General features: G+C 40.4%; 4 protein-coding genes across 4 annotated transcripts in view; all 4 read right to left on the reverse strand.

The window, feature by feature from the left end:
• Positions 1 to 1,642, reverse strand: part of LOC311508898 (uncharacterized protein) — a 3,802-nt gene extending 2,160 nt beyond the window's left edge. Inside the window, exons 1-2 of the mRNA XM_084573888.1 lie at positions 1,368 to 1,642; positions 686 to 756 (exon numbers count right to left, since the gene is read on the reverse strand). Coding sequence (XP_084430014.1) covers positions 686 to 756; positions 1,368 to 1,427 — 131 coding nt within the window. The 5' untranslated portion in view covers positions 1,428 to 1,642. The remainder of the gene's footprint in view (positions 1 to 685; positions 757 to 1,367) is intronic.
• A 5,763-nt stretch (positions 1,643 to 7,405) lies between these two features.
• Positions 7,406 to 21,336, reverse strand: LOC311508486 (uncharacterized protein). The gene is made up of 6 exons (XM_084573256.1): positions 20,503 to 21,336; positions 20,215 to 20,271; positions 18,186 to 18,305; positions 18,025 to 18,108; positions 17,659 to 17,757; positions 7,406 to 11,329 (listed from the first exon to the last, which is right to left on the reverse strand). The coding sequence occupies exons 1-6, from the start codon at positions 20,506 to 20,508 to the stop codon at positions 11,237 to 11,239; spliced, it is 459 nt and encodes a 152-aa protein (XP_084429382.1). The 5' UTR covers positions 20,509 to 21,336; the 3' UTR covers positions 7,406 to 11,236.
• A 16,683-nt stretch (positions 21,337 to 38,019) lies between these two features.
• Positions 38,020 to 40,754, reverse strand: LOC311508487 (uncharacterized protein). The gene is made up of 4 exons (XM_084573257.1): positions 40,208 to 40,754; positions 39,978 to 40,010; positions 39,810 to 39,890; positions 38,020 to 38,658 (listed from the first exon to the last, which is right to left on the reverse strand). The coding sequence occupies exons 1-4, from the start codon at positions 40,337 to 40,339 to the stop codon at positions 38,587 to 38,589; spliced, it is 318 nt and encodes a 105-aa protein (XP_084429383.1). The 5' UTR covers positions 40,340 to 40,754; the 3' UTR covers positions 38,020 to 38,586.
• A 12,509-nt stretch (positions 40,755 to 53,263) lies between these two features.
• LOC311508481 (tetraspanin-8-like) lies at positions 53,264 to 61,121 on the reverse strand. Its single transcript, XM_084573250.1, has 9 exons — positions 60,692 to 61,121; positions 59,519 to 59,575; positions 57,320 to 57,439; positions 57,169 to 57,243; positions 56,470 to 56,565; positions 56,251 to 56,361; positions 55,794 to 55,826; positions 55,624 to 55,707; positions 53,264 to 54,497 (listed from the first exon to the last, which is right to left on the reverse strand). The coding sequence occupies exons 1-9, from the start codon at positions 60,749 to 60,751 to the stop codon at positions 54,405 to 54,407; spliced, it is 729 nt and encodes a 242-aa protein (XP_084429376.1). The 5' UTR covers positions 60,752 to 61,121; the 3' UTR covers positions 53,264 to 54,404.
• Positions 61,122 to 72,089: the final 10,968 nt, after the last annotated feature.

Consider the following 72,089-nt stretch of genomic DNA (forward strand, 5'->3'; position numbering starts at 1 on the left):
CTGATTTTCCTGCAAGTCATGTAACAGTAAGTCCAGTCATTCTGCCAAGAGGCAACACAAAAGGAGGAAAAATGTAGTTGGTTGTTTGGCAGTGGTCATTAAACCGACAAGTTCAAGTTGGCAGATGAACAACTCAATTTCTGCTTTCATAGTGTAAACTTAAATGGACTTGGAGGGGATAGGACTGACTGTAGAACTTCCATAAATTGTCAGAAGAAGGCCAGCTGTATCTCTGTACTTTCAGATTTAATCCTAAACTAAGCTAGCCAGTTGTTAGCTCCACCTGAACAGGTGTTGTTGACTCAAATTGTCAAAGCTGTTTCTTTTAATGCTGGATACGAACACTATTAGAATGAAACCCTCATGTCTACATGGAGCCCCATCCACAGAGTCTGCCATGCTGAATGAACAAACCAAAAATGGACTCCAGAGAGGACCTTTTACATTACATTGACTCAACATTTGAAAAGGGAGTGTACAGCTGGTTGCAGTTCACAACTTTACCACTTGATGTCACCATTTCCTCTATACTGGTCCTTTAAAGGATAATTCAGCTTTATCAGGTCTAATTTTCAGTTTATACAGACTAACACTTTTTTTTTTTACTTCAGATTTCTTGTTTCTTAAAACTTCAGAAGTGTAATTAAATTAATATTGTGACTGAATGCACTCAGTGTTGTTGTACTTGTTGTTGTTTACCTGGTGGCTGTACATGCTGGCATTCATCGTACAGTATATCAGCAAACATCCGATGAGCTGAGGACACAGTTTAAAGATAATAGCTCAGAGCATGGAGGATTAAGTGTGTGAAAATAAACATTTTCAAAGAATATAAACACTCTTCATTAGAGAACTTGAAATGTGAAGTGTTTCTGACACAACAGAGATGGTTTTAAAGGGATTTAAATTCTCAAACAGGTTATCTATAGGCGCACCACTTCCTGAATTTATCCTTCAGAGCTAAACACAAACTCCTCATATTTCAATCTTTGGAGACACAAATGTCTTTCAAATACAAATGCACTGCTTTAATTAAAGTTATAAAGTCCAATCTAATGTATTTAAAATAACATTAAACACCATCTAAAAATAATATTAATAAGTAAAAGAAAAGTAAAAGAAGTCAGAAACTGCAAATTGAATCCAGTGTGCACCAGGAAAGACAAAAACATGGTGTGGTGAGGATGAAAGACCCTTTTGGAAATGCTTTTTATTTTGTTAAACACAAATTATTATTTCCTCCACAAACTCTTCTCATTGCAAGTATTTCTAAATGTTAAATAATAACATGTTTAAAGATTAATATCTGCTTTTTTTTAATACAAAAAAATAAAGAAAAACACCTGAAAAGAGAAATTTGCACTTACTGAAAACAGTACATTGAAGAAGATGAAGAGGCACTTGAGGCATCCGTTAATTTTTCCCATTTTGAGTTGTTTTAAGAGTGGCTGAGAGGAGGTGAAGCAGAGTGAATGTAGCTCAGTGAGACTGTGGTGATGTGCTGCAGTGACACATGGAGCTGATCTGCAAGAGAAGGCAAGAAACAAAGTGGTGACGACTTTTACCTTCAAGACCACAATGAACAGACACTGAAAAATGAAAGAGCTGCCAACGTCTCAGTGAACCATGAAACCTGCAGCCAGTGGAGTGACGTAGATAATGAGCCCTGATCCACACATCAACTCATGTCAAAACGATAATGAATAGAAAATGAACCAAGACAAACTTTACAAACGTTTGAACAAAACAAGATCACTTAATCTGTCCATGTTCGTTTTCTCTTGAGGTGATTTCTGACGCTTCAGTTATACTTTCCAGAGAGGCCCCTCGGTTGGTGCACCATTTATTTAATTTTTTTTTAAGTTTGGTTTCAAAGTTTGGGTTTGGCTCTAAAATAAAAAGTAAATACTAAAAAAAAAAAATTAATCTTATAATATGTTGCAAGAGACTGTTGATGTTCCCTACAGCCTCATCCTTTACTTATGTCGTTGATTTTTCTGACATTAGGTTAGCCAGGCGTTAGCTTGCTAACTGGTGTTAGCTTGCTATTAACCGCCTAGCAGCGGTGTATTCATGTCATAGAAGGTTGTCCACACATGAAAGAGACAATGGTTGAAGGTAAACTAATCTCGACTAATGGAAGCGACCATTACAGCTGATTGACACCGTCCACCATTTTGGTTCCTACCCCTAAATTCAAAATAGCAGCCTGGAGCAGCTACGGCATCCTTGACAGTATTTTCTTTTCAAATAGAAAAGGAGCTAACTACATCCATACACTAGAGATATTTATATGCAAAAACATTTATGATGGGAAATAAATAAGAGGGTTGATGGTTCACTGCGTCACTTGACTTAAAGGGAAAAACTGAAAATGAAAATCAAGATAAAAGCGAGAGTGACTCTATGAAACACGAACAAAGGACAAATGTAGGAATAAGTTCTCTGACTGATCTAGTATCTATGAAGGTTCTCAGTCATCCAGGTCATGGTACATATAATAAAAAAGCTGAAACTGAATAAACATGAATAAATAGATAAAAACAAAGCATTGTCTGTCCATCTCCAAGTCCCTGTCTCTCCACCAGGTGTTAATATAAATGTGTCTCCACATGCGTCCCCAGCCAGCACTTGAGATCTGATCTCAGTTTGTGTGTCTGTAAATAAGCAGCGCCATCATGTGGTCAGTAGAATATTGTACCAGCTGCTGTCTCTAATGGATCTCTACCTACCGGTGGATCAGAACCATCAACAGCTGGTTGTTGACTTGGAGACATGATCCAGATTTTGGAACAAGATGGAAAGACTCTCACATGTCAAGGTGGCTGGTTAATAACTGCAGCAGATGTTTTGTGGACGGTTTTAAAAGAGGAACAAAAGTGAAGTGTTTTAGATGCTGTGTTCTCTCTGGTCCATCTGTAGCTGCTCAGCTTCCTGCTGATCTTACCACAAGTGTTTGTGGGATGTCGGTTTATTTTAGCCGTCAAAGGGAAATAAGCTCAGTGTTGTGGAAGTTCATACCAAACAATAAGTAGCTCAAAATTCAGTTAACCGAGATAAAAGTGAACTAGTTCAAGTTCTTAGTTCACATTTTATAATTTTGAACTAAGTTCATTGACTCCAGCATGAACAGTTCACCTTCAACAGAATCTCTGACTGACCTGCACATCCTGTGCTGCTTTTTTGAAGAACCATTGACTGTACATACTAGGAAATAACTCAAATGTTTGCCTGGAACAGTTGCTTCTCGGTTGACACCTTTTTTTTTCTCAACGGGGGTGAACGACGGTACTTCCCTCCAGACTGAGCGAAACTCAGGTCTGTGGTCACTGTTGGAAGAATGATGTGTTCATGCACAACTCTGGTCATACGGTTAGTAGGAGCATTTTAAGATTACAAAAGAAAGTTAAGAATTGCTTTAATAGCTGCTGCAGATGTTTTGTGGAAGGTTTTAAAGGAGGAACGAAAGTGATGCCTTTTAAAGGCTGTGTTCTCTCTGGTTTAGCTTCCTGCTGATCTTATCACTAGTCTTTGTGGGAGGTTGGTTTATTTTAGCCGACAAAGCTCAGTAACATCTGATTTATTCAACAAAAAACTCAGTGGACTGTTTCAGTAAACAGCATTTATGATGATTACATTCATAGTAGACTCAACAGCACACTGCGTTAATATGACTCTCACTTTTAGTTTACAGTTGAGGAAACGTCAGAGCTGGAAACTTTCTCTGCAGCTCTGTCTCTGATCAAACAAATGTCAAACCAGGTTAGACCTGTAGACGCGTTACAGGTTGGGAAATTTAAAGTGGGTGGTGTTAATGTTAATATTCCACACAACACGACCCCAAAGAGACTCAAGACAACTAGAAAAGAGACGTCAACTAATGAAAGGAAACGGAACATTAACTCAAATAGACGCAAAAGAAAAGTGAAATAAAACCATAAACTAAAACATCCCTACAAGAGTCAAATCTGACTTGGTTTGTCTGGTTTACCCTTGCTATATACTCGCTCTTAGGGCTGTGAGAACAAGAAAAATGTTTGTTTTAGAAACATCTTTCATACTTCACAAGAAACTCTAGTACCAAACTCCAGGGGTTTCAAGTCTTCATAGGCCCCTCCCACTGCAGCATACTTCACACTGCACTAAGCATTGTGGGAGATGCGGGAGATTGATGACGAGAGGCAATTTTCTTAATATTTTCGGATGTCGACCAGTCGTTTTGACGACGGTGTCCGTCGGATCACGCCGTTCATTCAGCATGCACCCGCACACAGTATGATCTCTACCCAGGAGAGTTCAATGTTCTGCTGGGAAACTTCTGGACCTGTCATTCATTGGTGTGGATGTTACTTAAAAACAGACGTCAAGAAGATAGATATGAAGCCATGAGAAATATGTCCTTTTTAAAAATGAGTCAGAGGCGACAGGAAACCAAACCACATCCTGTTTCATGACACTGTTTACTCATACGTCATTTAATTCTCACATTAAACCACAGAACAGGACTGAAAATAAAAATGATCTGAATGTCTCGTCCTCTGTATTATCAGGGATCAACCAAATAAAATTTTAATAAAACGCTTCCAACTGATTCAGAGTTCTTCTTCTCTTCATCTTAGAACCACTACACCCCAGTAGTTCTGGTTTACAGGTTAATAAAGCAGAAGGTGGGGGGTCAGGACCACCAGTGGCGGACTGGCCATCGGGAGCACCGGGACATTTCCCGTTGGCCTGGCCATCGAAACTGACCGCAATGGGACATCATGTTGTCATGTTGACCAGTTTTTCTGGGATGCCATAGTGTCCAGAGGACGTTTCTGTCAACACTGTGCTTCTGTGGAGTTGTTGATCCACTGTTCAAGGAGGAGAAAATCCCACCAGACTGGAAGGAAGGGTACCAGATTAAGATCAGTGCCATAACTAGAGGGGTATCATGCTGCTCTCAGTGCCAGGAAAGATCCTTTACAGGAAGAAAGATGTGGACCCATCGCTAAAAGACCAACGAGCAGAGCAGATCCAAATTTTAGAATATGGTTAACTAACATAGACACAAGATAATAAATTATATGAATACTGAAATCCTTGTATTGTATTATTTCATTTAACCTTTAACCAGGTACAATCCCATTGAGATTAAGAACATTTGTTATATGAACATAGCCAATGCATATAAAAATTGTCAATCAGTGAATTTGAATAGCTGGGAAATTATGGATGGCATCACCTAACCTAGTACACATATGGTGTCACTCACATGTACTCAACCTTGTGCTTACTGAGACCACGGGGGTTGTTGTGGCAAGTGGATCTCTTCTCTCACTGCTAGATGACATTGCAGTGCATAACTACAACACGAGGATAGCTGCCTCCAGTGATGAAACAGGCGAAGGCATGGAGGACACTGATGAAAGGGTGGAGTTGGTGAGCAGAAGTTGTTCCACTTGTAAAAACTCCCCAATATGCTGTTATATACTTCTTTCACAATACAATCTGCTCACCAGTGCATATCATATCATTGGTTTGGGCTACAAGTTCCTCCTCACACTATCAATCACTCAGGTTGCCTGCTAGAGGAACTTCTCCACCCTAAAGTTGGTGAAGAACCGTCTAAGAACCTCCCTCAGTCAAGAGAACATTGAAGCATTTCTTTTGATGGCAACAGAGAAAGAGACTCTGATGGAAACGGACAAAGAGGATATCATTGATAGGACGGCAGAGAGCAGTGACCAACTGTGCCGCCTCCTGGTGTACTAGTGGTGAGAATCAATTACTGGTTCTTTTTTCCATGAGTGAGTGAACGTTTACTCACTGTGACTGTTTCATAAGTTCATATTTTAAATTTCTTTCTGTGTGTGTTTGAAGTTTCCTTGTTCAGTGTTACAGAGAATAAACCTACACATCTGCAGTGCACCACCTGTGTACCTCTCACTTGTGGTGTGATACTATGGTTGACTCAGTGGTCAAATTTATAACTAGTCTGGTTGATTTAATCTAGCCCTCAGATTAAATCATGAGAACCAGTTTCCTCCTCATCTTCTCTTCATGTACATTAATAAGAACGTTTTCCTCCAATGTTAATGCATCTTATTAATCCTTCCTATGGATATAATATATATTTACTTCTGTCTCTATTCCTCTTATATTTTTTTGCTTTTAATATTTTATTTTACTAGAGGTTTACTTACACCTTTGTTTTATTTCATTTTATTTTATTCATTTATTGTGGATGAATAAAGTCTAGGTCTAAGTGAGACTGACCTTTATGTACAGTTTATATGTCTTTACTCCCATCTAGTGGCTGCAGGAGGTAACTGAACTCACTGGTGTTTTCATTTAATTAATACTATACTCACTGACACGGAAGAGGTGGAGCTTATGACCTATACTGCAGCCAGTCACCAGGGGGAGCTCTACTTGATTTGGCTTCACTTTAATGATAACAATAATAATAATAATAATAGTAATAATAATAATAATACATTTTATTTATAGGCGGCTTTAAGGACACTCAAGGTCACTGTACAAATTGTTAAAATAAAAATTAAGTAAAGTAAAATACAATTAAAGTACACACAACCATATATATAAAACATATAGTTACATAAAAATGACAGCAGATAGAAGTGAGACTATGGAATAGCGTAGGCTTGTCTGAATAAATAAGTTTGAAGCTGAGATTTGAAGGTGGTGACTGAGTCTGAGTTTTTTAAGTGTTCCAGGAGGACGTTCCAGAGGCAGGGGGCTGAATGGGAGAAGGCTCTGGACCCCATGGTGGTCAAGCAAGCAAGTGGGATCATGAGTTGTAGTGATGAGGATGACCTACGAGTGTGTCCGAGATACCGATGGAGGCCAGAGGCATTTAGATCTGAACCATGTACAATTAAACCCTGAGCTTTAACAACGGAAGAAACAGAACCAACAAGAATGATCACAAACCTCCTCTCAGCCTTCACCTGAGTCCTGCTGCACACCTTCTCCCAGTCTTCTTCTTCTTCTTCTTCAAACTAGTGGTTCGAGGTGCATTACCGCCTCCATCTGGACTGGAGGGTGAAGACTTAGTCTTAGATGGACTTCATTGATCCTCAAGGGAAATTGCTTGGTTACAGTAGCTCAGTTGGACGTAAGAACAACACTCTAAAAAAATATTGGAAATACAAGAAGAGGAGGAGGAGGAGGAGAAAAAATAAAAAGAAGGAGAACAAAGAGGAGGGGAAGAGAAAGGATAAAGAAGAGGAGGAGGAGAAAAAAAACGAGAAAAAGATGAAGAACTGAAAAATGAGAATAAGGAGGATAAAAAACTCAATAAGTAGTATGTCCTCCTCCACGTCCTCCTCTTCCATGTTCTCCTCCATGTCCTGAATGTGTAGAGTCTTAGAAGACGACCAATATGTCTCTACGTCTCCAGTGTCTCTGTCCACATGGATTCCATCTTGGTTCATCTTGTTTTTCTACCTCCATGTTTCAAGAACATGCGAAGAGAGAATTTATGGATTTATGTGGAAATACATATAAACGTAAATGTAGGATACTCTACACCTTTAAATGTCTCGTTAGGGCACCACCTCCTGTTATCGTAGGAAGAACACGGTTTAAATCAATTTATCAGTCTCAATTAAATAATTTGCATATCTGAAGGAGTGAATCCTTTACTACAATTTGTACCAGTCATTCTCTGCCGTAAAACAACATCACAAACAACTTCTTAAGTGTGAACAAATATTTATTTAATAAAGTGACAACTATGAATAAATGAGGGACTAACAGAACATATGCATGTGAAATCAAATAAAACGAATATGATAAGGCATGGAATAATAAGTTTTGAGCGATGGTGAGAGATGGAGATGTTTTAAGGTTTAATCTAAAGGGAATGGATTTGATATCTACTCTAATCAATCTTCTCTAAAAGATGTTAGTAGGGAGTTTCAAAGTAGTGACACCAACTCTTTGCCTTAAGCGGTAGGAGCAATTCAGCCTACTTTTGTAGAGTCTTCTTGGCGTCGATTATGGCGAAGCGTCGGTGTGACGAGGTGGTGACGAAGCGTCGGGGTGACGAGGTGGTGACGAAGCGGCACCGAAGCGGCACAGCTGATGCAGGCCTCTCTGGGACCGGTAGACGGGACTCGTTGCTTTGTCTGCAACTCCAACACCCAGCTTTGCTTGAGATCGTTGTAGGTGTTCCGTCCAAGGCAGTAGATGACACTTGGCAATGTCTTTGTGTTTGAAAAAGAAACTGGATCGTCACGTCTTCTTGATGTCGTTGCTATGGCAACAATCTTCTTGGTGTCTTGATCCGTGGAAGAGATTGGGTCTTCCTCTGATATCCCAGCTGACTACGCTGGCTAACTTATAAACGATGTTTGTTAGTACTTCGGTTCGTAGAGTATAAAAATCAATAAAACTAGAAAAATATTAAAGTCACTATAAAAATTGTAGTACGTCGTGGAAAAACGTCCGACAAGAAACAAAAGTTATTAGGTATAACTGTAACTACGTTCGGAACGAAGAAAAGAGCGAGCTCGAGCAAAAATAAAAGCACAAGTAATGTGCGGAGAAAGAACGGCAAAGAACAACGGGAAAAGAAGTAACTAAAGGGAGCGTCGCTCTGGTTTTATGGGTTAATTATTCAAGGCGTGTTTGGCTCAGGTTTCCAGATCCTTCGCGCGGAAAGAGAAGGGAACGCCTATTTCCTTTGTCTCAAGATATCTTATTGCTTGATCTTCTTAACCTAGCCTACTCTATATTATTTAATTTAACCATTCCATCACTCATCATGGCTCGTTAGCAATGTTTTCCTATTCAGTAACAGTCAACATTATAACACGACAAGATAACATATCTGGATGGCAAAATCAAAAGCATCAGCAAATTAATAAACTCAAGTTCTCTTCACAGTGACATTTTGCTAATAAAAAGGTTAGAGTTTCTAAAATGACAATCTCAATGGTTATAGCTTACATTAACAGGTTATTTTACTAATAACATATCCAAAGTTCTATATGCTTCAACTTCAACAATGACTAAAAGAAAGAAAATACTTTTAAAGATAGCCACTTGATGGCAATGTTGATCCATCCTTACCGTGACCAATTATGTGAATTTGGGCTAGCTTAATCGTACAATGATCAAAATCGTCTCATTGTGATCGTAAGCACTTCGTGAACAAAAATATATAACTTACCAGGTTATTACAATTTCGATAGTCATATTATAAAACTTAGGTACTTTTCAGAGGAAAATGCAGATCAGAGTCTGGTCCTGGGGAAAGAAAGTTATTTACGACCTTCTTATCTGTGTTCGTTCCACTCTTGGAGAGGGGAAAGCAAAACCTGTTTAGTGGTATGTTTACATATGTAGGTGTCTCTGAAAGGAAAATTAATGAATACAGATTTAAACACGATTAGTATCACATTAAGGCTTCTTGATTTTGTTCATTCGAATCCAAAAAGGTGAGTCTTTCATTAAGATCCCCCTTTAATTCCTGGGATCGTATTGATGTCTCCTCAAGTGAAAAGAGGAAGATTAGAAGAAGAAAGAGGGTGTGAAATTTCAGAGAACTGTAAATCTGTCCCCTTGTGGCTCAGATGACGTCCAGAGCATCAGGGAGGTCCGATAGTGCGGGCCTGTACCACGTTCGGACATGGCACATTTACGGCTAAGGTGTAAAAGGTTGATCTGTTAGAAGAGTTCTTCTGCAAAACAACTTCGTAAATTTAAATTCCAGAGAGGGGATAATTGAGAGGACGACTGGTTCCCCTACATAAACATGGAACAGTGGTTTTATTGCTCTGGCTCCGCGGTTGGATTCCAGCATCAGTCGATATCTTAATATTAAACACATGAGAATATTCTGTTTCAGCATCGACATACACATCTGTTTAGAAAATACTTCAGGTCATCATGGTTCATGGTGTTAGTGCTCTTCTGGACTGATTTTAATCTGAGGAGGTTCTGGCTTCCAGATTACTGACCTCGTCGCAGCTCCTCTGATATTGTTTTACAATTTCAAATGCACCAATAAGATTTCACTTTTTATTTTAAAAATATACACAGTACTTTAGAAGTGTCTTTAACGTATACAAAAATAATAAAATTCATTTGTATAAATTAGTACAGATTAAAAAATAATTTCATTTTTGAAAAAAATAATTTTCATTCACATAATCATTTTTGCTAAGGCTGTGTGCTAAACTAAGCTAAGCTAAAGACATGATTTGTAATGAAATGTCTGTTCGTATATCCACTTATATATCAGTATATTCCAAAAATGCAGTAGCCTATGTTTTTGTATTAGCCTGTTAGCTGTACTTGCTAACGCTGGAGTTAGCTTGTAAAACGCTCCACAAAAGATGAACGATTTTAAGAGAGTTATACTCAATGAACTTAAAGTCCAGTTAGCAAGTTAGCAGTTAGCTTGCTTTCTGACAGCTAGCTGGCTAATTTAAAAGCTAACAAGCCACGCGGTTAGAGCCATAATTGCACTGAACAACCAAAACAATAAAGAAATAAAGTGAAAAATCCCATAATAATGTGCAATACATGTGTGCAATAAGCTCATATGTGCAATTTATAGTAACTTCATATGTGTAATGTGCAATAAGTCATATCAACAAGTGCAATACCTTCATGTTGTAATAACAGTTGTTATGTCATGCCAGTGTCTATACTCTTATAGTTTTGTACATATTCTTTTCATTCCTTACCTGATTTATATTTTTATTTTATTTTTTACTGCACCTAAAAGGGGACCTCTGGCCGCCCTAATTTCGTTGTACCACAATTACAAATAAAGACATTCTATTCTACATTCTATTCTAAAAGAGCTATGGCGACAGTTTTAGGTTGCGAGCTTAATTTCTAATCATTACAGCTCCAGAATAAGATTTCCTGAATAGTTTTTCCTGTTTTAAAATTGCTCCTGTGTTTGTTTAAATTCAGCTCTGTGTCCAGGAAATTTAGTTTTGTCCTTAAACCTGTGACCTTCTTGCCTCATCTGGTTAACAGAGCTGCAGTCAGATATGGTTCAGCTAATTGTTTTTACAACATGTCTCCATGTAGGGCTAGTACAAAAACAAGACACATAAGAAATATAAAGAAACACAAAACAAAAAGAATAAATGTTTCAACAATCGAATGCTGCAAAGCTTTCTTCTCTTAAAAGGCAAACTTTACCGACTCACTGAATTCCTCCTGCAACAGTGCAGAGGTTAAAGGTCAGAGGTTGTGGGGTTTCCCTTTAGTAGACCTTCATGGCCATGGAAGATTCTCCTGTGCTGTCAGGGCGTCTGATCTGATGGATCATAAAGAGGGAAATCAAAAGACCCAGCAGCTGTGGACACAGACAGACAGACAGACAGACAGACAGGTGGTCAGTTTATAAAAATCAAACCAGGAGTCAAGGACTTTGTTGTGTAGGTGATCTGTCCAATCTCACTGTCTTCTTATTAAGTATTTTGGGTCTTTACCCAAATTGGTCCTCCAGGCTTTTCCCCCTTTATTACTTAAACACAGTGGCGTCGTTAGTTTGGCTTTGTTTTATTATTATTTATTTTTATTTTTTTTTACAAAAAATGCCGACAAATTCAATATAAAGCGTCCAGCATATCAGTTTAAATAAATAATCATATAACCTGTCATTAAGGACTCAAATGTGATCATCTATCTGTCAGTTTCCCTTCACTTCGTAGTGTACGGTAGCCTGGGTGCCAGCCGAACTTAGTCCCGCCCACAACATTTGAGGTCTGGAAGTTCGGTCTGGCATTGCTCCGTTGAGGCGCAATTATGCTCGAACAGGAGCTTTTCGTACCAATCAGATTCTCAGGGGGGCTTTATACGATGATGGACAGATGATCAACAGTAACGTAACCACGTCACCAAAGAGCGCTTGGGTTGAATTTGTTTACAACAAAGATGGCTGCCGCTGGAGAACTGAGATGTGTAGATTCTGCCATCGAGTCTGTTCTAGATAGGGTGACTTGGGGCCTCATGTACGAACGTTGCGTGCGTACAAAAACGTTACGTAAGTACTCGCTCACGTAAAAGTTCAGATGTATCAAGAGTGAAATGTCCGGGAATTTTGTACGTGGCTACGCCAACGACGTGGCTGGCGTACGCTGGATTCTACAGATGTTGATCCTCTGGAGACACTTAGAGGTGATGACGGGAAACTGTCATAAATGTGAAAACTATTACTCCGACCGATCGGGACTGTGCCGGTCGACCCTGAGCAGAGCCATGCAAGCCGCGTGGGACGGAATTATCCTCATGTCAGCCAGGTATATCAGATTCCCACAATGCATCTGAACAGGTCAACATTAAAGAGCAATCTGCAGCGAGAGACGGTTTTCTGAATGTGATCGGAGTGTGCAGTGCACACGCATTGCTATAAAAGCGCCATCGCATGAATTTGTAAATGTCAACAGGAAACATTTTCATTCGATCAGTGTGCAGATCATACGTGATGCGCAAATGCAAGTAAACACTGTGGCAGCGAGACAAAGAGGACATCTTTGCGCATCTCCACTCCAGTGAGTAGCGTCTCCAATTCTCTTTCTGTGAAGTTCTTCTTTTTTCCCGTCTTATTCATTCTTATGTTTTCGTTTTCTGATCGCGCAGAGAGGGGAATCTCAGGTGCAGAGTCAATTTAAATATAATTTGCATATTTAAAAAGGGCGTGGACAGGGAGGAGTCGGCTACGCTCGATTGGGATGTACAAAGGAAATGTGCTTCGAAATGCTTCTAAATCTGAGCTTACGCCACGATTTAGAAGGAAATCTACGCAACTCTTAGTACACGAGGCCCCAGATGTCCCGCTTTGTGTGGGACAGTCACGCATTTTCATTACTTTTCACACGTCCCGCAAATTAAGACGTTGTACCGCATTGTTATTGACAGTCAGACTCCAGTTTTGAAATGCGTGTTTAATAATCTGGCATTTATCAAATAGCTGTTTGGAGAAAGCAGTGAGGGCTGTCATCAGGGGGCAGGGCGGGCTGTTTGATCATGTCAATCAAACTGGGACGCGGACGCAGGTTAAGGGCGCGCCCACCAACAACAAACAATGCAAATCAGATCAGAACGGCATGCAGTGCGAGACATGGAGGGAAGCATAACCCGTACGACTGAGAAGAGGAAATGCAGCTGTAATAAAGACTGGGAAGCTATCTATCCAATGCAAGGCGAGTCTGGTAAAGTTTGCTGTGAAGTTTGCTTGAGTCATTTTTCCGTTTCACACGGAGGTGAATACGACGTGAAACGACACAGACAATGTGAGACAAAACGTGTTGCTCACCTTGGGAACTTGGGAAAGTTGCATTTAAGCAAGTTTTTATATATATTTATATTATAAAATATATTTAAGTTTTTATTTATTTAAGTTATGTGCTACTGAATCAATCAGATGGCAAAGCATAGTAATGCCATAAGCAAAGGGGCAGAATAGAAATGTTTATTTTTTCTCTTAGTTCTTTTAGACTACCTTGATGCATTGGTATCTCACATTGCCTCACATTGTCCCACACAAACGTAGTCTTTGTCCCACGTCTGGCGAATTGGGATCTGGTCACCCTAGTTCTAGAACAGGGATGGGCAACTGGCGGCCCGCGGGCCGTATGCGGCCAGACCTCACTCGACGTGGCCCTTAGATTAATTTTTGAAAATTATAAAACTGTATCCTCTGCCGCACTGAATCAGTTGTAATGACACAGTTGGCCACTAGATGGCGCATCCAACTGCAGATGCCGCCTCGCACACGCTTCCACCGTGTCCGAGAAAATCGTGTCTTTCAGGTGAAAGAAGATTATCTGTTCACAGAATATAAAGGCAAACCTATGTGCTAGTCTGCTTCGAGACATTATCTGCCATGAAGGATTCCAATTTAGGTCACAGCTACAACACGTTGCACAAAGCTAAATACGAGAGGTACTGAAGCTGCAAGGGCTGCTATCGTAGCGGACCTTAAATCAAAAGTACGCAAACAAAGGCGGCTTTTTACCAGTGCCAACTGCTGATGTGGTGAGGTAGAGTGGGTATACTGGGAAAATGTTCAACTCTTTTAGTGTAAAAATGCACAAATTAATAAAAATGAAAAAAAAAAAATCACAGTAAGTGGTTATTTTTAGTTTGCTTCAATAAACACACACACACATATATAATTATAAATAAATATATATAAATATAGTCTAATTACACACAAACATATTTAAAATGGCAGTTTTATCATATCTGGTTAAGTGTGCGGTCCTATGTGGCCCTCAGGTAATGTCGATGAAAAATTGTGGCCCCCTCCATCATTTAAGTTGCCCATCCCTGTTCTAGAAGATATCGACAGCGCATTAATTTTAAAAGAGGAACAGATAAATGCGACACGATTTGTTTGCTGTTTTGTGGAGATGTAATCCTAAACTGAGAACTTGTTCGTATACGCATTCACCTTTAATATTTATCTCAAAAATGATGGCCGTGTTGGTAAGTACTCCGTGTATCCTTAAATTCTTTTTACAACACCGGCAAAAATCGTTTACACTCATCTTCTTCTTCTACTTCTTCCAGCGTGCGTGCAGTTGAGTTCGGTTGGATGAATGGATGCGCAAATGGATAGAAGAACGTTTTTCAGGAAAGTAAGTATTGATCACTGCTGGTAGTAACAATTAGTTAGCTCCAGCCCCCAGCTAACAGCAGAAAGTCCCATGTAATTAATGAAATGCTCCATGTTTGACAAATAAAAACCTGGCTTACACACTACAGACAATCTCTGCGCACGTTTTACCTTTGTTGTTTTGGCTCAAAAGTTACATTCCAGCTGTAAAAGAGCGCTGCTTAGCTAGCTAGCTATAGCTAGTTAGTCTGAAATACCCTGTGAAGGTCCTGGTTGTTTCTAGAGTTCAGTGTGACTCTCTTTACCATATCTTTGGGGTGACTTCCTTCTGGAGCATCAGCTGTGTTTCTCACTTTACGCATGGATGCACACCGTGAAACAGGAGCTGAGCTCATTCACGTATGATTATCATCAGTAGATAATAATAATAATAATAATAATAATTAGACTAACTAGAAAATTCCCGCAGGAAATTTTGAGAGTGACTCGAGGGCTGCTGCCGGGGTTATTAAAAAAAGAAAAGGAAAAAAATGTTGGCATTACCATTTGCCACGCTAACGCGCGGCGCTGACGCACTAAACTAGGCTAAGGGTAGAGATTAGCACAGTCACGCACACACACAATAGAAAACATTCAGCTCAGATGTACACACAGAGCAAGCAGAGTGACAGTCACCTCAAAAAATGTCTTGCTTTACCTCTCTGTTACTGCCTGTCCGTCTTTTACCCTCTCTCTGTCTCTTTCTTTGTTATTTACTTAAATAAACTGAAATTAACTGCCAAGGACTACAAAAATGGCTGCAGCTGTGGCCCTGGCCTGAGGCTGCCATGGTGACTTTGCTGGTTGCCATGACTACTCACAGACACAGGAGAGGAGAAGGAAGAAATTTAGATTTTTTGCCCTCTGACAGTCCTCGCATTTGGGCTCACTGAGGCAAAACCAAAGCTCACATCAGAAAAAAAAAACAGACAGTGATTGGCAGGAGAAGTTCCCGAACACACTGATGTAATTTTGGTGTCTCTGGAGTAAACATTGTGGAAACTGTGGCGAGTATAAGAAGAGGGTGGATTCAGCTTTCCTCGAAAATCAGCTTCATATTTTGAATGGGAGTTTATTGGCAGTTGGAGCGGGACACTCCTCACTCTGGGGCACGCCATTCAAATTCAGAAAATGTCTCGTCTTAGGCGAGCACATTGTATGAATCAGGACAAGTTCCTCTACAAAAGTGGAAAACATCTAATGTCTACGATGTAAGATGTGCCCAGGAGCAGCGTGGAAAGAGAAAAATTTCAGTGAATTTCAGACAGCCTCTACCACTCTAGCCTCTGAGGTCTCCCACTCTAGGCCGAACATTCCACGCAATACACACCCATTATAAACTCAGAAATTTCACATGATTGATCACGATGATTGACGAGTGACTGATCGAAAAGTATAAAAGATATCAAAAATCTGAATGGTATTTTTATAGAGGACAAATTTACCTACATTTTAAAGTTTAAATGAAGTCTCTAGGATAATTTCACGAAAAATTCGTGGATTCCTTATAAAAGTAATAGCACACCGATCCCGATAAAGGCGCATGTTTTGATGTAATTTTTGTCGGTGTCGCCCCAAAATTGCAGGGCGAGTTTGAAATCGAAAAAAGGTACGGAAGATGAATAATATAGAAGAAACACGCAGAAGAACAATAGTGTCTCGTGGCAAAGCTTAGAGCTATATGGGGAGTCGTGTCTCGTGCGTAGCCTCGAGTCACTAATAATAATCACTCCACCAGCCCTATTGGCCTGTAGGAGTCAGGGCAGAGGAGCACAGTGAGTGAGAGGGGAGAGACCTCTACTGGAAAAGTGAGTCTAAAGGATTTCACAGAATAGAATCATTTGTGATGCAGACAGTCTTGGAATTGTATGGAGCTCAGCTTGAATATGAAATATGAAACATTTCAGTCAAGGTGCACCATATAAGACTTATTTAACTTGAGCTTTTATTTCAGAGTAATAATTAAAAAGTGGAGAAAGCCAAGTTATATAAACACACACGCACATATATATATGTGTAAACCAGATTAGCCTGACCCAAAAATTACTTTAATTCAGTAAGTAAGTAATATTTTTCAGGGCTGGAAATTACAACCATTTTAGTCACATATGTGCCCAAATGTAATCTGTGTGACTTCAAAATATTTGGGAGCAAACAATTATTGTGTTCTGAGCGAAAGTCATGGCATTAGCCTCTATGTTGATCAGCTATTAATACAATTCATTGTGTATCTTGAAAGGTCAAAAAGGTAAAAACAGACGGCATTCTTTGATGCGTCCACCCACCAAGTAACTTGCCCATTTTTTTCTCGTTAATGCTGTAAACATTCTGCTACTGTGCAAACCTTTGTTTATTGTCGTACTGTATTAAACAAACAGACTGATAATAAATACTAATAAATAACTACTAATAACTAATAAATCATTTCTCAGTCTTTGCCAGCTGTTTGTGAAATTTTGTGCTCGCGTGCTCGTTTGCTCACATCCTGTGCATCTCCTTGGGGCTAAGCCCCCCCCCCCCCCCCCCCCCCCCCGTCCTGAAAACCAAGTGACGCCTCTGCTTAAACATTTTCAAATACTATTTCAGATTTGTGTGTGAGAAACCGTGATTTTGCTGCAGACGATTTGCTGCTGACTAACTTAAAAGCTAACAAGCCACATAGTTCGCTAGAAGAGCTACAACAACAGTTTCAGGTTGCTTAGTGCTTCAGTGTTTAACTTGCAAGCAACACTGCTTTGCTAGCTTGACGTAAAAGGAGTCATTACACCTCTTTCTTAACTGTATTACTTTTTTTTTTTTTAAATTGCTTATAGTAAAGTTGCAAAGTGGGAGAAACCTTCAGATGTGATTTTAGTAGCCATCTGTGGCCAAAGCTAAATCTGTGTCTTTGCATCTTGTTACGGTTTCTCTGTGGCTTCCAGAGGCCAACAGTTGCCTAGCAATAGGGTTACCATGAATTGATGCTAACATAGGCTACATGCTAGCCACCAACAGCAACAAATAGGAATGAGGGTAGCGCTTACTGCAGTGACGGAAAATCCAAAACACATGCCCACGGCGGCCTTGAAGAAGAATGCATCAGAATAATAATTTGTATATTCTCTGGAGGCGCTGTCAGAGAACTATGAGGAGAGAAAAAAAACACATAAGCATCACAGACCAAAGAGAAAGAATAAGTCGGCATCAAGACAGACTCAGAAGGACATTAACATCAACGTGGTGATGAAGAGTGAAGATAGAGGTTTATTATCATCCAGATCTTTACTCAGTGTCAGTTTTTTCTGTCCGTGGATCCAAACACTAGTCCTTCATATTTCCTCACTGGCAATTTTTCAAGCCCCTCTTAACATCTTACGGGCAAATCAGTGGTGGTTAGAAAGATAGACGACCTGGTTTCTTTGGACGACGACAACGACGACAACGATGCCAAAGATCAGCATGACGATCATTCCAACCGCCATGAATCCTGCAAACTGTACAACAGCAACAATAAATGATTCAGTTGAGAGTTCTTATCCACACTTTGTTTGTCGTAGGCTTTTGTACGTACTATTTTTAGTGGAGTCTCTTTCTCTGAGGATGCAGCAGAGACTCCCAGGCAGGAGATGCCAAGGACGCTAATGGAGAACACCCAACTCCAGACCAGCCCTGAGCTTTCGACCGCCGAGAGCTGCTCGCCCATGACAGGACAACAAGACAACAATGAATTAGTGCAGAGCTGTAAGTGGTGGGCACAATAAAAAACATCTCAATACTTGATATATTGTCAGTGATACAAAAAAGAAAACATTTTCTTTAACTTTGACTTAAAACAATCAGCCACAATGTGTTTACCTGCTAACAATTGTGAACGCTTCACCACTTGGCCAGGCTAACTTGACGCATTAATAAGACAATGACTTCATGAAGAGATTGGAAAATGTCCAAGATTAACTTTATAGGCCAGGCCCACCAGGACCAAGCTGCACCATGACTCCAGTTTTTCAAGGTTGCAGAGTGTAGTACCTTCACCAAAGAGTTTACCTGGTACTACTTTGATTAAAAATCTAATTCAGTTCTATTTCCATTTTACAGTGACTGATGTTTTGATGTAAACACATGTATCTGATCACATCATTTGATTTATGTCCATGGAAACAGTTAACCTCTGATCTAGATCTAAAAGGCTACACAGATTAATCAGTTTCTAAGAAGGCTATATGTATAAATAATAATGATTTACTCAATTTGTGTCATCTTGTGGGCCAGTGGGAACGCAGGATATGAGAGTCAAACCTGATTACAAGTTCTGCAGAATGCCCCAAAAGAAATGAAAAGCAAATTTGATCAGTCCAAAACAATGAGCTAAACACTGTTTTCCATAAAAGGATATCTGCAAAAAAAGTTGACTGAGTAGAAATCTCCCACGAGCTGCATCTGTTCTGCATTAAAGAGAGAAATCAGAGATTCCACTACATCTGGCCTTCTGCACGCCTCCATGTAAACACTGCAAGTTCTTAACATTTCTACTCAAGGGCTATACAAGTCAGATGCTTGCTGTATGTATGTATGTGGAACTATAAACATGGTTTCCTGATGAACGGCATCATACTCTATTTTCACTGTGTTAGCCTCTAAGTCATGTTACAGTAAAATCTAGTCGTTCTGCCAAGAGGCGCCATATAAAGAGAAACTGTAGTTGAGTGTTCGGCAGTGACCGTTAAACCGACAACAATAACGACCAAGCAGGGAGTCCAGTGAGCAGATTTACAGGGATTTATGCTTTCATTATTTGGCAGATAAACTGCTCCTTTTCTTTCTTTTCATCTGTTATGTAATAGAACTGAGTGTTTACTCAACGTGAAAAAATAAATTAAAAACACCCAGTCTGGACCGTAATATTGTTCCATCATGTTTTATCTCCTCACCTGTACTCTAGAAGTGTTTAGCTTAAATCCACAGAGTCCACCATGCTGAATGAACAAACCAAAAATGGACTCCAGAGAGGACCTTTTACATTACATTGACTCAACATTTGAAAAGGGAGTATTCAGTTGGTTACAGTTCACACTTTACCACTTGATGTCACCATTTCCTCTATACTGGTCCTTTAAAGGATAATTCAGCTTTATCAGGTCTAATTTTCAGTTTATACAGACTAACACTTATTTTCTTCTTCAGATTTCATTCATTCATCCATCTTCTGTAACCGCTTGTTCCTGTTAAGGGTCGCGGGGTCTGCTGGAGCCTATCCCTGCTGTCATCGGGCGAGAGGCGGGGTATACCCTTGACAGGTCTCCAGTCTATCACAGGGCTAACACAGAGAGACACTCACACCTACGGCCAATTTAGAATCACCAATGACCTAACCAGCATGTCTTTGGACAGTGGGAGGAAGCTGGAGAACCTGGAGAGAACCCACGCAGACACAGGGAGAACATGCAAACTCCACACAGCCGCCCAGTCGGCCCATGGATTCAAACTGGGGACATTCTCGCTGTGAGGCATCAGTGCTAACCAGATTTGTTGTTTCTTAAAATTTCAGAAGTGTAATTAAATTAATATTGTGACTGAATGGACTCAGTGTTGTTGCTGTTTACCTGATGGCTGTAGACGCTGGCATTCATCGTATTGTATATCAGAGAACATCCAAAGATCTGAGGACACAGTTTAAGGATTAAAGCGTATGGAGGATTAAGTGTGTGAAAATAAACATTTTCAAACAATCATACTTCATTTAAAGGAATATAAATGAATCAAATACTTTTTATTAGAGAACATTAAGATTTGAAAAGCGTTTTTTAACAACAGAGATGGTTTTAAAGGGATTTAAAGGCTTTAAAGGGATAGTTCACCCTAGAATGATATTTCGCTCATTATCTACTCACCCTCATGTTGACTAAGGGCTGGAAGAAGTTTCAGAGTCCTCCGTCCCTTCTCTGAGTTACAGGGGGTCTTGGTGTAGCAGTGCATTTCAATGCAACGGTTGTAAAGGGACACCAGAGCTCTTCGTAAAAAAACACACACAAAAAAACATCCAAATACCTCCATGATGCTCGTATGTAATGTCCGTCTTGTGCTGAAGCCCCAAATTGCGTAATTGTCCCGAAAAAAATTAAATAAGTCCACATTCCAAGCATGTTTGTAGCATTAGCTCCGAGTGTTGTTGTCCCGGCTCTTCCGCTGCCAGCGCGCATGCGCAAGGTTCGCACTGAGACTCGCTTCCTTGTTTACCCCGGCGAATTGAGCCAGCCGGCGAAGGACCAGAAAAGTGTTGTCCCGGTGCAAGGCAGGCTATTACGGGCTGCTTCTAGTCCTTCGCCGGGGTAAACAAGGAAGCGAGTCTCAGTGCGAACCTTGCGCATGCGCGCTGGCAGCGGAAGAGCCGGGACAACAACACTCGGAGCTAATGCTACAAACATGCTTGGAATGTGGACTTATTTAATTTTTTTCGGGACAATTACGCAATTTGGGGCTTCAGCACAAGACGGACATTACATACGAGCATCATGGAGGTATTTGGATGTTTTTTTGTGTGTGTTTTTTTACGAAGAGCTCTGGTGTCCCTTTACAACCGTTGCATTGAAATGCACTGCTACACCAAGACCCCCTGTAACTCAGAGAAGGGACGGAGGACTCTGAAACTTCTTCCAGCCCTTAGTCAACATGAGGGTGAGTAGATAATGAGCGAAATATCATTCTAGGGTGAACTATCCCTTTAAAGTGACTGGGAAAAAAGCTCAGACAGGTTATCTATAGGCGCACCACTTCCTGCTGATTTGTAAAGTGTTCTGCTATTTCTGCTCTGAGACACACGGGGGAGACAAAGAGCTAAAGAACTGATTTTCTCCTTCAGAGCTAAACACAAACTCCTCATATTTCAATCTCTGGTGACACAAATGTCTTTCAAATACAAATGCACTGCTTTAATTAAAGTTATGAACTCTAATCTAATGTATTTAAAATAACTTTTAAATACCAACTTAAAATCATATTAATAAGCAAAAAAAAAAAAAAAAAAGTAAAAGAAGTCAGAAAGTGTAAATTGAATCCAGTGTGCACCAGGAAAGACAAAAACATGGTGTGGTGAGGATGAAAGACCATTTTGGAAAAGCTTTTTTTTTTTTTTTTTTTTTTTCTGTTAAACAGAAATGATTATTTCCTCCACAAACTCTTCTCATTGCAAGTTAATTTATTTTTCCATTGTTGTTGCAGAAAACACTAGAACCTCATTTGAGTCGATGGGCGGACTTTTTTACTTTTTTTTTCAGACTCTCATTTACTGGAAATGATCGTTACACCCGGTTTAGACCTGATTACTGTTCTGGGAAAAAACAACAAGAACAAAAAATATACCTTTATCTCCTCACCTTTGTTTTAAGCATTGTATAATTTCAAGTGTTTTGTTAAATGTGAATAATTACATTTTTTGAATATGAAAGTTTTTAAAGAATCTTTTCCAGTTGTTCAAATTAAGTCTGTGTCAAATGCGACTTTTTTCGTGCCTATTCTTTTGTTAGTTTTCTTTAGAAGCTAAAAATCCAACAATTAACAATCTTCTCAAGCTATTTCTAAATGCTAAATAATAACATGTTTAAAGATTAATATCTGCTTTTCTTTTATACAAAGAAAAACACCTGAAAAGATTAATTTGCACTTACTGAAAACAGCACATTGAAGAAGATGAAGAGGTGCTTGAGGCATCCGTTAATTTTTCCCATTTTAAGTTGTTTTAAGAGTGGCTGGGAGGACGTGAAGCAGAGTGAATGTAGCTCAGTGAGACTGTGGTGATGTGCTGCAGTAGAAGCTGTGATAAACCCACGGCAGGAGGGAGCTGTGGCACATAGAGCTGATCTGCAAGAGGGGGAAGGCGGGAAAGTGGTGACGCCTCTTAACCGTCAAGACCACACTGAACAAGTACAGATGTTGAAAAATGAAAGGACCGCCAACATCTCAGGGAACGGATTAAATCTAAAACCTCCTGCCAGTTGAGTCATGTAGATAATGAGCCTTGATCCACATTTGAACTCATGTCAAAACGAAACTGAAAAGAAACTGAACCAAGAGAAACTTTCAAAACATTTGAACAAAGCAAGATTTCTTAATCTGTTCAGTTTTGCACAAACATGCTAATCAAGTTAATTTACATTTCATCAATCTATGAACAAAGAAACCAGAAAGAGAAGTAAAGGACATTTGATTCAGTCAGTGATTTCAAATCTTTTCTGTTGGTCTAAATGGAGCATGGACATGACTCTGGAACAATATTCAGATGTAACTTTAGACTTTCTGACTCAAGGTATCTGGTCATCTGAATTTATCTCTGAATCTGGAGAAGAACCAGGTTTATTTAGAGCTGAACACAATGATCCATGGACCAGAGATACCTGGACCGGAGAGACCTGGACCAGGGGTCACTGTGGAGACTTCTTCCTGGACCAGAGAGACCTGGACCAGTGGTCACCATGGAGACTATGTTCTATCCGTGTGGCTGTGGTTGTTAAAGTTGGACCGTATATAATGATGAATATGGGTGTCTCCCCGGTGTGTCGATCAGAACACAGGAAACTGGAATTATGCAAACTGATGTTTACTTGAAGTCAAGGGTACATTACAGCACAGCAAAGCACAAAGGGCAAGTTTCCAATGAAATGTCTATTTCAACTCAAATATCTCTATGTGTGTATGTGTGGTCTGAAATAAAACAAAAGATACACCATATTTACATTAGTATCACTATACGAAACTACACAGTCATAATACTGACTTTGCTCATACTGCTTAAACTATACAGGTGAAACTAGGTTCTTCAACTATACAACCCCTATCATGCTACAATGGTGCCACCTAGTGGCCATATGCGTCACTGGAAAGGGGAACGCACTGTCTAATTATCCAGCGACGTGACGGTTGAAATTGGCATATATTCTGCGATATGTCTAACATGAAATACTGCAACAGAATCGACTGGAATGAGGTAAACTAATATTCAAACTGATTGCTAACTTTCCTCTGACACAAATCACGTAATATTCACACCAAACAGCAGCAGGAAGGAAAAGTCCTTTGAAGTTAGCTCTATAAGCTACATGCAAACGGTTTTACAAGCGATCTCTGGTAAATTATAAACCACTCACTTAAATACTACAGTAAAAAACAGACTTAACACTTAGTATTTGTACAGGGTTACTTACTTATTTTGGGCAATTACGCACACAAGGCACACAAAGGTTTCTCCTACCGAGTCACTGCTGCATCTAACTTTACGGTACACTAATAAACGGGAATGTTCTAACTGGCGCATGCGCACAGGGGTGGCCTTTCTAACATAGCTGCCCACAAATTTGTGTCCAAATTTGATCCCTGGAAAGGCCACTCTAGTGTCCATTTGGGTCGTCAGGGTCGTCCTCTGTGTCCCGCATCTCTGGCAGCACAATCAGATGGGCAATGGGCCTAGTGTAAACTCGGTCATGGATCTGCACCTCAGCTGTCCTCACACGTCCATCCATGCCTGGAAAGACCTTGGTCACTTTGCCTATCTGCCATAATGACCGTGGTACTTGGGGTTCAATCAGCACCACCACCATGCCGACATCTGGAGAATGATTCTGGCACTTCCCTCTGGTTAGTAGTCCTGGTAGGTAATGTTGGATGAATGCTGACCAAAATCTCTCTGCCAACACCTGGGAATGTCTCCATCTCCTCTTGCTCAGCAGCTCGGACTCTGGATAAACAACTTGAGGTAGGGAGCTATCTGGCCGCCCCATGAGGAGGCAACTGGACGTCACTGGGTCTGGATCTGCTAAGTCTGTGGAAACATATCCGAGGGGCTTAGAGTTCATTATGGCCTCGATCTCAGTAAGGACCACCCTAAGGACTTCCTCCATAACAGTCTCTGAGCCCAGTGTGGAATTAAGGGCTGCCTTGACCTGAGCGGATCTCCGCTCCCATGCGCCACCAAAGTGAGGAGCAGCAGGAGGGTTGTAATGGAAGCTGATCTGTCGCTTGGCCAGGAGTTGTTTCAGTTCAGAGCTCAGTTTACAGTAGGCATCTCTGAGTTCAGTTTTCCCCCCACGGAAGTTTGTGCCTTGATCAGAGTAGAGTTCTGCAGGCTTGCCACAGCGGGCAGTGAACCTTGTAAGGGCCAAGAGGAAGGCATCACTGTCGACGGATGTCAGGATCTCTAGATGCACAGCCCTACTTGTTAGGCATTTAAATATCAGGCCCCACCTTTTCTCGTTTTGGTGCCCCACCTTGATCAGGAATGGGCCGAAGCAGTCCATTCCAGCAGAATGAAATGCTGGTTTGAACAGCCTGAGTCGAGGTGGTGGAAGATCCATAATTTTCTGGCAGGCTGGCTTGGACCTTCATTTACGACATTCTAGGTATGTCCGCTGGTGCCTGCGTACTGCTTCCCTTCCTCTGAGTATCCAGAACTGTCGGCGTAGCTCAGCAAACACACGCTCTGGTCCTGGATGACACAACTAGAATCCTTTATGAGAAGGTGAGTATTCTGATGGCTGGGATCCAAGACTACAGGGTGAACTGTGTCTGCTTCAAGGCCTTCAACGTGTCTTAACCGGCCTCTGACTCTGATAAGCTGGATGGTCTTTTCAAACTCAGGTGAGAGGCGGAGTAATCGGCTGCTTGGGGGAACTGGTTTTCCTGTCTGTAGGAGCTGATAATCGTCAGGAAAGCAATCTGTCTGAACTCTTTCCTCAGCACTAGAATCTCTGCTTCTTTAAATGTATCTGCAGTAGGATGATCAGTCAAACCTGCTGCCCCATGAAGCTCCTCTGCTACTTACCAAGTCTTGCCAGCTGGAATGCTTGCATCCATCTGTTGCAGGTGGTAAGGTAATGGTTAGCCCACAGAAGGCAGTCTTTCTCATTTCTGTGTCATCATCCCCAGCTGGTCATGAGGGATTAGCGGGCCATTCACTCAGAAGCTGCAGTAGAAACTGTGGTTCATGGATCCAACGGTTAGGTCGTGTGAGCTCTTCCAAGCTCTTCCCTCTGGTAAGATCATCTGCAGGATTCCTGGCAGAGTCTACATATCTCCATGATTTCAAGTTGGTCAATTCCTGTATCTCTGCCACTCGGGTACCTACAAATACCTTAAAGTGGCAGGACTCAGAGTGCAACCAATAGAGAACAGTGGTAGAGTCTGTCCAGTAGGTGACTTCTTGGATAGGCAGTGTAAGCTCTTTTAGGAGAAATGTAGCCAGCTGGGCGCCTGAGAGTGTTCCACAGAACCCCAACCATGGCACTGAGTGCTGTTTCTTTGGAGCTACTCGTGATCTTGCCAGGAGGAAGGCTAGATGTACATTGCCACCTGCATCTGTGCTCTGGAGGTAAGCTATGGATCCATATGCCTTCTCAGAAGCATCACACACTCATCACTGTGTTTAAAGCCTAAGGTGTCAGTGTCACAGAACCTACTCAAGCCCAAAGTTTCTCTTACTTCTGCTTTGTCTTGCGAGAGCCACACCTCCAACTTGGCAGATCTAGCATCAGTTGGGATGTGACTCGCAACGTCCGGCTGGTTGCTGGCCCACTGCCGGATGTCGAATCCTCCAGATGCTAGAAGGTCCCTTAACTTGTTCAGCAGATGACGGGCTTCCTGACTGGTTGTGGAACTCTGAAGACAATTGTCTACATAAAAACACTTCTCCACAGAGAATCTCATGTCTTCTTCTGCCATGCTGTGTGATGAGACATGTCTCTGTAGGGCAAAGGTTGCACAACAAGGACTGCAAGTGGTCCCGAAGGGTAGTACTTGCCACTCATAAATGTCAGGGGTGTCATCTCTCCTTATGTCGCGCCATAGGAAGCGTAGTAGAGGCTTGTCTTCAGGCAAGAGCAATACCTGGTGAAACATACCACGAATGTAATCGAAGGAGAACACCTAGGAGAGAAGGGCTCAGGGTAGGACCAGGCAGCAGGCCCTCGTTGAGGTTGAGACCCTTGTATCTGAAGGAGCAGTTGAATACTATTTGGTCTTTACCGTTGTGAATGAATGAATGAATGAATGAATGTCTTTGTCATTGCACAAGTACAACGAAATTAAAAGTGCATAAAAAAAAGAGAACATAAAAGAAAGAAAAGGATAAAAAACACACCACATGTGCACTAGCATTCACATTCACACATTCACATTCTGCAGTATTGCACGAGTCATAAATATTGCACAGCAGGAGAGGGATAAGTTAATTTAATGCGGTTATGGCTTTTGCATAGAAACTGTTTTTTAGTCTGTTTGTCCGTGCTTTTAATGACCTGAAACGTCTGCCCGAGGGCAGCAATTCAAGGTATGAGTGTCCCGGGTGGGATGAGTCCCTGAGAATGTTTTTAGCCCTCCAGAGACAGCGTGAGCTGTACAGGTCTTCCAGGGTGGGGAGAGGGCAGCCGATGATTTTTTGGGCCGTGTTGACAACCCTCTGGAGCGCTTTCCTGTCTGCTACTGTGCAGCTGGCGAACCACACACACACACACAGTAAGTCAAAGTGCTCTCTATGGAGCAATGATAGAAGGACACCAGCAGTTTCTGAGTGAGGCTGTTATTCCTGAGTACTCTCAGGAAGTACAGTCTCTGCTGTGCCTTCTTGATGATGGTCGTGGTGTTAATGCTCCAGGTTAGGTCCTCCTCCTGTGGTTGACCATGAAGTGGGGAATGTACCAACTTTCACCACTGGGGGTGGTCTCGGAGGGAAGCTTGTCCACAGCATTGGCCATCACCAGGTTCTTCACCTCTGCATTTTGCAGGACGCTTCTCCATGCTCCAGAGGCTAGGCATGACAGCTTCCTTTGGGGCCTGGAAGCAGGGAAAGTCGGCCTTGCGTAATGTTGGTGCGGCGTAACGCATAACTCCGTCCACCTCCACTCTAGTTGTCTTGGCCTCCAAACAGCGAATGGCCTCTTGATCCTCTCTTGACCTTGTAACCTGTTTCTCACACCAATAAGGCAAGACAACAAGTTGCCACAGTCTTTCTACATCTCTTTTGAGTTCTAGCTCTGCAGGACTCAGGGAAAGGTGAACGCACTCTTGTGATTGCAACTGAGTTCGAAAAAGACAAGTGGGTGCCTGTAGCACCCATCCAAGCCGGGTCTTTCTGGCAGCTGGCCCACCTGGTGGTCCCAGACAAACAGGTGTGATGGGTGTTATTAGATGGGGGTGATCGGCACCGATAAGTAGCAGGGGCGATGCGTGTTCGAAGGGCTGCAGAGGTAGGTTTTGAAGATGCTTATACTTGCTTAATTTGGAAGATCTTCTGGGGCTGACTCGCTGGAGATATCTGGAAGGAGACAGAGGAACCACTAAGGGTTTGCACATCCTGACGGATTGTTCTCAGTGTTAAACTTTCTTCTGATCCTTGTATGCCCAGCTTAAGTGCTGCAGTAGCAAGTAGGATGGTTCGTTCTGATCCATCATCGAGCACTGCATGGGTGTTGAGAGTTTTCCCTTGGTAGTGAATCAGAACTCTGGCGACCTTCAGGAGGACTCTTTTACTGTCTGTAGGAAATCAAATCCTCTTTAGGACTGGCATCCTTGGAGTTGACCTCATGTAGGATCTGAAGATGTCTGCCTTTGCAGATGTTACATGGCTTCTTCAGAGTGCACTGTGCAGCCTGATGTGTGTGTGCACACCACCAACATCTATGGTCAGTTTTGATCCAATTGGCCATTTGATCCTTAGTAAAGGCTTTGAACACAGTACACTGACTAAGGTGGTGATCGTTCTTGTTACAGTATGGACAGAAGGCCTGTGATGTGGCTCTCTTCTGGGGTGAGTCAGATTGCGGATTTGTGGATGTTTCGTTGGGTCCATGGAGTACTGTGGTTGAGCGAGCTGATTTTCCTTCTCGCTTATGCTCAGGTCTTTGTACTGCTTTCTGCCCCTTATTGGGATTCAGTGACTCAGAGCCTTGACACCATGCCTCATAATGAAGCCACTCTGACAAGTCAGTGCGAGTGTACACAGTTCCAGGACGACGACCCATCTGGTGGCAGAACTCTCACCTCATCTCAGCTGGTAATTTACTCAGAAGTCGCTCCACATGGGACCCACATCGCAACTCTGCTCCACCTTCTGGACCTAGAGTGTGCCAACAAGAGACCTAATCTGCAAAGCAAATCTCTCAAATGCATCTGCATCTCTCCTTCTTATGTCTGCTGAGTCCATCACACTAAAATCTCTGACTGACCTGCCCATCCTGTGCTGCTTTTTTGAATAACCATTGACTGTACATACTAGGAAATAACTCAAATGTTTGCGTGGATCAGTTGCTTCTGTGGTGCCGTAGGCGGCTTCTCTTTCCAGCCACGCTGTATGCAGTAAATCACACGTTGGCTGAAACCTTTTTTTTTTTTTCTCTCAACGGGGGTGAACGACATTACTTCCCTCCAGACTGAGCGAAACTCAGGTCTATGGTCACTGTTGGAAAAATGATGTGTTCATGCACAACACTGGTCATACGGTTATTAGGAGCATTTTAAGATTACAAAAGAAATGTGTAAACATACCAGAAAGTTAACAACTGCTTTAATAGCTGCTGCAGATGTTTTGTGAACGGTTTTAAAGGAGGAACGAAAGTGAAGCCTTTTAAGGCTGTGTTCTCTCTAGTCCATCTGTAGCTGCTCAGCTTCCTGTTGATCTTACCTCAAGTGTTTGTGGGAGGTTGGTTTATTTTAGCCGACAAAGCTCTGTAACATCTGATTTATTCAACAAAAAACTCAGTGGACTGTTTCAATAAACAGCATTTATGATGATTACATTCATTGTAGACTCAACAGCAAACGGCGTTAATATGACTCTCACTTTTGGTTTAGAGATGAAGAAACGTCAGAGCTGGAAACTTTCTCTGCAGCTCTGTCTCAGATCAAACAACCTGTAGACGTGTCAGAGGTTAAACCGGTTCTGCTACAACATGACTTTGTGAAGGACGAGTGAAGGATAAGTGGTGCAACGTCTTCTCAAAAAAAAAATATAATAATAATTTACATATTCCATGAGAAGTTTGTTCTCACTTCTTGCAGAGTTTGGGAGTTCTTGCAGCTTGTTCTCGACACATCAACCAGGTGTGGTGTCTGACAATTATTCTGTGATTGGTCAGAAATTTGAAGTGGGTTTTGCAATGTAGAAAAGCAAAAATGCTAGCGGCCACGCTGTGAGCTCCCACACATATTCAACTGTGTGTAGGTGCATGCTGAATGAACGCTGCGATCCGACGGACACGGTCGTCAAAACGACTGGTCGACATCAACAAATGTACAAGAAATAGAGACAGAAGACTATATATTCTATCCATAGGGATGATTGTAAGGTGTAACAGTGTCCATTAATATGAATAACATGGAGTTTTGTTGTTGTTGTCCAACTGGATAGAGTAGGGGATGAATGACGTCCTGTAGCGTTCACTGTGGGAGTGGATCTGGATCAGTCTGTTGCAGAATAAGCTCCACTGTCCCTCTATAGTCTGGTGGAGTGGACGAGATGGATTGTCCACGATGGAGAGCAGTTTGTCCAGTGTCCTCCTGTCCCTCACTGAGACAAACATCTCCAACTTACCATAAATCATGTGTCCAGCCTTTCAGATCAACTTGTCCATCCTACCGATGTCCTTTCTGCTGGTACAGTACAGACTGGTAGAAAGTCTCCAGCAACTAGTTGCAGACAGACCTGATCTTCCTCAGGAACTAGAGTCTACTCAGGTCCTTCTTGTCCATCACTGTTGTCTCTCCAGTCCAGTCTGTTGTTCATGTGGACTCCCAGGTACTTCTGTTTTTTTGCCACTTGCCTTAAAGGGGAACTCCGGCGTAAAATGAACCTGGGGTTAATAACACATGTGTACCGAGTTCGACTGTTCTCTGGTATTTGTTTTCATGTATTTGTTTTGTTGGTCAAATGTGACCAGTTTTCTTGCAAACCGCTATTTAGCGTATAACGCTAGCCGGGAAACCAGGGAAACTGAACTGTCTGTTGCCGGAAGAAAGCACTGAGAGCACTGAACGAAGAGAGTTCAGTTTCCCCAAGATGGCGCCCGCCTGGATAAGCGAGCTGGACGCGGACGGTACTGTATTCCTTTTTTAATAAACTGCCTGTATACTTGCAAAGTTCTCAATGCTTCGGTTTACATGTAGAGACCCTAGTTATGCTACCGTGTAAGTGTGGTGATATTGTGAGCCTTGTTAGTGGTATAGAAATAGCGATTTCTTTTTATGTGTAGGTGTGCCCCGAAGGCTAGCGTTATACGCTAAATAGCGGTTTGCAAGAAAACTGGTCACATTTGACTAACAAAACAAATACATGAAAACAAATACCAGAGAACGGTCGAACTCGGTACACATGTGTTATTAACCCCAGGTTCATTTTGCGCTGAGTTCCCCTTTAATGCGAGTTGTGCTCAGTCATTTGATGTCATCCAAAATGTCTTCAGTTAACCTACTAATGGTGTCATTTGACAGCGGTATAGTTTTTAGTTTATCCGACTGACCCCACACCTCTCTGACCAGGTACGATGAGATCCTCTGTGATGGTGTGGGGCTTCTTTAACTTCGCTATAAGACGTGCCACCAGGTAAGAGTGCCTGTTCTTTCTCAGAGCATGAAGACACTTTTGTGACGTCCTCAGGTGTTGAAGTTGCCTTCTGAAGTACTCAACAGGTTTATCTTAGAGAGGATGGTGTTTTGTTTCCAAATGCCGAGATGCCAATGCCTCGCTGCACAAAACACTCTGAGGTTTTTGTCCACAATATAATTATATGAGAATTATGTCTCATATAATCCGTGTCATACCTGTATTTCACTATGCTAAATTAGCATATGTAAACAAACTTTGCAGATCTTTTTCTACTGCCACCTACTGTTAAGGAGTGTGAATCGATGACACTTTGTTTTTTTTCCCCCAGACAAAGGCTCGCGACCCATTGAAAACAGGCCTGTGACCAACTTTTGGGTCCCGACCCACCAGTTGACAATGACTGTTCTAGATAATAAAACCCCTTCATGGGTAAAGAGCTGGTCTGGACTCTTATGGGAGGTATTATTTTGGGCTTCATTACCTGGGTGGAGATAAATGTCCTGAAATGTGTCGGGCACTCTGGTGACAGTCTGAAGGAGTTGGACGTCAGACGGTGGCGTTCAAATGTCTCAGAGACAACAGTGACTCTGATAAAAGAGGTTATCTGTGTGTTTTCCATCTTTACTGAACCTTAAATAGAAGAGGAAGCAGTTCAAGCAGCCCATACCGTGGATGTGTGGTAGCTGAAACAAAGACAACTGGACTTGTTGAGTTTCTTGATTTAGTTTAAAAGGTTTATCCACTGGGGAGCATCATAACTCTGTTGGTGGCAATCTGTACATGGGATGTCTATCAGAAAATGAGTCCATGAATATCAACTGTAAATCTGACAGACATTCAACAAGTCATTCATGTTCACGTCATCGTTAGGATTCATCCTTCGAGCACCATGTGTATTTTCATCGACTGCACTCATCTGTGGATACTGACCACCAGAGCACTCTTGGGTTGGTTCTAATAATGCTGAGACATAACGGAGGTCTGAGGAGGAGAATGAGGGGAAGCTGGCACTTAAGAGGACGACTCCCCTCGGACCTCCCTCCAACAATCCCCATCCCACCGCAAACAGAGAAGGGCACATCTTAAACCAGAGCACTCATCCCAGGCTGGAGCTGTCTAGGTAACAGCACCATGACCCCTCCCATCTGGGTCCACCTCACGCTCCAAGCCACTATCAGCATGGCGAGTTTGTTGGTTGTTTCCATCAGGTAACCACATTGACATATATATACACAGACACTTCATTGAGCGGGTTGGCCCGTTGTTGCGATACATCAACGTCGCCACCATATTGGAGGAGGCAGCTCTGTCCCACGAACCAATACGAGTCAATGGAGTGAACTTTATTAAGCGTCTTCTACGAAGTGCTGTAAGTTAATGCCTCTCATTTACATAGTCACACACAAACGTATATATTCAGGGAACTGAATGTGTAAATGCTTATAGTACTTTGTAGAAGACGCTTATTAAAGTTCATTCCATTGACTCGTATTGGTTCACGGGACAGAGCTGCCTCCTCCAATATGGCGGCGACGCTGACATACGGTCCAGCGCTCAATGAGGCGTCCATGTATATATGTCTATGGGTAACCATGTCAGTCAACTCCCATTGGTCGTCACATCACTGGACAGACTCTTGTTGTGTGGACGTATCTCTTAGACATGAAAACACTGCTGCACCCACGTCCTGTCTCTGATTCATTCATTAACATTCATGGATCGTTTACCAACAGCGACATCCTGGTCAAACTATTTTTGCCCCTGTGATCCTTTACTGATCTTTTAGCACCAAGTCCCTCTCTGACGTTAAATGTCCTCGAGTTGGTCTCCAGTAGCTTCCTAAAGTCTTTCCTTGTCTTCCTTGTCTTCTCCTAGAGTCGACTGGATTCAGTCCAATAAATCTTTCTGTCAGAGTTAATGTAGTGTGGAGAGGGTAGCTGTTAGAGACATGTTTAGACACAGGACTCTAGTTCTTCTTCTGAGTTTTTTAGGCAGTGTTGGATGACCAGAACATTTCTCATTGCAATTACAAACAAACCTTCTACAGAAGAGAAGGAAATACTAATCTAAACGTTTGTTTAAGGTCCAAAAATTTAACCAGAGGATTGTGAATCAGAGGTCATTAAACCGACAATGCAGATTTATCTCTGGGAAAACAAAACTCTGGGGAGTAAGAGCGGAAACCATTAAACTATGTAAACATTTGATCTGATGCTTTAAATCTTTATGAGCCAGAACAACACACTGCAAAAAGTCACCAGCTCAATAAGTTATCCTGGCTTGTTGCTATCATTTAAATCAATTTAACAGAATGAGTTTAGAAATTTCAACTTAATTTAGTGAGTTCTTGGTAATCCAACTAAAGGGCTTGAGCAAGTTCAATGAAATGGAAATCTCAATGTGTCACCCTAACTTGACAATATGAGTTTTACGAGTTTTACATGAAGTAACCGACCGTGACCCTTGCATCTTCTTGCCGTAAAAATAGCTTGAAAATTTGGGCTTGAAATTTCGTTTTGATCTGATACAGGACTAATAATTATCATATAAGATCTTTTAAAATACTTCAGGAGCTCCACCTGCCTGGTTTCAGCTGCCAATTGACAGAAGAAGAGGAACACTTGTTGACCTACTTGTTGACTGGGGGGTCAGGACCACCAGTTTAAGATCAGTGCCATAACTAGAGGGGCAACATGCTGCTCTCGGTGCCAGGAAAGGTCCTTTACAGGAAGAAGGATGTGGACCCATCACTACAAGACCAACGAGCAGAGCAGATCCTGTATCGACCAAATTACAACTCTCCTTCTTTTTCACTGGAAACGACTCAAACTTGAGAAGAAGCAGGACGTTTGCCTGTTCAGGTCCCGATGTCACGGGACGCCTCCAGACTGTCCATGTTAATTCAGAGCTTCTATTATTTTTTTTCTCCGATAAATTATTAGAATCAGAGAGTACGGACTCAAACCACATGTCATTAAAGGATCTTTTCTGTTCAAGCCTTTCCAAATGAACACGGTTCAGTTCCACGCGTCTCGACTCTAAACAAAAGCAGGAAATGATTTATGGAGGTTATACCTGTCACTGTCTTGTTTTAACTCTTTTTACTCTGTGTGCACATTATTATCAACCTGCAGTCTCAGCCTTTTAACGTGACATTAATAAGAAAGTTTTCCTCCAATGTTAATGCATCTTACTAACCCTTTGTATGGCTATAATATATATTTACTTCTGTCTCAATTTCTTGTACATGTTTTACTTTGACTATTTTACTAGAGGTTTACTTATATCTTTATTTTATTTAATTTTATTTATTTATTGTGGATGAATAAAGTCTAGGTCTAAGTGAGACTGAAGTTTATGTACAGTTTATATGTCTTTACTCCCATCTAGTGACTGCAGGAGGTAACTGCACACAAACTTCAGTGGTAATAATAATAATAATAATAATACATTTCATTTATAGGTGCCTTTCAAAGTACCCAAGGTCACCGTACAAGTAAAACAGGGTTTAAAATACATCACAGACATCAAAAGCATTTAACAAACTACAACTATATGACACTAAAAGATAAGTTAAAAAGATAAAAGATTTGGTAGGAGGGCTGGGTTTAAAACAAAAGCTTTATAAATGATGAATTCTCTCGTTTGTAATCTTGCCAGACTTTCTTTTGCATGACAACATTAGTCTGGACTGAAAGATGATTGGATTTAAAAATAAAAACAAAGCACAAAACACGTGAAAGATGAGAAACAGGAGGAAGAAGATGGAGGAGACACCACAAACCTCTGGAACCAATAAGGACGTTAGTTTTAAAGTGAACTGAAGTTGTTTCAAAGCTGAAATCTCTCCAAATGAATTGAATCAGTAAAATCTATACACTGTACATAAATATGGACAACACAAGTGGGAGGATGAGTTGTTGTGATGAGGATGACCTAAGATTGTGGACAGGAATGTTTATGTGGAGCAGGTTAGTGAGGTACTGAGGGACGAGATTGTTTAAGGCCTTGAAGGTAGGAATTTGTAGGTGATACAGAACTTGACAGGAAGCCAGTGGAGTTGCTGCAGGACCGGTGTTATGTGACTCATGGAGGGGGTTCTGGTGATGATTCGTAAGGCGTAGTTTTGAACCAGTTGTAGTTTATGGATGGATTTGTCAGGTAAACCAAATAAAAGGGAGTTGCAGTAGTCCAGACAGGACGTGACCAGGCTATGGATCAGAGTGGCAGTATTGTCAGTTGAGAGGGGTGGACGGAGACGGGAGATTGCGTAGGTGAAAATAGGCTGAACAGGTGATATTGTTAATGTGAGAACAGAAAGAAAGAGTGGTGTCAAGGATGACACCCAGACTCTTAACCTGGGGGCAGGGGGAGACTGGGGAATTGTCAATTTGAATAGAGAAGTTATTTATATTAGATAGGGTGGATTTGGTGCCAATGTGAAGAATTCAGTTTTACTACTGTTGAGTTTGAGGAAGTTGGTGGAGAACCAGGTTCTAATTTAACGAATACAGTCAGAGAGGTAAGTGGGTGGAAAGGTGGAGTTGGGTTTGGTGGACAGGTAGAGCTGGGTGTCATCCGCATAACAGTGGAAATTAATATTATACCCATGAAATATCTGGCCAAGGGGGATGAGGTAGATGATGAATAAAAGAGGCCCAAGAACAGAGCCTTGGGGAACACCAGAGAAAAGGGGGGATGGGCGGGATGTAAATGTTTTTAACTGAATGAACTGAGTGCAGCCAGAGAGATATGAGATGAACCAATCGAGAGGTGTGTCAGAGATACTGATGGAGGCTAGCCTATGGATGAGAATGGAGTGGGAGATAGTGTCAAATGCTGCGGTTAGACCAAAGAGAATGAGGATTGAAAGGAGTCCTGAATCAGCAGCCATAAGGAGGTCACTGGTGATCTTTAACAGAGCTGTTTCTGTGCTGTGTAAAGGGCGAAAACCAGATTGAAATTGTTCATATAGGTTATTGTCATAGAGGTGGGCATGGACCTGAGATGCAACTGTTTTTTCAAGAATTTTAGAGAGAAAAAGAAGATTGGAGATAGGACAGAGGTTACTGAAACTGTAGGGACAAGACCAGAGGTGAGAGAGGAATGAACAAAGGCAGTTATAAGAGGGGTGTCAGAGTTTATGGATTTATGGATATGGTTTATATTGGAAAACGAGGGTAGTTTGAAGTTAGAAAGTGTAGAGGAAATAGAAGTTTGGGCAGGTGGGAGGGGTGAGGTGTGTGTGCTGTGAGCTAGCTGTTGGTGGATAGTGTCAATCCTTGTATAAAAAAATTCCATAATTGCATTGCAGTAATCAGTTGAGTAGAAGTGAGGAGGAAGAGAGTCTGAGTGTTGTTGAGAGTTTTGTTAACCAGAGAAAAGAGAGCCTTTGTGTTCCCATCCCCTGAATTGATTTGATTTGCAAAATAAAGTGATCTGGCAGTAGAGAGCATGTCCTTGTAGTGGAGAATGTGGTTATGGAACATGTCCTGATGTATGGTGAGGCCAGATTTCCTGTAGAGGCATTCAAGTTGACATCCTTTAGCCTTAAGGTGATGGAGTTCGGGTGTAAACCAGGGTGCAGAGCAGCAAAGGCAACACAACAACGTCAACACAACAACTGTCTCACCTCTGATGTTCAGTCTGTCTGGTAGAGTGGTAACAAACCCTGACGTCCCGGAGGAAGACCTCGTTAAACAGCTGATGGCAGGGTGATCTGAATTCTTCATGTCTGAATCAAGACCAAACATTTATTTGTAGTATTTAACTCATTCATTCATTCATTTAGATCTGAACCATGTACAATTAAACCCTGAGCTTTAACAACAGAAGAAACAGAACCAACAAGAATGATCACAAACCTGAGTCCTGCTGCACACCTGCTCCCAGTCTCCTTCTTCTTCTTCTTCTTTTTCAAACTAGTGGTTCGAGGTGCATTACTGCCTCCATCTGGACTGGAGGGTGAAGACTTAGTCTGAGATGGACTTCATTGATCCTCAAGGGAAATTGCTTGGTTACAGTAGCTCAGTTGGACGTAAGAAAAACTGGATATATACTGGAAATAGAAGAAGAGGAGGAGGAAGAGGAGAAAAAGAAGAACTGAAAAATGAGAAGGAGGACAAAAAACTGATCCCACAGTGGGATTCCAGCATCAGTCGATATCTTAATATTGAACACATGAGAATATTCTGTTTCAGCATCGACATACACATCAGATTAGGAAATACTTCAGGTCATTGTGGTTCATGGTGTTAGTGCTCTTCTGGACTGATTTTAACCCGAGGAGGTTCTGGCTTCCAGATACTGACCTCGTCACAGCACCTCTAATATTGTTTTACAATTTCAAATGCACCAATAAGATTTCACTTTTTATTTTAAAAATATACACAGTACTTTAGAAGAGTCTTTAACGTATACAAAAATAAAACAATTCATTGGTATCATTACAGATTAAAAAATAAAGAAAACTGCAACAACAACAGTTTTTCATTTTGGCTATGGCTGTATGCTAAACTAAGTTAAGCTAAAGACTTGATTTGCAATGACATGTCTGTTCGTATATTCACTTAGTGTATATCAGTATATTCCAAAAATGCAGTATGGTTTTGTATTAGCCTGTTAGCTGTATCTGCTAATGCTGGAGTTAGCTTGTAAAACGCTCCACAAAAGATGAACGGTTTTAAGAGAGTTATACTCAATTAACTTAAAAGCCAGTTAGCAAAGAAGTTTAAAAGCTAACAAGTCACGCATTCAGCTAAAAGAGTTATGGCGACAGTTTTGGGTTGCTAGCTTAATTGCTAGTCATTACAGCTCCAGAATAAGATTTCCTGAACTGTTTTACTGTTTTAAAATCATTTTTACCATAGCACAAAAGTGGGTAAAAATGTTTCTCTTTTATTTTTTGTTAAAATTTACTAACTTAACTTGCTAGCTACACCGCTTTGCTATCTAGACCTACAGGGAATCATTACATCCCCCAAATAGGTTTTCCTGAACTGTTTTATTGTTTTGAAATTGCTCCTGTGTTTCTGTAAATTCAGCTCTGTGTCCAGGAAATTTAGTTTTGTCCTTAAACGTATGACCTTCTGGCCTCATCAGGTTAACAGAGCTGCAGTCAGATATGGTTCAGCTAATTGTTTTTACAACATGTCTCCATATGGGGCTAGTACAAAAACAAGACACATACGAAATATAAAGAAACACAAAACAAAAAGAATAAATGTTTCAACAATCGAATGCTGCAAAGCTTTCTTCTCATAAAAGGCAAACATTAAAAAAAAAAAAAAAAAAAGGTAAATAAGGTCACGTCTCCACTGACTCCTCCTGCAACAGTGCAGAGGTTAAAGGTCAGAGGTTGTGGGGTTTCCCTTTAGTAGACATGCATGGCCATTTAAGATCCTCCTGTTCCGTCATGGCGTCTGACCTGATGGATCATAAAGAGGGAAACCAGCAGACTCAGCAGCTGTGGACACAGACAGACAGACAGACAGACAGACAGACAGACAGACAGGTGGTCAGTTTATAAAAATCAAACCAGAAGTCAAGGACATTGTTGTGCAGGTGATCTGTCCAATCTCACTGTCTTCTTATTAAGTATTTTGGGTCTTTACCCAAATTGATGCTGCAGGCTTTTTCCCCTTTATTACCTAAACATTTTCAAATACTATTTCAGATTTGTGTGTGAGAAACTGTGATTTTACTGCAGAGGATTAGCCTTCTACATGAGCCTGAAACTTTAGCTTTATTTCCTCTCATAACAACTGTTTACCTAGTTAAAACAGAGCATTAGCTGCACCACACAAAAACATCTTAAAATTTAATTTGATTTGAAATTAACCAAACCCAACATGAGGCGAAATAATCTTAAATCAATCAGAAATACTTTGTTCAGGCATGGTAGCCACCTGTGGCTAATGCTAACACTAGCTAAATGTAATAAATTAACTTACATTATGTTTGCATCTCTAACATTAAGTTACCTGGTTGCTAGCTAGATAATCTGTTTCTCTGTGGCTTATTTAGGCCAACAGTTGCCTAGCGGTAGGGTCACTACCACTTGATGTGAATATTCATGCTAGCATCAGCCGTGTTCCATTTAAGGGCAGCAGAAGTTAGCAAAGATTTTGTAGCCTAAATTTTGTGGCATGCTAAAGAGCCGTTCTTTCCTTTGTTTCTGTTCATTGTGCCTAGAATTGCAAAGAAGTTAACTAGCTTTCTGACAATTAGCTGACTAACTTAAAAGCTAACAAGTCACATAGTTCGCTAGAAGAGCTACGACAACAGTTTCAGGTTGCCTAGGGCTTTAGTGTTTAACTTGCAAGCAACACTGCTTTGCTAGCTTGACGTAAAAGGAGTCATTACACCTCTTTCTTAACTGTATTACTTTTTTGAAATTGCTTATAGTAAAGCTGTAAAGTGGGAGAAACCTTCAGATGTGATTTTAGTAGCCATCTGTGGCCAAAGCTAAAGCTGTGTCTTTGCATCTTGTTACGGTTTCTCTGTGGCTTCTATAGGCCAACAGTTGCCGAGCAGTAGGGTTACCACGACTTGATGCTAACATGGGCTACATGCTAGCCACTAACGACAACAAATAGGAATGAGGGTAGCGCTTACTGCAGTGACGGAAAATCCAAAAAAGAAGCCCATGGTGACCTTGAAGAAGATGTCTAAGTACTGGAGGATAAACTGGCAGCTCTGCAGAAGAAAAAAATTAGTTATTATATGCGAATATGACAAACTGATTGGGGTTTGAATTTGCTGCTCGGTTGACTGGTTGAATACCTGTGCATATATCTGGTCCGGGCCAGTTGTTCCCTGCATGAAAACAAAATCAAAACAGTCTGCTACGTATTATTTGTCAAACACCAACACCGTACAGTCTGTATTTAAGATTGGAAAAACAAAGTGATTCTATTACCTTTAATCATAAAAAAAATGGCATGACCATGAGACTCCCTCACCACCTATATAATTCTAAAGTTGACGGAGAAGTTTCATTTTCTTAAACGCACCCGAGGCCTGTATTTACATGTAGATCCTGCATATCCTCCATATCCTGCAGACTTGCAAGCACACGAGTCAGGGATGTCTTGGCCCCAGTCCTCGGCTTCCACCACCCCACAACACTCGGCCTGCAAGCACATAAGAGAGTGACTTTCACCAGGTGGAAAGGGTCTTCATCTGGCATATAAGCTGCTGTTACTAAGCAATGCAATGTGTCATTAAATTAACACTCGAGAGAGTAAAAAGAACATTTACAGATGTCTGTAAGGCCTCGAGAAGCATTCTTGTGTCCTTGTCTTGTATGGAGGGCTTTGTATATTCACTGGAGGCGCTGTCAAAGAGGTTCATGATCTACGAGGAGAGAAAAAAAACACAAACATCACAGACCAAAGAGAAAGAATAAGTCGGCATTAAGACAGACTCAGAAGGACATCAACATCAAGGTGGTGATGAAGAGTGATGATAGAGTTAGAGTTCAGTGTCAGTTTTTTCTGTCCATGGATCCAAACACTAGTCCTTCATATTTTCTCACTGGCAATTTTTCAAGCCCCTCTTAACATCTTATGAGCAAATGTTCTTATGTCTTATCTTATCTCAGTAAATGTTCTCTCTCTACTACAAGTCTGGAAACTGACATCCAAAAAATTTTAGAGGGAAGAGCAAGTCAGTATGTACAGGACGTATTATCCAAGAATTTCCAAGAATTTCCAGAATTACAGACAAATAAGGCCATTAGCATCAAGGCCATCAGAGGGAACAGTCAAGGATCAGTGGTGGTTAGAAAGATAGATGACCTGGTCTCTTTTGACGGTGGCAACGAAGCCAAAGATCAGCGTGATGATCATTCCAGCCGCCATGAATCCTGCAAACTGTACAACAGCAACAATAAATGATTCAGTTGAGAGTTCTTATCCACACTTTGTTTGTCGTGGGCTTTTGTACGTACTATTTTTAGTGCGATCTGTTTCTCTGAGCAGGCGGCAAAGATTCCAAGGCAGGAGATGCCAAGGATACTGATGGAGAACACCCAACCCCAGACCAGCCCCGGGCTTCCGACTGCTGAGAGCTGCTCACCCATGACATGACAGCAAGACAACAATGAGTTAGTGCAAAGCTGTAAGTGGTGGGCACACAGATTAATCAGTTTCTAAGAAGGCTATATGTATAAATAATAATGATTAGCTCATTTTTGTGGGCCACAAAGACTGAAGGTTTCAGACAAGAACAGCCTTTTGTACAACTCAATACTGACTGAAGCGTCCTATCTGGAAGGCAGGATATGAGAGTCAAACCTGATTACAAGTTTTGCAGAATGCCCCAAAAGAAGTGGAAAGCAAATTTGATCAGTCCGAAACAATGAGCCAAACACTGTTTTCCATAAAATGATATCTGCAAAAAAAAGTTGACTCTGAGTGGAAATCTCCATCTGATCTGCATTAAAGAGAGAAATCAGAGATTCCACTACATCTAACCTTCTGCACGCCTCCATGTAAAAAAGGTTGCTTTTGTTACTACAAGTTTGTTACTAATCTAGGGTTATACAAGTCAGATGATTGCTGTATGTATGTGGAACTATAAACATAGTAAATGGCCTTGGTTTTATATAGCGCTTTTCTACTCAACTACTACTACTTGGTACTCATAGACATAAATGGCCTTGATGCATAGATACATCTACCCATTCGCTCACACAAGCACACACCACTGTCACACACTGGGAGCAATTAGGGGTCTTGTCTTGCTCAAGGACACTTCAGCATGTGGCACATTCCGGGGATCGAACGCTCTGGTTCGTGGACAACCCGCTCTACCTACTGAGCCACAGCTGCCCCATGGTTTTCTGATGAACGGCATCAGGCTCCATTTTCAAGAATCTAAACCAGTTGCTTTTGTTCCTGAACTTCCTTTGGTCCAGACCAGAGGTCTTTAAATAGAAACTCAAGCCTCTTGATTGTCTCAATAGTTACATAACCTCATACTCTATTTTCACTGTGTTAGCCTCTAAGTCATGTTACAGTAAAATCTAGTCGTTCTGCCAAGAGGCGCCATATAAAGAGAAACTGTAGTTGAGTGTTCAGCAGTGACCGTTAAACCGACAACAATAACGACCAAGCAGGGAGTCCAGTGAGCAGATTTACAGTGATTTATGCTTTCATTATTTGGCAGATGAACTGCTCCATTTCTTTCTTTTCATCTGTTATATAATAGAAATGAGTGTTTACTCAACGTGAAAAAACAAAAAAACACCCAGTCTGGATCGTAATATTGTTCCATCATGTTTTATCTCCTCACCTGTATTTTAAGCTAAACACTAGAATGTTTAAATGTTATATTGAATACAAATAATTATTTAAGGATAACTTTTATAATATCAAAGTTGTTTTTGAATATTTTTTTCTAAATCTTTACCAAACATGATTTTTATTTTAGCTTTATAGATAATTTCCATGTGCATAAATAGAAACCTTAACCTCTCAATTGTTTTAATTGTTACATAACCTCTGACTCTGATTTCACTCTGATTTTCCTGTAAGTCATGTAACAGTAAGTCCAGTCATTCTGCCAGGAGGCAACACAAAAGGAGGAAAACTGTAGTTGGTTGTTTGGCAGTGATCGTTAAACCAAGAAGTACAAGTTGGCAGATGAACAACTCCATTTCTGCTTTAATACTGTAAACTTAAATGGACCAGGAGGGGATGAAGGGCCGACTGTAGAACTTCCATAAACTGTCAGAAGAAGGCCAGCTGTATCTCTGTACTTTCAGATTTAATCCTAAACTAAGCTAGCCAGTTGTTAGCTCCACCTGAACAGGTGCTGTTGACTCAAATTGTCAAAGCTGTTTCTTTTAATGCTGGATACGAACACTATTAGAATGAAACCCTCATGTCTACATGGAGCCCCTTCCAAGAGTCTGCCATGCTGAATGAACAAACCAAAAATGGACTCCAGAGATGACCTTTTACATTACATTGACTCAACATTTGAAAAGGGAGTATTCAGTTGGTTGCAGTTCACAACTTTACCACTTGATGTCACCATTTCCTCTATACTGGTTCTTTAAAAGATAATTCAGCTTTATCAGGTTTAATTTTCAGTTTATACAGGCTAACACGTTTTTTTTTTCTCTTCAGATTTCTTGTTTCTTAAAACTTCAGAATTGTAATTAAATTAATATTGTGACTGAATGGACTCAGTGTTGTTGTAGTTGTTGTTGTTTACCTGTTGGCTGGAGACATTCTTCATACCGTATATCAGCATACATCCGATGATCTGAGGACACAGTTTAAGGATTAAAGCTCAGCGTATGGAGGATTAAGTGTGTGAAATAAACATTTTCAAACATTCATACTTTGATTCATTTATATTCTTTTGAATTAACACTCTTTAGGGAGTGCTGTTTGTTGACTACAGCTCAGCATTCAATACCATAGTCCCCTCCAGACTGGCTGCTAAGCTGCATGACCTGGGTCTGGACTCCTCCCTGTGCAGGTGGATCTACAGCTTCCTGACCGGCAGACCACAGGTGGTCCGAGTGGGTCACCACACTTCAGCCCCCCTGACTCTCAATACTGGATCCCCCCAGGGCTGTGTGCTCAGCCCTCTGCTGTACTCGCTGTACACACACGACTGCGAGGCCACTTCAGACTCCAACATCATAATCAAGTTTGCTGACGACACCGCTGTTGTAGGACTAATCTCCCACAACGACGAGACAGCCTACAGGAGGGAGGTGTCCCACCTGGAGGACTGGTGCCGGGAGAACCACCTCCTGCTGAACGTCAGCAAAACAAAGGAACTGATAGTGGACTTCAGCAGGAAACAGCAGAGGGACTTCCATCCACTCACTATCTGTGGCTCTGAGGTGGAAAGAGTGGACACTTTCAGATACCTGGGAGTGACCATCTCACAGGACCTGTCATGGACCCACCATCTGAACACCATCGTGAGGAAGGCCAGACAGCGTCTCTACCTCCTCAGACGCCTCAGAGACTTTAAGCTCCCTCTCAAGGTGCTCAGAAACTTTTACACCTGCACCATCGAGAGCATCTTGTGTGGGAGCATCACCACCTGGATGGGAAACTGTACCAGGCAGGACTTCCTGGCCCTCAAGAGGGTGGTCCGTTCAGCGGAGCGGACCATCAGAACTCCCCTCCCCAACCTGCAGGACATTTACACCAAGCGTTGCAGGTTAAGGGCCACAAAGATCCTGAAACAGCCCAGTCACCCCGGACACTCTCTCTTCTCTCTACTGCCATCAGGCCGGCGTTTCCGATGCCTGAGGACAAAGACTGAGAGGCTGAAGAAGAGTTTCTATCCCCATGCCATCCGCCTGCTCAACTCTGAGCCTTAACTGGACTTAAATATCACTGCACTTTATTCATGAAGCTGCTAACACTGTAAATTGATGTACATATACAACCCCCCCCCCCCCCCTCCCAAGTTTACCAGTCTATATTTTTATTTTTATTCAGTCTATATTATTATTTTATTTTTATTTTTATTTTTTATTCTTATATTTAATTCTCTATTGGTGTACATTACACTTATATTGCTTACCTTGTGTGCATACTACTGTTTACTGTAGTACTATATTTCTTTCTTTTTATTTCTTTTTACTACAGGCTGCAGGTACAACAACACATTTCACTGTACATTGTACTATGTATAACTGTGCATGTGACAAATAAAAATCTATCTATCTATCTATCTATCTATCTTATTAGAAAACATTAAGATTTGAAAAGTGTTTTTGACACAACAGAGATGGTTTTAAAGATATTTAAATTCTCAGACAGGTTATCTATAGGCGCACCACTTCCTGCTAATGTGTAAAGTGTTCTGCTATTTCTGCTCTGAGGCACACGGGGGAGACAAAGAGCTAAAGAACTGATTTTCCCCTTCAGAGCTAAACACAAACTCCTCATATTTCAATCTTTGGAGACACAAATGTCTTTCAAATACAAATGCACTGCTTTAATTAAAATTATGAGCTCTAATCTAATGTAATTAAAATAACTTTAAACACCATCTTAAAATCATATAAGTGAAAAAAAAAAAAAGTAAAAGAAGTCAGAAACTAAATTGAAACCAGTGTGCACCAGGAAAGACAAGAACATGGTGTGGTGAGGATGAAAGACAAATTATTATTTCCTCCACAAACTCTTCTCATTGCAAATAAATTTTCCATTGGTGTTGCAGAAAACAATAGTACCTCATTTGAGTCGATGGGCGGACATTTACCTTTTTTTTCAGACTCATTTACTGGAAATGATAATTATACGCGGTCTGGACCTGATTACTGCTCTGGCAAAAAAAAAAAAAAAAAAAAAGAACAAAAAAATTGTTTTATCTCCTCACTTTTATTTTAAGCGTTTTTTTTTATTAGACGTAAATATGAAATTTTTTGAATACGAAAGTTTTTAAAGAATCTTTTCCAATTGTTCAAATTAAATCTGCGTCAAATGTGACTTTTCTCGTGCCTCTTCTTTTTTCTTTTGTTAGTTTCGTTTAGAAGCTAAAAATCCAACAATTAACAATCTTTCAACTACATATTCTCAAGCTATTTCTAAATGTTAAATAATATGTTTATATAATAACATGTTTTTATACAAAAAAAATAAATAAAGAAAAACACCTGAAAAGATTTACTTACTGCAAACAGCACATTGATGAAGATGAAGAGGCACTGGAGGCATTCGTTAATTTTTCCCATTTTGAGTTGTTTTAAGAGTGGCTGGGAGGAGGTGAAGCAGAGTGAATGTAGCTCAGTGAGACTGTGGTGATGTGCTGCAGTGACACATAGAGCTGATCTGCAAGAGGGTAAGCGGGAAAGTGGTGACGGCCTTTACCTTCAAGACCACAATGAACAAATACAGACACTGAAAAATGAAAGACGCAAACATCTGAGTTCACTGGAATGCACCAACACCACAAACCTCATGTTTTGTGTCCTCTCAGTTTGTGGTGCATTCACCGTTTTTACAAATAGTCCAAATAACAGACCCCATTTTGTGGTTTTCACAACCTCATAAACTCACATGTTCACGAGTTGTTTCCTGATGTTTTCAGACACGATAGAGGTGGACGTTGACTTTATATGTTGTCATTTAGTTGTGTGGAGTTTTAATCTTATATGTTGCAGGAGACTGTTGATATTCCCTACAGCCTCATCCTTTACTTATGTTGTTACTTTTTCCGACACTAGGTTAGCCAGGCGTTAGCTTGCTAACTGTCACAACGGGTAGCAGGGGTTGGGCGTTACGGACCCAAATGCAGGACTTGAGGCAGGAGTAGGCGAAAGATATTTAATTAACAAAAAAAAACAAATGTACAAAAAAACCAAAGGCGCTGCTGACGTGGCAGGAAATCCAAGAACCAAACAAAAATCCAAAACACTATCAAAACGTGGCATGAAAAACTATGGCATGGAAACTCTTGACATAGAACACATGGCAGACAAACCGTGAACAAGCAGTAGCAAGCAGTAACGTGGAACATGAGAAACAAGCAGTATGACGCGACAGGGCTATATATACACACATGAGGAGCAGGGGTGACAAGACACAGGTGAAGCAAATCGAGACAAGACAAGGTGAAACCAATGATCTAATCAAGGGAACAAAAAAGGCATGAAGACAAACAGGAAATCGAGAACTTAGCAAAATAAAACAGGAAACAGAAAAAACTAAACACTAACCATGACTATGAAAACCAAGAACTTAATACAATAAACAGAAACACAAGAAACTAAACCATGACGGAAAACGAAGAACGGAAGACATGACAGAAAACATGACAAAACATGACAGAACCTAAACCATGAAAGACATGACGAAGGACATGACGAAAGACATGACATGGAACACAAACAGGAAAACCAGACCATGACAAAATAAGACAGGAAATCGAACAGAAAACATGATACTAACTGGCGTTAGCTTGCTAACAAGAGTTGCCTAGCAGCGGTGTATTCATGTCATAGAAGGCTGTCCACACAGGAAAGAGACAATGGTTGAAGGTAAACTAACCTCGACTAATGGAAGCGACCATTACAGCTGATTGACACCGTCCGCCATTTTGGTTCCTACCCCTAAATTCAAAATAGCAGCCTGGAGCGGCTACGGCATCCTTGACAGTATTTTCTTTTCAAATAGAAAAGGAGCTAACTACATCCATACACTAGAGATATTTATATGCAGAAACATTTACGATGGGAAATAAATAAGAGGGTTGATGGTTCACTGCATCACTTGACTTAAAGGGAAAAACTGAAAATGAAAATCAAGATAAAAGTGAGAGTGACTCTATGAAACATGAATAAAGAAGAAATGTAGAAATAAGTTGTCTGACAGATTTTGGAACAAGATGGAAAGACTCTCACACGTTAAGGCAGCTGGTTAATAGCTGCAGCAGATGTTTTGTGGATGGTTGTAAAAGAGAAACAAAAGTGAAGCGTTTTAGATGCTGTGTTTTCTCTGGTCCACCTGTCGCTACTCAGCTTCCTGCTGATCTTCCCTCAAGTGTTTGTTGGACGTCGGTTTATTGTAGCCGACAAATTGAAATAAGCTCAGTAGCATCTGGTTTCAGTGTTGTGGAAGTTCATACCAAACAAGAAGTAGCACAGAATTCAGTTTACAGAGATAAAAGTGAACTAGTTCAAGTTCATAGTTCACATTTTATAATTTTGAACTAAGTTCACTGACTCCAGCATGAACAGTTCACCTTCAACAGAATCTCTGACTGACCTGCCCATCCTGTGCTGCTTTTTTGAATAACCATTGACTGTACATACTAGGAAATAACTCCGTAACTGCATGGATCATTTGCTTCTGTGGTGCCAGAGGCGGCTTCTCTTTCCAGCCATGCTATATGCAGTAAATCACACGTTGGTTGACACCTTTTTTTTTTTTTCTCAACGGGGGTGAACGACGTTACTTCCCACCAGACTGAGTGAAACTCAGGTCTATGGTCACTGTTGGAAAAATGATGTGTTCATGCACAACACTGGTCATACGGTTATTAGGAGCATTTTAAGATTACAAAAGAAATGTGTAAAAATGCCAGAAAGCTAAGAATTGCTTTAATAGCTGCTGCAGATGTTTTGTGAACGGTTTTAAAGAAGGAACGAAAGTGAAGCCTTTTAAAGGCTGTGTTCTCTCTGGTCCATCTGTGGCTGCTCAGCTTCCTGCTGATCTTACCACAAGTGTTTGTGGGAGGTTGGTTTATTTTAGCCGACAAAACTCAGTAACATATGATTTATTCAACAAAAAAAAAATCAGTGGACTGCTTCAGTAAACAGCATTTATAAAGATTACATTCATTGTAGACTCAACAGCACAAGGCGTTAATATGACTCTCACTTTTAGTTTAGAGTTGAGGAAACGTCAGAGCTGGAAACTTTCTCTGCAGCTCTGTCTCTGATCAAACAAAACTCAAACCAGGTTAGACCTGTAGACACGTCAGAGGTTAAACCGGTTCTGCTATGAGTCTCAACATGACTTTGTGAAGGTTCTCAGTCATCCAGGTCATGGTACATCCAAAAAAGATGGTACATCCAAAAAAGTAGCTTCCTCAGTTCTGAAGAAGCTACTCGAATGAGTGGTGACACGTCTTCTCAAAAAAAAAAAGTCCAGTTGCCTTTTTTGCACATGACTTTATTTTCATGGAGTCATTCACATTTTCACATCTTGATCCAGTGTTAACCTTTAAAAAGAATCATCTACTAATAAATCATGTCATTCAACTGGATCAGTCGCTCCCATTGGATTGAGATTGGTTCAACTTTACCCACGAACACTAACTTGTCCATTCATTGGAACTAATTGGGCTTTGACGGACTTGTCTCCAAATACTTGAGATTTAATTAGGACGTGTCTTTCTTTAACAGGACTTGTCTTGTAACTGTATATTTCTTGGGACTTAAGGCTTTTACATATTCCACAAGAAGTTTCTTCTCACTTCTCTCAGAGTTTGGGAGTTCTCGCAGCTTGTCCTCAACATATCAGCCGGGTGTGGTGTCTGGCAACTATTCTGTGATTGGTCAGAAATTGGAAGTGGGTGTTGTTAATGTTAATATTCGCCACCATATTTAACTGTGTGTGTGTGCGTGCTGAATGAACGCCGTGATTCGACAGACACCACATCCGAAAATAATAAGAAAAGTGAATCTTGTCGTCTGTAGGGGATCCTGTTGTCTTCTCTATCTCTCCTCCTCTCTGGAAAGTAAATTTAAGAGATTGCCCTGCGGAAGAACCCTTCTAACGGACCAACTTTTACACCTTAGCCATAAAGGTGCCAAGTTCAGATGCTGGACAGACCCACGCTAAGGTGCCCTTAAGGGGCCTCTCTGAATGCTGAGGATATCAACTGAGCCTAACAGACAGACTTACACTTCTGTGGAATTTCACACTCTTGTTTTCTGATCTAATTAGTCCTGAATCGAAAGAACATCAACACGATATCAGGAACTAAAAAGGATGAGAGGAGTTACCTCTCCTACTTCATGAAAACAAAATTAAGAAGCCTTGATGTTATATTCATTATGTTAAGTCTGTGATTCATTAATTCTTCCTTTTCAGAGACACACACATGCAAACATGCCAGACACTTTCGTACATCAAATTTTGACTGTGCCAATGCTGCTGCTGCCATGACTGGATGAGTGTGAGTTTGATGAAATGCATGCTGGAGGGTACAACAAAGGAACAGGATGACGAGGATGCAGTAGGCCTGGCTCAGAGAGAGAGAGACACTGAGAAGGGTCGTCCTTAATGCCCTTCTACAAACCGAGCCCACAAGGGCAGGTACATGCAGCAGACCCCTCCCAGCTCCACCTGAAAGCCAGCATCAAATAAGGAACAAAGTGGGAGGGATCGTCACACCCAAACCTTTAAGAGGGGTGTCCTCACTAGGATCCCCAGACTTCAAACACAGTGCATCTACTACATAACTTCACAATACCCACAAAATACATTCTGTACAACAAGTAAAATCAAATGGCTTTGACTGTTGGAGGGTACAACAAACCAAAGGAACAGGATGACGAGGATGCAGTAGGCTTGGCTGAGAGAGATAGACACCAAGAAGGGACGTCCTTTATGCCCTTCTACAAACCGTGGGGTTTAAAAAGGTGTATACCTTACATTGTCCAACTCCCTCAATGTGCAGCGCACGTGATGTATACTGCAGTGGGAGGGGCCTATGAGGACTTCCCTGGAGGTCTGCACTTTTGTTTTTCGTGTAGTGTCAATGACCTGGACCAAAAGAGTTTTGTTCTTGTTCTTGCCTTCCTCGAGAACAAGAACAAATTTCTCGCTTCACACAGAGTAGGTAACTGAGGACTTGACACAACACGACCCCAAAAAGACTCAACACAGCTAGAAAAGAGATGTCAACTAATGAAAGGAAACGGAACATTAACTCAAATAGATGCAAAAGAAAAGCTAAATAAAACCAGCTAAATTAAAACATCCCTAAAAGAGTCAAATCTGACTTGGTTTGTCTGGTTTACCCTTATTACATACTCGCTCCTAGGGCTGTGAGAACAAGAAAAAAGTTTGTTTTGGAAACGTCTTTCATACTTCACGAGACTCTCTCCCCTGCCACTGCAGCATACTTCACACTGCACTAAGCATTGTGGGAGATGTGGGAGACTGACGACGAGAGGTGATTTTCTTAATATTTTCCGATGTTGGCCAGTCGTTTTGACGACCATGTCCGTCGGATGACAGCGTTCATTCAGCATGCACCCCAACACAGTATGATCTCTACCCAGGAGAGATTAGCACTCACACTGCAAATATTAGCATCTGGGAGCTAACGGAGTGGCCGCTAGCATTTCTGCTCTGAGCAATCACAAAATAGTTACCGGACACAACATGAGAAAAAGTTGATGTGCTGAGAACAAGTTGCGAGAACTCCCAAACAAGGGCTGCGAGAAACAAACTACTCACGTCTCGTGGAGTACGTAACTAACTTTGTTAGGAACCGAAGTGAACGGTGTTTCCTTCAGATTGTTCGTTCATTGTCTGTCTTCGCTACAACTCTCTTAAATCCATCAACATTCATGGTCTCTGGCCATCACATCACTGTTAGCCTCTGAAATGTTTAATTCATCTGTTGTTTAAACGACTCATCCACCTGGGAATCTTACTTCAGCTCAGAATACTCACCGATAACCTCTAGATCAGTGGTTCTCAACTGGTCTAGTTTCAGGACCCACCATCACCGCTTGATGACAGGTCGCGGCCCAAATCAAAGAAAAATGTCATCTGTCATGTCTTCAATTCACCAACTTATAGTGTCATTTGACAGTGGTATAGTTTTTAGTTTATCCGACTGACCCCACACCTCTCTGACCAGGTACGATGAGGTCCTCTGCGATGGTGTGGGGCTTCTTTAACTTCGCTATAAGACATGCCACCAGGTAAGAGTGCCTGTTCTTTCTCAGAGCATGAAGACACTTTTGTGACGTCCTCAGGTGTTGAAGTCGTCTTCTGAAGTACTCAACAGGTTTATCTTAGAGAGGATGGTGTTTTGTTTCCAAATGCTGAGATGCCAACACCTCGCTACACAAAACACACTGAGGTTTTTGTTCTCAATATAAGAAAATCTATATCTCATATAATTTGTGTCATACCTGCATTTCGCTTATGTAATATATGTAATAGCATATGTAAACAAACTTCATGGATCTTCTTCTACTGCCACCTACTGTTAAGGAGTGTGAATTGATGACACTTGAAAATCGATTTATTTTTTCGTAACATTTTTTTTGCTTAGGCAAAGGCCTGTGAGCCACTGAAAACAGGCCTGTGACCCACAGTCACGTCCCACCAGTTGAGAATCACTCTAGAAAATAAAACCCCTTAATGGGTAAAGAGCATCGGGACTCTTATGGGAGGTACCATTTTGGGCTTCCTTAACCCGGTGGAAATAATTGTCCTGAAATGCGTCGGCTGCTCTGGTGACAATCTGAAGGAGTTGGACATCAGACGGCGGCATTCAAATGTCTCAGAGACAATAGTGACTCTGATAAAAGAGGTTATCTGTATGTTTTCCATCTTTACTGATTCTTATACAGAAGAGGAAGCAGCTCAAGCAGCCCTCACCGTGGATAAGTGGTAGCTGAAACAAAGACAACTGGACTTGTTGAGTTTCTTGATTTAGTTTAAAAGGTTTATCCTCTGGGGAGCATCCTAACTCTGTTGGTGGCAATCTGTGCATGGGATGTCTATCAGAAAATGAGTCCATGAATATCAACTGTAAACCTGACAGACATTCAACAAGTGGATTTTGTAAATTTAATCTTCATGTCATTGTTAGGATTCATCCTTTGAACACCAGAGCACTCTAGGGTTGGTTCGACTAATGCTGAGACATAACGGAGTCCTGAGGAGGAGAATGAGGGAAACTGGCACTTTAGAGGACGGCTCCCCTCGGACCTCCCTCCAACATTCCCCATCCCACCGCAAACAGAGAGGAGCACATCTTAAACCAGAGCACTCATCCCAGGCTTTAGTTGTCACCAAAATGGTGGACGGTGTTTCATTCGGCTAAACATGTCAGTCAACTCCCATTGGTCATCACATCAGTGGATAGACTTGTTGCGACGTAAGAAAAACACTCTAAAAAAATTCTGGAAATAAAAGAAGAGGAGGAGGAGGAGAAGAAAGACAAGAAAAAGATGAAGAACTGAAAAATGAGAATAAGGAGGATAAAAAACTCAATAACTAGTATGTCCTCCTCCATGTCCTCCTCCATCTCCTCCTCCATGTCCTTGTCTATGTTCTCCTCCATGTCCTCCTCCATTCATTCGCCATGTCCTGAATGTGTAGAGTCTTAGAAGACGACCAAAATGTCTCCACGTCTCCAGTGTCTCTGTCCACATGATTCCATCTTGGTTCATCTTGTTTTTCTACCTCCGTGTTTCAAAAACATGTTCAGAGAGAATTAATGGATTTATGTGGAAATACATGTAAACATAAACGTTGAACAGTGGTTTTATTGTTTCGTCCTCAGTGATAAATAATCACACTGAGACAGATGAGGTGTAGTATTTCACAGCAAGCACATGCTTTATTTCTATGCTCTGGCTCCGCGGTTGGATTCCAGCATCAGTCGATATCTTAATATTAAACACATGAGAATATTCTGTTTCAGCGTCGACATACACATCAGTTTAGGAAATGTTTCAGGTCATCGTGGTTCATGGTGTTAGTGCTCTTCTGGACTGATTTTAACCCGAGGAGGTTCTGGCTTCCAGATTACTGACCTCGTCCCAGCACCTCTGATATTGTTTTACAATTTCAAATGCACCAATAAGATTTCACTTTTTATTTTAAAAGTATACACAGTACTTTAGAAGAGTCTTTAACGTATACAAAAATAATACAATTCATTTGTATAAATCAGTACAGATTAAAAAATAAAGAAAACTGCAACAACAAGTTTTTCATTTTGGCTATGGCTGTATACTAAGCTAAGCTAAGATAAAGACTTGATTTGTAATTAAATGTCTGTTCGTATATCCACTTAGTATATATCAGTGTATTCCAAAAATGCAGTATGTTTTTGTATTAGCCTGTTAGCTGTACTTGCTAACGCTGGAGTTAGCTTGTAAAACTCTCCACAAAAGATGAACGGTTTTAAGAGAGTTATACTCAATGAACTTAAAGGCCAGCTAGCAAAGAAGTTAGCTCGCTTTCTGAAAGCTAGCTGGCTAATTTAAAAGCTAATAGGAGCCACGCGGTTAGCTAAAAGAGCTATGGCGACAGTTTTAGGTTGCTAGCTTAATTGCAAGTCATTACAGCTCCAAAATAAGATTTCCTGAATAGTTTTATTGTTTTAAAATTGCTCCTGTGTTTGTGTAAATTCAGCTCTGTGTCCAGGAAATTTAGTTTTGTCCTTAAACCTATGACCTTCTGGCCTCATCAGGTTAACAGAGCTGCAGTCAGATATGGTTCAGCTAATTGTTTTTACAACATGTCTCCATATAGGGCTAGTACAAAAACAAGAACACATACGAAATATAAAGAAACACAAAACAAAAAGAATAAATGTTTCAACCATCGAATGCTGGAAAGCTTTCTTCTCTTAAAAGGCAAACATTTAAAAAAAAAAAAAAAAGGTAAATAAGGTCACGTCTCCACTGACTCCTCCTGTAACAGTGCAGAGGTTAAAGGTCAGAGGTTGTGGGGTTTCCCTTTAGTAGCCCTTCATGGCCATGGAAGATCCTCCTGTGCCGTCATGGCGTCTGACCTGATGGATCATAAAGAGGGAAACCAGCAGACCCAGCAGCTGTGGACACAGACAGACAGACAGACAGACAGACAGACAGGTGGTCAGTTTATAAAAATCAAACCAGAAGTCAAGGACATTGTTGTGCAGGTGATCTGTCCAATCTCACTGTCTTCTTATTAAGTATTTTGGGTCTTTACCCAAATTGATGCTGCAGGCTTTTTCCCCTTTATCACTTAAAAGTTTTCAAATACTATTTCGGGTTTGTGTGTGAGAAACTGTGATTTTGCTGCAGACGATTAGCCTTCTACATGAGCCTGAAACTTTAGCTTTATTTCCTCTCATAACAACTGTTTACCTAGCTAAAACAGAGCATTAGCTGCACCACACAAAAACATCTTAAAATTGAATTAAATTTGGAATTAACCAAACCCAACATGAGATGAAATAATCTTAAATCAATCAGAAATACTTGCATGCACGTATCCTTGCACGGTAGCCACCTGTGGCTAATGCTAACACTAGCTAAATGTAATAAATAAACTTACATTATGTTTGCATCTCCAACATTATGTTACCTGGTTGCTCGCTCAATAATCTGCTTCTCTGTGGCTTATATAGGCCAACAGTTGCCTAGCGGTAGGGTCACAACCACTTGTGCTAGCATCAGCCGTGTTCCATTTAAAGGCAGCATAAGTTAGCAAAGATTTTGTAGCATGCTAAAGCGCCGTTCTTTCCTTTGTTTCTGTTCATTGTGCCTAGAATTGCAAAGAAGTTAACTAGCTTTCTGACAATTAGCTGACTAACTTAAAAGCTAACAAGCCACATAGTTCGCTAGAAGAGCTACAACAACAGTTTCAGGTTGCCTAGGGCTTTAGTGTTTAACTTGCAAGCAACACTGCTTTGCTAGCTTGACGTAAAAGGAGTCATTACACCTCTTTCTTAACTGTATTACTTTTTTTTAAAATTGCTTATAGTAAAGTTGCAAAGTGGGAGAAACCTTCAGATGTGATTTTAGTAGCCATCTGTGGCCAAAGCTAAATCTGTGTCTTTGCATCTTGTTACGGTTTCTCTGTGGCTTCTAGAGGCAACAGTTGCCTAGCAGTAGGGTTACCACGACTTCATGCTAACATGGGCTACATGCTAGCCACCAACGACAACAAATAGGAATGAGGGTAGCGCTTACTGCAGTGACGGAAAATCCAAAAAAGAAGCCCATGGTGACCTTGAAGATGATGTCTAAGAACTGGAAGATGAACTCGCTGCAGCTCTGCAGAAGAAAAAAATAGTTATTATATGCGAATATGACAAACTGATTGGGGTTTGGATTTGCTGCTCGGTTGACCGGTTGAATACCTTTGCGTAGATCTGGTCCGGGCCAGTTGTTCCCTGTATGAAAACAAAATCAAAACAGTCCGCAACGTATTATTTGTCAAACACCAACAGCGTACAGTCTGTATTTAAGATTGGAAAAACAAAAGACTGGCGGGAAGTGAAAAGGATGGAGTGTGATGTTTTTTTTTTTTTTTTAATTATTGCACTGTTGCCTCAACAGTTGAGTTCAACAAAGGCAGGAAATTTCTATGTAGAGTTGTGTAGTTTTGCAATTCAATTCAACAATGCAGACTTCGTGGCAGCAGCAGAGTTACCACAGTGAGACTGCTTTAAGGTATTAAGGACTGCTAATGGAAAATCTGCCAAGATCCAATGATTCTAACACCTTTAATCATGAAAAATTGGCATGAACATGAGACTCCCTCACCACCTATATAATTCTAAAGTTGACATAGAAGTTTCATTTTCTTAAACGCACCCGAGGCCTGGCTTTACATGTAGATCCTCCATATCCTGCAGACTTGCAAGCACACGAGTCAGGCATCTCTTGGCCCCAGTCCTCGGCTTTCACCACCCCACAACACTGGGCCTGCAAACACAGAAGAGAGTGACTTTCAGGAATATAAGCTGCTGTTACTAAGCAATGCAATGTGTCATTAAATTAAGGTACACTCGAGAGGGTAAAGAAAACATTTACAGATTTCTGTAACTCCTCGAGAAGCATTCTTGTGTCCTTATCTTCCATGAAGGGCTTTGTATATTCACTGGAGGCGCTGTCAAAGGCATTTTTTATCTACGAGGAGAGAGAAAAACACATAAGCATCACAGACCAAAGAGAAAGACTAAGTCGGCATCAAGACAGACTCAGAAGAACATTGACATCAAGGTGGTGATGAACAGTGAAGATAGAGTTAGAGTTCAGTGTCAGTTTTTTCTGTCCGTGGATCCAAACACTAGTCCTTCGTATTTCCTCACTGGCAATTTTTCAAGCCCCTCTTAACATCTTATGAGCAAATGTTCTTATGTCTTATCTTATCTCAGTAAACGTTCTCTCTCTACTACCACTCTGGAAACTGACATATAAAAATTTTAGAGGGAAGAGCAAGGCCGTCTCATTGCTGCCCTTTGACCCTTTTCATCCCTTCTACTCTACTCATTCCTTCCCATCAACCCTTCTCATTCAGCCCTAGGCCAATGCCAGGAAATTCATCCATTCAGAATTTCATCCAGCTGCTACTGTCAGTATGTACAAGACATATTTTCAGCTAGAGAAAAAACAATGTTAGGCAGAATTTCCAAGTAGTACTAAATGTAAAATCAGAAAAATAAGGCCATTAGCATCAAGGCCATCAGAGGGAACAGTCAAAGATCAGTGGTGGTTAGAAAGATAGATGACCTGGTTTCTTTTGACGGCGACAACGATGCCAAAGATCAGCATGATGATCATTCCAGCCGCCATGAATCCTGCAAACTGAAAACAGCAACGATAAATGATTCAGTTGAGAGTTCTTATCCACACTTTGTTTGTCGTAGGCTTTTGTACGTACTATTTTTAGTGCAATCTCTTTCTCTGAGGAGGCAGCAAAGATTCCCAGGCAGGAGATGCCAAGGACGCCAATGGAGAAGACCCAACCCCAGCCCAGCCCCGGGCTTCCGACTGCCGAGAGCTGCTCGCCCATGACAGGACAACAAGACAACAATGAATTAGTGCAGAGCTGTAAGTGGTGGGCACAATAAAAAAACATATCAATACTTCATATATTGTCAGTGATACAAAAAAGAAAACAGTTTCTTCAACTTTGAATTAAAACAATCAGCCACAATGTGTTTACCTGCTAATAATTGTGGACGCTTCACCACTTGGCTAGACTAACTTGACGCATTAATAAGACAATGACTTTATGAAGAGATTGGAAAATGTCCAAGATTAACCTTGTAGATCGTGTCCACCAGGACCTAGCTGCACCATGACTCCAGTTTTTCAATGTTGCAGAGTGTAGCACCTTCACCAAAGAGTTTACCTGGTACTACTTTGATTAAAAATCTAATTCCGTTCTATTTCCATTCTATTTCCATTCTACAGTGATTAATGTTTTGATGTAAACACATCTGATCTGATCACATCATTTGATTTATGTCCATGGAAACAGTTAACCTCTGATCTAGATCTAAAAGGCCACACAGATTAATCAGTTTCTAAGAAGGCTATATGTATAAATAATAATGATTTACTCATTTTGTGTCATCTTGTGGGCCAACGAAAGACTGAAGGTTTCAGACAAAAACAGCCTTTTGTACAACTCAATACTGACTGAAGCGTCCTGTCTGGAAGGCAGGATATGAGAGTCAAACCTGATTACAAGTTCTGCAGAATGCCCCAAAAGAAGTGGAAAGCAAATCTGATCAGTCCAAAACAATGAGCTAAACACTGTTTTCCATAAAAGGATATCTGCAAAAAAAGTTGACTCTGAGTGGAACTCTCCCGCGAGCTGCATCTGTTCTGCATTAAAGAGAGAAATCAGAGATTCCACTACATCTGGCCTTCTGCACGCCTCCATGTAAACACTGCAAGTTCTTTACATTTCTACTCAAGGGCTATACAAGTCAGATGCTTGCTGTATGTATGTATGTGGAACTATAAAGCAGGGAGTCCAGTGAGCAGATTTACAGTGATTTATGCTTTCGTTATTTGGCAGATGAACTGCTCCATTTCTTTCTTTCCATCTGTTATATAATGGAAATGAGTGTTTACTCAACGTAAAAAAAAAACAAAAAAAACACCCAGTCTGGACCCTATTATTGTTCCATCATGTTTTATCTCCTCACCTGTATTTTAAGCTAAAGACTAGAATGTTTAAATGTTATACTGAATACAAATAATTATCTTAGGATAACTTTTATAATATCAAAGTTTTTTAAATAATCTTTTCTGAATCTTTACCAAACATGATTTTGTTTAGCTTTATAGATAATTTCCATGTGTTTAAATAGAAACCTTAACCTCTCGATTGTTTTAATTGTTACATAACCTCTGACTCTGATTTCACTCTGATTTTCCTGTAAGTCATGTAACAGTAAGTCCAGTCATTCTGCCAAGAGGCAACACAAAAGGAGGAAAACTGTAGTTGGTTGTTTGGCAGTGATTGTTAAACCGACAAGTACAAGTTGGCAGATGAACAACTCAATTTCTGCTTTAATACTGTAAACTTAAATGGACCAGGAGGGGATGAAGGACCGACTGTAGAACTACCATAAACTGTAAGAAGAAGGCCAGCTGTATCTCTGTACTTTCAGATTTAATCCTAAACTAAGCTAGCCAGTTGTTAGCTCCACCTGAACAGGTGCTGTTGACTCAAATTGTCAAAGCTGTTTCTTTTAATGCTGGATACGAACACTATTAGAATGAAACCCTCATGTCTACATGGAGCCCCATCCACAGAGTCTGCCATGCTGAATCAACAAACCAAAAATGGACTCCAGAGATGACCTTTTACATTACATTGACTCAACATTTGAAAAGGGAGTATTCAGTTGGTTGCAGTTCACAACTTTACCACTTGATGTCACCATTTCCTCTATACTGGTCCTTGAAAGGATAATTCAGCTTTATCAGGTCTAATTTTCAGTTTATACAGGCTGACACGTTTTTTTTCTTCAGATTTCTTGTTTCTTAAAACTTCAGAAGTGTAATTAAATTAATATTGTGACTGAATGGACTCAGTGTTGTTGAAGTTGTTCTTGTTTACCTGGTGGCTGAAGATGCTGGCCTTCACTGTACCGTATATCAGCACACATCCGATGAGCTGAGGACACAGTTTAAGGATTAAAGTTCAGTGTATGGAGGATTAAGTGTGTGAAAATAAACATTTTCAAACAATCATACTTTATTTCAAAGAATATAAATGTATCAAACAGTCTTCATTAGAGAACTTGAAATTTGAAGTGTTTCTGACTCTCAGACAGGTTATCTGTAGGCGCACCACTTCCTGCTGATGTTTAAAGTGTTCTGTTATTTCTGCTCTGAGACACACGGGGGAGACAAAGAGCTAAAGAACTGATTTTCTCCTTCAGAGCTCAACACAAACTCCTCATATTTCAATCTTTGGAGACACAAATGTCTTTCAAATACAAATGCACTGCTTTAATTAAAGTTATAAACTATAATCTAATGTATTTAAAATAACATTAAACACCATCCTAAAATCATATTAATAAGTAAAAAAAGAAAAGTAAAAGAAGTCAGAAACTGTAAATTGAAACCAGTGTGCACCAGGAAAGACAAAAACATGGTGTGGTGAGGATGAAAGATCATTTTGGAAATGCTTTTTATTTTGTTTAACAGAAATTATTATTTCCTCCACAAACTCTTCTCATTGCAAGTTAATTTATTTTTCCATTGTTGTTGCAGAAAACACTAGAACCTCCTTTGAGTCGATGGGCGGACTTTTTTACTTTTTTTTTTTTTTTCAGACTCTCATTTACTGGAAATGATTGTTTACTCAACGTACTCGTCTGGACCTGATTACTGTTCTGGCAAAAAAACAACAAGAACAAAAAATTGTTTTATCTCCTCACCTTTGTTTTAATCGTTGTATAATTTTAAGTGTTTTATTAAATGTGAATAATTAAATTTTTTGAAAGTTTTTAAAGAATCTTTTCCAATTGTTCAAATGAAATCTTTGTCAAATGTGACTTTTTTCATGCCTCTCCTTTTTTTCTTTTGTTAGTTAGTTTCGTTTAGAAGCTAAAAATCCAACAACAGTTAATCTTTCAACTTAATTTTTAAACCTACATCTTCTCAAGCTATTTCTAAATGTTAAATAATAACTCTAACATGTTTAAAGATTAATTTCTGCTTTTACACAAAAAAAAATAAAGAAACACAAATGAAAAGAGAAATAAACAGAGTTTACACTTACTGCAAACAGCACATTGAAGAAGATGAAGAGGCACTTGAGGCATCCGTTAATTTTTCCCATTTTGAGTTGTTTTAAGAGTGGCTGGGAGGAGGTGAAGCAGAGTGAATGTAGCTCAGTGAGACTGTGGTGATGTGCTGCAGTAGAAGCTGTGATAAACCCACGGCAGGAGGGAGCTGTGGCACATAGAGCTGATCTGCAAGAGGGGGAAGGCGGGAAAGTGGTGACGCCTCTTAACCGTCAAGACCAAACTGAACAAGTACAGATGTTGAAAAATGAAAGGACCGCCAACATCTCAGGAAACGGATTAAATGTAAAGCCTCCTGCCAGTTGAGTCATGTAGATAATGAGCCTTGATCCACATTTGAACTCATGTCAAAATGAAATTGAGAAACTTTCCAAACATTTGAACAAAGCAAGGTTTCTTAATCTCTTCAGTTTTGCACAAACATGTTCCCTTTTTTTAGAGGTGATTTCTGACATTTTAGTTATACTTTCCAGAGAGGCCCCTTGGTTGGTGCATCATTTCTTTTTTCAAGTTTGGTTTCAGGATCTAAAATAAAAAGTAAATACTAAAAAAACAAAAAAACAAACAGTGCTAATCAAGTAAATTTACATTTCGTCAATCTATGAACAAAGAAACCAGAAAGAGAAGTAAAGGACATCTGATTCAGTCAGTGATTTCAAATCTTTTCTGTTGGTCTAAATGGAGCATGGACATGACTCTGGAACAATATTCAGATGTAACTTTAGACTTTCTGACTCAAGGTATCTGGTCATCTGAATTTATCTCTGAATCTGGAGAAAACCAGGTTTATTTAGAGCTGAACACAATGATCCATGGACCAGAGAGACCTGGACCGGAGAGACCTGGACCAGTGGAGTCACCATGAAGACTACTACCTGGACCAGAGAGACCTGGACCAGTGGTCACTGTGGAGACTACCACCTGGACCAGAGAGACCTGGGCCAGTGGTCACCACTACCTCCTAGACCAGAGAGACCTGGACCACTGGTCACCATGGAGACTTCTTCCTGGACCAGAGAGACCTGGACCAGTGGTCACCGTGGAGACTACCTCATGGACCAGAGAGACCTGGACCAGTGGTCACCATGGAGACTACCTCCTGGACCAGAGAGACCTGGACCAGTGGAGTCACCATGGAGACTACTTCCTGGACCAGAGAGACCTGGACCGGTGTTTTTATTTATGTATTTATTTATTTACTTATTGCACTTTCATTTTTTAAATCACATTAGTAGAAATAAATTAAAGCCAAATATCAACTCTTTTTCAGTTTAGACTAAAGAATAAAAATAATAGCTTATTATCTTATTTTTTTGTTTCGAGATTAGAAAATAAAAATCAAATGTTTTCTCAGAAAGTCTAAAATTACATCTGAGCAGAGTTAACTTCTGCTTCTATCAAATAATAACCACTGGTTTCTCCTTTACTTCTCTTTCTGGTTTAATTTTTTCATAGAGTAAAAGATGAGAGGTAAATTTACTTGATAAGTCCAAACCAAACTTGAAACCAAACCACAAATGTACTCAGACCTGACTTCATGCTGGTTAACTGCTTTTATCATTGCTGTAATGACAGTTTTATCAGACCAAAGCCCAAACAGTCAGGATACAGGATTCTCCTCTGCTGACTCAGAGGTTTTTCTCTGTTGTTTCAGGAACATTCACAGATCCGTCAAGATTTAGAAACCTATTGTCTGAGTGTTTTTATGAAGGGGTCAAAGCCACATTCCTGGGAATTCACTGGAATGCACCAACACCACAGTTTTATGGGCATTCACTTAAAACCTCATGTTTTGTGTCCTCTCAGTTTGTGCTGCATTCACTGTTTTTACAAGTAGTCCAAATATAAGACCCCATTTTGTGGTTTTCACAACTTCATAAACTCACAAGTTCACAAGTTGTTTCCTGATGTTTTCAGACATGATAGAGGTGGACGGTGACTTTATATGTTTTCATTTAGTTGTATGGAGTTTTAATTTTATAATATGTTGCAGGAGACTGTTGATATTCCCTACAGCCTCATCCTTTACTTTTGTTGTTGCTTTTTCCAACATTGGGCTAGCCAGGTGTTAGCTTGCTAACTGTTAGCCTGGGTTCCTTCCAGGCGGCAACAGTTGCCTAGCAGCGGTGTATTCATGTCATAGAAGGTTGTCCACGCAGGAAAGAGACAATGGTTGAAGTTAAATTAATCTCGACAAATGGAAGCGACCACATGCGTCCCCAGCCAGCACTTGAGATCTGATCTCAGTTTGTGTGTCTGTAAATAAGCAGCGCCATCATGTGGTCAGTAGAATATTGTACCAGCTGCTGTCTCTAATGATGGTTAAGGAGTGTGAATCTTAACCATTTTTTTTTCCCAGACAAAGGCCCGCGACCCATTGAAAACATGCCTGCGACCAGCTTTTGGGTCACGACCCACCAGTTGACAATCACTGCTCTAGATAATAAAATATCACTGTTTACAGTGATATTCAACCTCTCACTCAGACAGTGTGTGATCCCAACCTGCTTCAAGAAGTCCACAATAGTAACTGTCCCAAAGAAACCACACCCCAGCAGCTCCAATGACTTCAGGCCCATAGCCCTCACATCTGTGGTGATAAAATGTTTTGAGAGACTGATCAAGACATTCATCACCTGCACACTGCCCACCACCCTGGATTCACTACAGTTTGCAATCAGGAACTGATTGTGGACTTCAGCAGGAAACAGCAGAGGGACTTCCATCCACTCATTATCTGTGGCTCTGAGGTGGAAAGAGTGGACACCTTCAGATACCTGGGAGTGACCATCTCACAGGACCTGTCATGGACTCACCATCTGAACACCATCGGTGTAGCACCGCATTATGTAATAACACCGCATTATGTGACAATGTAATAAATTTGCACGCCATTATGTAATAACTGCCGCATTTTGTAATGATTTGTCACATTATGTAATAAACTTCTTGAACGCAATAAGTAATACATTTTGCCGCATTATGTAATACGTTATTACATATTGCGGTTGTTACTGCATAATGCGGGTGTTGCGTTTTTTTTTTTTGCAAAATGTAACAATTGGTGCATTATGTAATAACCAAGCAAAATTGACATTAAAATAGCAAAACAATGTGTGTTTTACTCAAAATTAATGCTTACAAATAAGTATTAATTTAACGAGGCAATCAAGTATTTAATCAACTAAATGAAAAACTATTCAGCTGCAACATACAGCCTAACACACTGATCACACAATGGAACTGCAGAATAATAAAGTGAATTTTAACAATGTTCTTTACCTACAGTAAAACAGGCCATGACTCACATTTCACACACATATAGCCAAACTAGCAGTATATGGAGGGAACTGCCTATCAGAATTCTGTTTGATTTATGCTGTTCAGGCACTTAGCCTAAGCCACTACTTGACATTGCTCCTCCTGCAAGGTACTGATTGGGACTCATGGTGTCTATTCTGGCTAGGCTAGGCCTGCTAGTGGAAAGGCAATGTTTAAACGTAAGTTATTATCTATGATTTTGTTTTTATTTATTGTACTACAAACTAAGCAGGATTTAGACTGAGATACTGTGTCCTCAATGAACTTGAAAAGAAAACCTTTTATGCTAGTACTGTATGTGTTAGCTTAGCTTATGGTTGGCTATGTCAACACCAGCTAACTAATATAATATAATATCTGACAGTCTCTGTTTCCTTCTCTCTCACACATTTGAATCTATTGATAGGAATAATGCAAAAATATTTTTAAAAGGTCCATGTTTATTGAGTTTATTGAGTCATTTATGCGTAAGTTGACAGGATGCTACGCTACCTTTTTGAATATTTGAGCATTTTAAAGAATTAGCAGTAGGCTAACAGACTAGTAGCCTAGACTAAAGCATCAGTATTACTATAGACATTCATAGTGCTCCACTTTGCTCAAAATGGCTGGTTTTGTTAGCTGTATATAAATCCATATAATCGCAACAAATGCTAAGAACATACTAAGGCTAACTTGCTGTGTTAGCCTCAAAATATATTATCGTTATTATTATTATTATTATTATTATTATTATTAATAATAATATTATTATTGTTATTTTTATGTTCGTCTACTATTGTTATTTTCTTCTATTATTGTGTTAAATGTTCCAAATGTAAAGCACTTTGAGCTGCATTCTATGCATTATTATTATTATTATTATTATTATTATTAACAAAACAGAAATCATAAGTTAATAGGGCACATTCCCACATTGGTAATGCCATATTAGAGTTTATTAAGAAGAAAGGGAGTTATTCAGCAAAAATAGCAAGTGGATGATGGCCTGGCTTCTGATTAGGCATATTGGCCATGGTCATTTTAAAATCAAGGATATTTTTTGGAAAACTTAGGGCTACATTTTGTTTTGCATTGTAAGTAGATTTTCTTGAATCTCCCTAGTTCAAATGTAGATTTTTAGATGGGTTAGTTGTGTGGTTATATGTGTGCCATGGCCTGTAATAGTTCTAGAACACTGTTAAATTTTACATTTCCACTTTATTATCCACTACAGTTCCATTGTGTGTGTGACGTGTTAGGCTGTATGCTGTGGCTGGATTGTTTTTCATTTAGTTGATTGAGATATTAGGCCTATTATCAAAGATTGCCATAATATTTGCTGTTCATTACACATTGTTCATCCATGATGTCTGTACCTCTACAGGATGGTATCTGTTCTTTGTCTAAACAAGGCATTATTGGGCATTTAGAGAATAAATAATTTGAAATAATGAACTGTTCGACATCAGTCATTTGTTCTGCAACTATTTTTTGCCTCTTACTCTGGGTTTGCATAATATAGGCTATCCTACATTTTTGTGTCAGAATAATACTTAGTACCATTTTGTGACACTGCCAGTGCTACATTAATGCAGGTACTATTACTGTAGGTGGAAATATGCATTATGAAGGAATGTTAAGGTTACATGGAACATGACATTTATTGAATAGGCTAGACTACATGGTGCTGCTGTGCACAGCCCATGTTTAATTATTTGGTGCTGTATGTCTTTTCTTTACTGCTGCTTGAGCATAGACAGAGATTTAGTTGACAATTTTATAAATTGGTTAACTATCAGAAGCACTTACCTCCAAACTTGATCTCATGACTAATCTGACTGCAAATATTAATTGAAAAGAACCCCTTGTGCATTTAAATTAGCACAACCAAAGTTAAAAGGTGGATTGTTACAATGTAAGCTGAGCAATAGTTGACATACTGTCCTCTTAATTTTCATTTTTGAGTAAAATACACATTATCATGCTGTTTTTAATCAATGAAAATGTCAATTTCGGTTGGTTATTACATAATACACCAATTGTTACATTTTGCTAAAAAAAAAAATGGCAACACCCGCATTATGTAGTAACAACCGCAATATGTAATAACTTATTACATAATGCAGCAAAATGTATTACATATTGCGTTCAAGAAGTTTATTACATAATGCGGCAGATTATTACAAAATGCGGCAATTATTACATAATGGTGTGCAAATTTATTACATTATTACATAATGCGGTGTTATTACATAATGCGGTGTTACAGGTCTCTACCTCCTCAGATGCCTCAGAGACTTTAAGCTCCCTCTCAAGGTGCTCAGGAACTTTTACACCTGCACCATCGAGAGCATCTAGTGTGGGAGCATCACCACCTGGATGGGAAATTGCACCAGGCAGGACTTCTTGGCCCTCAAGAGGGTGGTCCGTTCAGCGGAGCGGACCATCAGAACCCCCCCCCAACCTGCAGGACATTTACACCAAACGTTGCAGGTTAAGGGCCAAGAAGATCCTGAAACAGCCCAGTCACCCCGGACACTCTCTCTTCTCTCTACTGCCATCAGGCCGGCGTTTCCGATGCCTGAGGACAAAGACTGAGAGGCTGAAGAAGAGTTTCTATCCACATGCCATCCGCCTGCTCAACTCTGAGCCTTAACTGGACTTAAATATCACTGCACTTTATTAATTTATTTATGTAGCTGCTAAATACTGTAAACTACCCCCCCTCTAAGTTTACACTTGAGTCTTACAGTCTATATTTCTATTCTATTTTATTTCTTTCGGTGTATATTACACTTATATTGCTTACCTTGTGTGCAAACTACTGTTTTACTGTAGTACTTATATTTTTTTTTACTACTGGCTGCAGGTACAACAATACATTTCACTGTGCATTGTACTATGTATAACTGTGCATGTGACAAATAAAACCTATCTATCTATAAAACCCCTTCATGGGTAAAGAGCTGGTCTGGACTCTTACGGGAGGTATTATTTTGGGCTTCATTACCAGGGTGGAGATAAGTGTCCTGAAATGTGTCGGGCACTCTGGTGACAGTCTGAAGGAGTTAGACGTCAGACGGTGGCATTCAAATGTCTCAGAGACAACAGTGACTCTGATAAAAGAGGTTATCTGTGTGTTTTCCATCTTTACTGCACCTTAAATAGAAGAGGAAGCAGTTCAAGCAGCCCACACCGTGGATGTGTGGTAGCTGAAACAAAGACAACTGGACTTGTTGAGTTTCTTGATTTAGTTTAAAAGGTTTATCCTCTGGGGAGCATCCTATCTCCTGTCTATCAGAAAATGAGTCCATGAATATCAACTGTAAATCTGACAGACATTCAACAAGTCATTCATGTTGACTTCATCGTTAGGATTCATCCTTCGAGTGCCTTGAGTGTTTTCATCGGCTGCACTCATCTGTGGATATTGACCACCAGAGCACTCTAGGGTTGGTTCTACTAATGCTGAGACATGGAGACAACGGAGTCCTGAGGAGAAGAATGAGGGGAAGCTGGCACTTTAGAGGACGACTCCCCTCGGACCTCCCTCCAACATTCCCCATCCCACCGCAAACAGAGAAGAGCACATCTTAAACCAGAGCGCTCATCCCAGGCTTTAGTTGTCCAGGTAACAGCACCATGGCCCCTCCCATCTGGGTCCACCTGACGCTCCAAGCCGCTAACAGCATGGTGAGTTTGTTGGTAGGAACCAAAATGGTGGACAGTGTTTCCATCAGGTAAACATGTCAGTCAACTCCCATTAGTCGTCACATCACTGGACAGACTCTTGTTGTGTGGACGTATATTTAGGACATGAAAACACTGCTGCACCCACGTCCCGTCTCCGATTCATTCATTAACTTCCATGGATCGTTTATCAACAGGGACATCCCGGTCAAACTATTTTTGCCCCTGTGATCCTTTACTGATCTTTTAGCACCGAGTCCCTCTCTGATGTTAAATGTCCTAGAGTTTGTCTCCTGTAGCTTCCTACAGTCTTTCCCTGTCTTCCTTGTCTTTTCCTAGAGTCGACTGGATTCAGTCCAATAAATCTTTCTGCCAGAGTGTAGTGTGGAGAGGGTAGCTGGTAGAGACATGTTTAGACACATGGACTCTTCTTCTGAGTTTTTTAGGCAGCGTTGGATGACCAGAACATTTCTCATTGCAGGTACAAACAAACCTTCTACAGAAGAGAAGGAAATACTAATCTAAATGTTTGTTGCAGTATAATTTAAGGTTCAAAAATTTTACCAAAGGATTGTGAATCAGAGGACATGAAGCCGACAAAGCAGATTTATCCCTCGGGGGGAAAAAAATAAGGTCTAAAGGATCTCTTTCAAACTGGCCACTAGTTGGTGTCATGTCATACTATCCTCCCTTCTTTATAACCCATCATTTCCCGTCATACGAGAATCTGACTTCCATTAATCATCCTGTGCTCATGGCCGGAGGCTCTGAGAATTAAAGGCTTGTTTATCAGCGTTAAGAGAAGCTGGAGGACTGTGTTCTATCATCTCTGACCTGCAGATGACCATTAGCTGCTGCTCCTCTGCTTTACGTCCCATCGGGGGAGGCATGTGTGGGGGGATGGGAGGCTTCATCTCCTCATTAACAGGCTTGTTTCCCTGAAGGAGAGTAAGAGCGGAAACCATTAAACCACGTAAACATTTGATCTGATGCTTTAAATCTTTATGAGCCAGAACATCACACTGAAAAAAGTCACCAGCTCAATAAGTTATCCTGGCTTGTTGCTATCATTTAAATCAATTTAACAGAATCAGTTTAGAAATTTCTACTTAATTTAATGAGTTCTTGGTATTCCAACGAAAGGGCTTGAGCAAGTTCAATGAAATGGAAATCTCAGTGTGTCACCCTAACTTGACAATATGAGTTTTACATGAAGAGACCGACCGTGACCCTTGGTGGGGTAGCATTATTCATGCGCCTCCACCCGCCCGGTTGCAGCTGCCAACTGACAGAAAAAGAGGAACACTTGTTGTCCAGCAGATAGAGAAACTGGCGCTTCGTTTGTAATGTTTGTCGAGTTAACGGCTTCACAAGGCTCTGTGGCAGTAATTAGTTGTGGCCCGTCCGCCATTAAAGCCTAATTTATGGTATTGCAGAGGACCTATGCACAGAGTATGCTACCACCAAGCGTGAGCTACGGCCTGAGCTACTAACTCAGAGACTGGGTCTGCGTAGGTGTCTGCGTTAATGACGTAGCCTCTGTGTCAAAATTACATAGAAGCATAAATTGCAGGTAAAACTTAAAGGGCAACCACTGTTTTTTACAACCTGGACCTTATTTCTGGCATAAAATACGATTGTCTCCTCACACGTGTGGCGTCATTTGGAGTCATTCGCAAGATATATCCATATAGTGGGAGTGACTGGGGCACTGAAACGCAGCCTCTAAATAACACATTATCATTAACAGAGGCATTCCTGTTGGTCCACCTTAATGTACTTGAGTTGAATCAACTTAATTTATTATGGTTGATTCAATGTATTTACTAGGAGTGAGTCCAACTTAATTTACTTGGGTTGGGTAAACTTAAGTTATTTGGGTTAGAACAACTTATTTATATAGGTTAGGTGCTTCTTAGTATAATAGGTTTAAAATTATACTAGTAAATTAAGTTAATCCAACCCAAGTAAACCAAGTTGGCTCAACAGAATTGCTTAATGCTGAAAGAAAGCCATTTAATTATGTGGAAATACTTTCCATGATTTTTTTAAGTTCATTCAAAGAATTACTATTGAGTAATGTGAACAATACAAATATAGTTACAGTGAACAGTAACTGAAACTTAGTGTAAGTTTCACAAAGTCTACAGTCTGTTTGGTGTCAAGGGTGAAGACATAACAAAACAAATGGGTGATATTGCAATCAAACTGTATTTCCCAAAAGAGGCAATAATCAATTGGCAGTTGGCTTGCAAACATAAGAATTCACTCTTTTTTGAAAAACTGACAAAAAAAATACAGCAAACTGCTTCAGTTATTTAAATTATTTTAAGGGCTAACAGAAAGATCACTGTACTTTGTACTTTTAGAGTCAGGCACTGGTGCAGTTGAACAGCAGACACAGATGCAGTCTATGCAGTCACACAGGACACTCTTGAGGTCGGATGATGACACAGGACACTTCTGCAGTTACAAACTGCTGTGAAAAAAAGATCAAGAAGAGTAGTATGAGTCAGACATCACTGCACTGATGAAGACAAACAGAAATATAGATAATAGTAAAATCATGTATAAAGAGTCAAAAAGCCCAGTTTCTCCATGTTCCATCATCATATCTCGAATATGATGAACAGCACAATCAGTCTCAAAAAGAACAGTAGTTTGAATGAAAACTCAACAGCTCCAGTACAGAGTACCATTCAATGGATGTAAACAGAAGGATTAGCAGACCAGAAACTGTTGGTGTCCTTAATTTTCTCAATGACTAACAAGTAGAGTGAAAAAGGTCTGCCAGAAAATAAAATAAAAACAAACCTGCAGTCAGTCACTGGTGCAGATAGACGGCAGACACAGGTGCAGTCAGCGCGGTCACACAGGACACTCTTAAGGTGAGATAATGACACAGATAACTACAGTCACAAACTGCTGTGAAAAAAAGAGAGATCAATCAGTTAATGTCCATGAAGGTTAAATTAGCAAATAATCATTGACAGACCTGTAAACTCTCAGGTATTGGAAAAAGTATGGGGGTCACTCCCCTGAACCAAAATTTTTAGTGATTTGAATATCCAAATGAAACCTTTTGTAGGCTATTACGTTCAGAATACAATAGGAAAATATCTTGTATTAATAAACAAAAATGTTTATCAATGTTTATGATAAGTTGGGCCAAACACACAGAGGAGAGAGAGCACAGAGGCAGAAGATGATGAGATCTAGGAGGGTGCAAGAGAAATGGGAAAAGTATACAAGGGCTTAACATGCACTGCAAGTAGTAATTCTACACTGTAGCAATACTTGTTACAATTGAAATTTCACTGAAAATTTAACTCAAGTAAAAGTACAAAAGCAAGCAAGTTAGCATCAACATATACTCAAAAGTACTCATCATGCACAACGACCCATTTCAGAATAATATATATACTGGATTATAATTATTTAATGCATGTTAATGGAGCTAGTTTTCATTTATTGATATATATTATATAGATATATTACTTACATACTGTTGAAAAGTAACAAGTAACTAAAACCTATCTAAACTAAAATCAGACAAATGCAGTGGAGTAGAAAGTACAATATTTGCCTCTGAGATAAAGTTAAGTAGAGGTATACAGTAACCAAAAACAGGAATACTCAGATTTGTCCTTAAGTACAGTACTTTTCTAAAGATCAATCTCTATAAATGACAGACTGCAGCCAGGCAAACAATTTATTACCGGTTATAACCAGAGGTATTCACATTCTGTACTTAAGTAAAAGTACGGATACTTGTGTAAAAAAATACTCTGGTAAAAGTAAAAGTACTGATTCAACTCCTTTACTCAAGTAAAAGTAAGAAAGTACAGGCTCTGAAATGTACTTAAGTAAAAAGTAAAAATGATTTTGCCATTAATGAAACAATTCATCCGTTAAGTTTGCAAAATGAAAAAGTTCTAGCAGAATAATCTAGACTGAATTGACCAGATGTCCTGCATGAACATCTGAATAATTTTTAATTAATTAACGTTTTTTTTATTGATTCCACATATCAATATTCAGCATTTTACATATACAATTTTTCAACAGTATAAAACATTCCTATACTTCTCCACCAGGGAGCAGATACCGGGATAAACACATAATCTCAAAGAGAGTTACCGTATAGTAAGTTTGAAAAACAAAAAAAAAAAAAACTTTTTCACTCCTGTCCTTATTTTCACATCTCTCTTACATCGTCCCTTTACTCCTGGTGGAGGGTAAACATAATAAACATATGAACAACAATTAACAAATTCGTAGCCTGAACCAAGGGGATCAGTAATCTGCCATACAGTGTCCTTACTGCACAAAGTCTGCTCTCAATGGAGACACAAAATTAACCCAGTTTTCCCAGTAATT

The sequence above is a fragment of the Chelon labrosus genome, assembly GCF_963514085.1.
Source record: "Chelon labrosus genome assembly, chromosome: 23".
Taxonomy (NCBI): Eukaryota; Metazoa; Chordata; class Actinopteri; order Mugiliformes; family Mugilidae; genus Chelon; species Chelon labrosus.

Coding starts and splice junctions, on each gene's coding strand:
- LOC311508486 (XM_084573256.1), bottom strand. Junction 17,758..18,024: donor TCGTCGTCCAAAGAAACCAG/GTCGTCTATCTT, acceptor CTCTCCTCATAG/TTCTCTGACAGCGCCTCCAG. Junction 11,330..17,658: donor TTGGATTTTCCGTCACTGCA/GTAAGCGCTACC, acceptor CTGTGTCCACAG/CTGCTGGGTCTTTTGATTTC.
- LOC311508487 (XM_084573257.1), bottom strand. CDS start 40,339: ATGTGCTTGCAGGCCGAGTGTTGTGGGGTGGTGGAAGCCGAGGACTGG. Junction 39,891..39,977: donor CGGACCAGATATATGCACAG/GTATTCAACCAG, acceptor TTTCTTCTGCAG/AGCTGCCAGTTTATCCTCCA. Junction 38,659..39,809: donor TTGGATTTTCCGTCACTGCA/GTAAGCGCTACC, acceptor CTGTGTCCACAG/CTGCTGAGTCTGCTGGTTTC.
- LOC311508481 (XM_084573250.1), bottom strand. CDS start 60,751: ATGGGAAAAATTAACGGATGCCTCAAGTGCCTCTTCATCTTCTTCAAT. Junction 56,362..56,469: donor TCGAGGAGTTACAGAAATCT/GTAAATGTTTTC, acceptor CTGTGTTTGCAG/GCCCAGTGTTGTGGGGTGGT. Junction 54,498..55,623: donor TTGGATTTTCCGTCACTGCA/GTAAGCGCTACC, acceptor CTGTGTCCACAG/CTGCTGGGTCTGCTGGTTTC.